Raw genomic sequence first — 72089 nt, forward strand, 5'->3', positions numbered from 1 at the left:
CTCTGGAAGGAAAAATTAATGCCCTTATCCTACTGCAAAAAATTGTTTAGAAACATGCGAAGGTGCTCGAAAAAATCTTTTTTCTTCCATTCTAACTAATACTACAGTCAAGGAGGCTGTCCGAAATTAACAACGTCAATGAAAGTTTAAAAAACGAAATCTTTTTGAAAAACAAAAAAAAAAAATTAAAAATAAATAACTAAGGAAACTGAGAAAAAAATTCAAAATTTCCAAAGTTTCCATCGCTAACTTTTGATAACGAGGTAAACATCGCTAACTTTTGATAACGAAGTAAACATCGCTAATTTTTGATAACGAGGTAAACATCGCTAACTTTTGATAACGAGGTTAACACTTGAGATATCAATGTCAAAAGAAGTAATAATGGTGTTGAAGATTGTTTAAATATTTGTTGAGAAATTAAATCAAGTAATAACTTGTGTATGCAATATGTGGACATCAAGCTGTGGTACCGCTACAGTGGGCCAGCTGGTCACATACACAAGCTTACGTAAGCATACACAAGTATAGGTAACGCAAACCAATATGTTTGTTATTATTGTAATTTCTCCATAATCTCCAACTCCATGACTTTCGCCTAAAGTTGCGATAATTATTTTAACAGTAAGAAAAATCTACATAGTCTTAATATACTGCTTTCTTGTATTTAAGCTCCAACTTTTTATCAATTACATAAAAAAAAATTTACTGCTGGTTGATTCAGAACAAGGTCAGTCCATTTAGTACAACCAACTGTACTGAATAAACCGGTAAATAATTTGGTACGGGTCTTATCTATCCAATTTTTTTAACGTTGTTTTTGCTCAATTTTTAATAGCTTTCAACAATAGTTTCTTAAGATATTAATCTTGTCTTCTGAAATAGTATATCCACTATATTTAAGGTGGTAGGCCTATGAAAAAATTTTTTCAAGTATTAAAGATATATTTACAATAAAACTAATCAGTTGTTAACAATAATTATAATATTAAACATAAAATCAATAAAATATATAAAAAAGTGCCTCGCTTGCCTCGAAATTATATTAAAAAGTGTGAAAAAAACGAAAACTTCAAAACACAATTTCTCAAAAACGACAATAAATCAAAACTTCAAATTTGGTATGGTAGTTCTACATATGTATAAAATTCATTTGTCATAGGATTTTTAAATTTGCCTTCCTAGTTCAGATTATATTGACTTTTAAACTTGAATATACATTTTTATAAAAAAACTCTGGCAGATAAAACCACATTGTAGCGCCCCAAAAAAAGAAATTTTAAAAATCTTATGACAAATGAATTCTACATGTATGAAGAACATATCCTGAAAATTTCAGCTTAATTGCTTACTTTAAACTGGAGATATCATGTTTTAAAATTTAAAAAAAAACTAAAAATCTCAAAATGAGAAAAATCGAGTCAAAAATTTAAAATCAAAAAATTACGTCTAAAAACACTCCTTAAAAGCTACCAGTGCTATATGAATCAGTTTTTTCAGTATCTAAGTATCCTTTATGAAGAGATCTAAGTTTTTTTCTTTGCCTTTTGCATATTGAAGTTGATTTACGACGCTTGTTTACAATTCGCTTTTGGTCCTTTAAAATCAGTTTTGGAATAGTCAATGATCCTAACAATCCGAAGTGACTTAAAACAGATTTTACCCCATCTCCACCGTCATTATAATGAACTATTGCAGAGTTTATACAAAGTTCAAATGTTCTTCTACTTACAAAAATGTTTTTAGGACACCGAGTTGATTTAAATCAAGAGTTGAAAAATTCATAAATAATGATTTTATTCCACAACCAATATACAGTTCAATACGACAATTATTATAAAATGTGATTTTAAAGCATGACCAAAAACAGCGCAGATCTATATTAAATTGGAAAAAGAAGCTTCACAAGATTTGTCATTTTGACCATCAAATTTGGGTAAAATAAAGGTTTTAATCTTTCGTTGCTATGGCGTTGCTAAGGTAAATAAACAAACTAGCTGATAATATAAGTTATTTTAAACCCTTTTAGTTTGATCAAACCTAAACAAGTTATATATCAGAAGATAGAGGATAAATTTTTACATAAATACAATATATTACCTATTTTTTCAATTTTTGATCAAAAATCTCTATTTTTCATAGGCCTACCACCTTAATAATTATATATATATATATATATATACGTGGCCGCCGAGAGGGGGGGGGGGGAGGAGGACGGGGAAGTTTCCCGGGGGCATATTTTGAAACCCTATACAGGCTCAGCGATACCTTAGAATAGCGCAATCTGATTCGTTGGTTTTGAAAGAGAGGCTTACGCGCGTTTGATAAAAGTAAAATAAATTTCGTTAAACAAAACAATTATTTTGTTTTTTTTTAAATATATACGAATTTAGAATTAAATAAACATAAACAAGCTAATTAGCTAAGTAACTTTAATAAAAAAGAACTGCATCGTAGTTATAATGAAGTACATATAGATATATTATATATGGATGCATATATATATATATATATATTTTTTTTGATATAATAACTATTTTTATGTATTATCAAATTTAATGTTTGCTATATTATATAATATAGTTTATCAATATAATAATTATTATTACCTTGTCAATATAATATATGTAATAACAATTTTATTAATATATATATATATATATATATATATATATATATATATATATATATATATATATATATATATATATATATATATATATATATATATATATTATATATATATATATAAAGACCACACTAGAACGATCAGTCACACTTTTGCTGTTTTGAGAAAATCAATTATTAAGATTCAAAATATCATGTAGTTCAATTATGTTGTTTAAAAAACCATAACTCAATACTCCAATTGTTTTTCAATTAGTCACTTCAGGCAGACAAAGTATGAATAGAGGGCTACAGTAAAAGGGCAATAACTCAAAAAAATCAAATTTGTTACTCTGATCGTTCATCCAGTGTGGTCTTCATATATATATGTATATACATATGTGTGTGTGTGTGTGTGTGTGTGTGTGTGTGTGTGTGTGTGTGTGTGTGTGTGTGTGTGTGTGTGTGTGTGTGTCTGTGTGTGATCACTAACACAAATCACTAACACAAAAAATCTTTTGCAGTTTTATTTTTTAAAAAAGATATTTCCTATTGAATTCTACAAGGTTCAATTGTCTAAATAATATTTTTCAAACTTTTCACCAAAATAATGCCAGGATACCACCTTAACCAGGCCTGCACTTAGCATGTCGCCCATATTGTGCAATATTCAAAAAGCACTTCAATTTTTATTAAGTATGCCATCATACATATTGTATGATTAACACATGCAATATATGGAAACTGCAAAGGAACATGTAAAGTATTTTCACATTTGCAATGTGAAAATACTTTACATATTGATACCATTAAATTATTTTTACTGATGATATTAGCCAAAAAAGGAAAACACTGAAAAAAATATAACATTACTATAATACAAAATAATATAAAACTGAGTAAAAATTTCTAAATAATTTACAACTTTTTGTTTTTCAAAGTATTTAAAAAAATTTTTATTATACAATTATTTCATAAGATCTGAGTATGAGATAATAGCAAGGTTACTTAGTCGGTTCTGCAGCATGATTTTCACAAATTAGACTTTAATTTGAGTTTCGAAAGTGAGGATAAACCAGTGTTGCTATCTGATAACAAAAAACAAAATTCTGACATTAATGAATGTCAAATAGTAGTAATAATAGCCACCAAAAAATCAAATAAACAACTCATGAAGTTAACTGATAGATGTCACTGTTTTTGGTTGCAACCACATACAAGTAGCAAAGGATACAATTATAATTGATAATATATCATGATAAAAATAACAATCACAATTTCTATTTTTATTGAAATGTTATAACTGACAGTTGGCATCTGAAAACAAAAATTATACTTATATCATATTGTCAATAAAATATAATACCATATACTATATAAATTAAATATATTGTAAAACTTTTTATATTAAGGATATTTAAAAATAGTAAATACTACGCATGTAAATTAAACACATGAAAAACTCAAAAATAATAATGAAAGAGTGACAATAAAAGGAGTATTATAATAAGCCACTGCCAGCTTCAAGATTTAACAAGAATCACCCTGGAATTCGTTCTTATACTATAAATATATAGACTAAAAGGAAAATAAACTTGCAAAAGTTAATAATCTTTTAGGGATATCAATTTAAGTAAATTTGTAATCACATAACTTAGGGACGAGGGGCGTTATAATTTATAATATCGAAACTTAATAATTATAATAACAAAGTCATAGTTTGCAGTAACTTTTGTTTTAACTGGATTGCTGGTTTTTTATACTTTTTTGTTTAACATTAGAAATAATGTATTATGTGAACAAACTATTACTTAATATAAGTTATAACTATTACTAAATATACTTTTGTTTTAAGATTAATATTTGTTTATTAGGAACTAATTTTCTTACTATTGTGATAATCTTTAATTTATTATCATTATTATCTTTAATAATTGAGTTTTATTATTTGAAATAGAAGGCTACACTTTTTTTTGAGTTTAAAAATTAAAAGAATTGAGGAGATTTTAAAGGACTTTTCAGGAGATTTTACCAAAAAACTTGGAAAAATGAAAACAAAAAATTAGGATTATTTATGAGGATTTTAAAAGTTTTTTAACTGAACTTAAATATTATTCAACAATTTTAATTAAAAATTTGAAAGTTAAAGTTGAATGTTCGAAAGTAAACTTTAAGTTCAAAAAACAAGCTTAAATTAGTAGATTGTAGGAGTATTTTTGAAAATCAAGTATATTTCAGGAGAATTTAGATCTTTTATTAAGAGAAATGACCACCCTGAATTGAGATTGAAATTGTTAGTTATTATTAATAATAAAATTTATTGTTATACTATATAATTATACTTCTTCGTATTTATTAGTTGTTATCATTAAGAATAAAATAAACTATAATCATATTATCAAATACAATAATCATACCTGACAGATCAATCTGATTGATCAAAGCACTTAAGAAGTTATTTTAATGATTAGAATAACTTTTTAAGCAAATTCTTCTTAATAAGAATAAGTTAATTTCATTAAAAAGAATAATAAACTTTGAACATTTGTTTTTGTAGATTTCTTTTGATTAATTAATTTATCATTTGGATTTTTACAACAAAAAAAAACACTCGCCAAGATTTCACTAGACTTGCTGTCTTGAAAAACAATATAATACTTTACGCTTAAAAACTACTTGCCAAACAGTACTGCTTATTTCAAAAATTCTGAAGCATGGCATATGTTTTCTTTTTTTAAACAAACGCGCGTAAGCCTCTCTTTCAAAACCAACGAATCAGATTGCGCTATTCTAAGGTATCGCTGAGCCTGTATAGGGTTTCAAAATATGCTTCCCGGGGCCCCCTGTGTGTACAAATAATTTTTTAAAATAACATTTAAAAGATTTAATAGTTTTGACTTTTAAAAGATTTAATTGATTTTCATTTTTTATTTTCAATGACCCGAGCCTTCTAGTGGTCCTGGGTATATAGTCAATCATAATGAGGGCCCGTTAAGAAAACTTCCCCAGGGCCCGAAATTTCTCTCGGCGGCTATGTATATATATATATATATATATATATATATATATATATATATATATATATATATATATATATATATATATATATATATATATATATATATATATATATATATTGTTCGTGTTTATAAAAAGGTCTAATTTTGTGGTGCATTAAGTACAACTCTTCCCTACTTCAGGGCTGAGATTCCCTTTCATCATAAGATATAATGTAAGTATCAGAGGTGAAACAGACATTGTTTCTCAGATGTAAAAAATTGGCAGCATTGACATCAATCAACTGAGTGTCTCAAGAGCAAAATTTCAGAGTTATAGTTAAATGTAAATTAGAGCTTAGAATGACAGAAACAACAGAAACAACTTGCTATCAGTGCCATTACAAACAGCAGAATGGCTTGCTATCAGTGCCAAACAAAGTTTCTACTTGAACAAACTACTGGAAGTAATTGACATTCAAAAATCCTAAGGAAAGGACCAGGCAATAACAATCCAAAGTATACTGGAGTATTATGAACTTCTTCAACTGATAATTCGGGTGTGTTCTTGTCACTAATAATACGGAATCAGTTGATGCAAGGCGTGGGCAGTAAAAGTTCTTGCAGTTTTAAACGTTTATGCGTAGAATGCATTTGTAGATCATCTGTTAAAGGCGTATTCATCATGTCAAATCAGTTCTCCATACTAAAAATAGCTGGAATGAGTGATCAGAGAGAGCGTACTGCTAGTGTGGCACTTTACATGTTTTATTTACATGAAACCAACATTCAAAAAACTAACTCCATGAAGCAACGTAAAATACGAAGTAAAATATACTAAAGTTTTCTAATTTAATTTTTTGTTAGGAGATAATACACATGGGCTTTTTTTTAAAATTATTGTTTGCCATCTCTGCGACTCTCTTAACTAATTTTTCCTTAATTGGCGTTATTCCGCTTAACATATATTGGAAGAAAAATTAGATGTCCAAATTTTCTACTGATGCGCATAGACAACCATAAAGATGAACCTGGATTCATTTTGGGTAGAAGTTTTTAGTTTTAAAATTTTTCAAGTTACAAAATTTTGAAAAGTCGTTTTAAACAGATTCTTCATTGTTTGAAAATCGAATTTTTTTCATACGCCGAGAGGCTGTTAAGCTAGAAAAAATGAATTGCTGCACAAAGGTTTTGACATAAAAGGTGATAAACGTTTTCATGACTCCCAATTTTTCAGTTTTATTTTTTTTTTACTTCTAAGAAAAGACGTCAAACGAGAAAAAAAATCTTTTTTTACATCTTAATATTTTGCTCAATTACATTTATTTGTAGGAATTTTGAGGCATAAAATTAACGCGTCTTTAGATGAAATAAAAAGAGGGCTTCGTTTCTGTTTTTTCCTGCTCTGAGAAAATTTATTCAAAAGTATTCATTTTCTCAAAACCTCTCAGTAATTATTCACACAAACTCAAGTTTTATCTGTTTTATTAAAGAGGTTTATTATCCCTTGACTGTGTTTTAGCATTTTTACTTTTAGAGAAAAATGCTTTTTCATCTGTTATTTTTCTGTTGGAACGCTGAATGTTTTCGAAATTAAAACTTATTACATACTGATTTACCAAGTTGGTAGAAAAATTATATTTCTATGGGTACGAGTAAAATATATAAAACACAAAAATTTACTATGGCAATCATTTAAAAACATGATCGTCACAAATTTTCTCAAGAATTGTCCACATTTTGCAACCTCCCTTAGTTCGTCCTTTTTATTTCCAGATATATAAAGGAGATAATAATGTCGGGCATAAATATAAAGGAGGGTGCATCTGTGGTGCTTACAATCCAACGTATAAATTACGATTTATTTATTGACAATGATTCAATTTATCAAAAATAAAACTATGCGTCTCCCGCACCGCGCTGTTTAAAGCAGTTTTCCCTTGACTCAAAAAAAAAAAGAAAAAAAGATAAAGTTATTTCAAAAACAAGCGATTTGTAACAAGAAAAGACTTGTAACTAGAAAAGGGAGCTGCACTAACAGAGAGGGAGAGAGAACGATTACCAATCTTCAAAGCGGGATGCGTTTAGCAAAAATATATACACAGCATATGACCCTTCTTATATTACAAAGTAACGAGGCTGAGTCCGCGTCAACATATTTACAAAATAATTTTCAGATTAAAAAAAAAAAAAACTAGTGTCACATGCGCAAGGAAAAGTCAGACTAACAAGAAACGATTGGATTTCAAGAAAGCCTTAACCTCGTTATTCGAAAGAGAAAAAATAGACTTATATTACAGCAATGAACACACATTGTTTGCTGTCCATTGTTTCGCATAAAAAAAGCAACGCTTATTATTGCCAGAAAAGAAAATACCAAAATGATCACGTTACTGCCACATGATTCGGAAGTGTTGTGATTTGCCACATTTTCTTCAGGCTTTTAATGGCATCTTTTAATTTAGTGATTGGCCCTAGTTTGTTTTCCGTTAACGACTCAAGTTCATCAAATGATAACAGAAACAACGCCTTACCGTCGATTTCCTATTAAATTATTAGCAGTTTTTTAAAACAGTTAATAAGGTTCATTTCAATTATTTAACTCATATTTCACACACAAAAAAATATTACCTGCTTTTGAAAGGATGGTGCGTGAGCAGGACATCCTATTGCTGTCATAAAATCCATTACTTCTTGTACACTCCATTCACGTGGATCCTTGGAGCTCAGAAACTCTTGATCCAGTAAGTTTAAAGGATCAATGCCTCTATCAGCAGACGATGAAGAAGGGTTGCACGGAGAATCCAAAGATAGATGAGGTTGCGTTGTAGAGCTTGTAACAAAAGAATTTGAAGTGACCAATTTGTCAGATTGTGGGGAATATTCCTCTGTTTTAGCATCATCTTTGTCATCATAATCATCCATATTTTCGTCACCAATTATGGTGACATTATGTTGTGTCATTGTATCTATATGCAATATAGATGAGGAACCATCTCTATCTGTAAAAATAACAATAACATCTAATTAAATAAAAATCTTTCTTAAAACTTACTTCTTTACGAAATTGTTAAAAATGGACAAAAGACGTCTTGAGACAAACAATGATTGGTATATGCCAGAAAATTGTTAGCTAAGCTACATAGGACTTACATATACTGTGGCAACCAGTTAGACATTTGCCTGTAGGGAATCTTTCCTCTACAATCATATTTGGACAACATTGTAGCATTTCACAGATACGCCGCAAATACTTGGAAAGTATACTTGATCTACTAGGACCTCTAACACGCCGTAAAAAACGTTTTCCATTTTTGCCTGTTATTTCAAGACATATGGAGTTGTCTAACTTTAAGTCCTTGTGTCTTTTAGATTGATAAAACTCTCTGCTAAATAATTCTAAAAGCTGGTTGGGATCTACAGCAGCGTTAACAATTTCATGCAAGCTTTTCCGTATACAGTTTTGATGAGGAGGACCATTTAAATAACCACTTATTGAATCAGGCAGCTTTCTAATTTCATCTGGGTTTAAGAACGGACCACAAGCACAATACTGATTAAAAGCAAATTGTACTTCTCCTCCTTTCCTCATTTCTAAGCAAAATACACAAAGTTTTTAGAGCATAAACTTAAGAAACAAAATAAAAAGTTAAGAAAAAAAGCATCAAACAAAGAATCACCTCTCAAATTTCCAAACCTTTGTTTTTCAAATGAAATATTTGAACCAGAAGAACTTCGCTTCAATTTTCCTTGCTTAGCACCAGCTTTACCGCCTTTTGCTCCCTTACCAGAAGAATTTCTTCCAGTTGAACCTCTGGCAGTATGAGTTTTGTTTAAAGAGCCTGGAGGACGTCCTATGCGTCCTGGTGTAGTTGTTCTGCGCTGAGTAGATTTTTTCCCTCTGATTGTATCAAGAACTGGGTCTGGTGTCAGTGAACTATTTCAAAAAAAAAAAGGAAATGACAAAGATGGTTTTTTTAATTTAATTTTTGTAATATTTATGTTAAAAATCTTAAATCCAAAAAATTTTAAATCACAAGTAATCCTGGTAAAAACTTCAGAGCAATAAATAATCTGGACATAACTATCATTTCAGTAGATAAAAGTAAAATAAAAGAGGTTTTAAATTGATATAATTTTCATCATATTTTTTAATGTATGCTAAAACTAAATCCACACACAAAACATAGATCATTTTAATACTCACCCTGGTGGCTGCAAAGATTTCCCATTTTTCTCACACCAATTTACTGGAAATAAATCATAAGACTCGTGACTAACCCATTGATCAAAAGTTGAATCCCATCCATCAAAATGGACACGGAGTAAACTACCATGAGTTGCAACAATTGTAGCTGGACAAATAAAGGAAGGTTCGCGCAAATCTACTGCTTCAACTTTGGTTCCAATCTCAAATGGAAATATTCTTCGCTTCTAAAAATAAAATAACAATATAAAAAATGAATAGAAACTTGAGTTAAAAATAATCAAACATCAAAAAATGATTAGAATAATCATAATTGCCCAAAAAATAAAAATAGAATGAAGCTCACTAGATGTAAAAACAGATGAGAAGGAGCTGCAATTGATTCAGTTTTAAGTAGATATTTATCCCAATCAAATGGTTTTCCTATCATATCTAAGTTTAAGCAAAAATAAAAACAGACATTAAAAATTATGAATTTAGAATCAATTAAACAGATTATTAATGTATAGATATTTTTAAAATGCAAAAAATGTAAAAAAACCTTTTGGTGGAGTTAAGAAGACTTTGTGCTGTTTAGACCAGCCAACAGGAAATATGCTATTGCTACTTGAGTGACAAATAAAAAACACTTCTTGCCCATCAAGACCCACAACAAAATAATTAAAATGAAGTGTTTTAACAACACTGGCAACTGTGAGACTTAATGGATTAAATGGATCTAAAGCTTCTAGCTTCATACCAACTTCAAATGACCCTGTATTTGATGGAGGAGTACCCATAGATTCCTAAACAAAAGCAATCTTATTTGAAATATTACATGTAAAATTTTCAGTACAAAAATTAAATAGCTTTAAAATAAGAGTTATAAAAAAACTCTGTAATGAATACAAACTAAAAAACTTGTTTAAAACAGAAAAATTTTTTATACAGGAACAAAGCATTCTTGAGGTGCATCTTTTGAATCATGCAAGTCTTCAGCAAGAAACTCATTCCATTCTGTCAACGAGTGCTTCCAACCTAATAAACAATGCTTACACATCTAGCAATAATATTTTATTAAAGTTAATTATGTATCTTTTTAATGCAAAGAACCTTTGACTTTTAAGAATTTCAATTTCTTTAACTTCAATATTTATGAAAATAACTTTGTTTTTGAAAGAAAAAAAAGTTTAAATTTTTAAAAAACTACTTTTAAAAAAATTTAAATGTTTATAAATAAAAAAAATTTAGAAATATATCTACACAAGATGTACTAACCAGAGTGCTATTAACAACTATTTAATAATAAACTTAGAGCAATTACTGAAAACAAGATTGAAATCCTGCTTTCTGAAGAAAAAAAAAAGAGACTGCATTCTATTTTTTATTATTTTTACTTTTAGATTTAAACTTGATAAAAAAGCACTGAGCTCTAAGCAATTTCATAAAAAGAAATTTAGTTTAATAATCAATATCTAAAATATATAACCTGTTGGTGGAGATAATGTGTGTCCAACTAATTGAGACCAACCAACAGGATGAATATCACTCGATAAGAAATGTGCCCAAGAGTCACTAGGAAACTCATCGTCTAAACCATCGTAGCGTAAACGCAATCGATCACCAACAATATCAATAATTGTTGCTACACACATTGATAGCAAGTTCCGTTTATCACAAACTTCAACTTTACTACCTATCTCAAACTTATTGTAATGTCCTTTTTGCACTTGTTCCATAAACTCTACTGATAAAGTACGACAACCAGAGAGCTCTTGAAAAATATATTTTTGCCAATCTGATATTAAATCACGAATATCTAAAATAAAATTTAAAAAGTACTTTAACTCCTTTTAGGATAAAAATAAGACACGGTGTGTAAAAAATAGAATTAAGTTTTGCTACTTTTTGAAAAACATTTTATTTCAAACTCAATCTGTATAAATACCACACCTATTTGATTACTGTTTCTTACTAATAGAAAACCTGGCTAAAAAAATTATTCTGATTATTTTCATAAAGTTAACAATAATTTTAAGAAATCTGAACATGCAGGGAATTTAACTTTTCATGGTGTTTATTAAAGAATTGAGAAATTCACATAAACTAAAACGATTTAAACAAAGCAGAAAGAAGATTTCCTGACCTGCAGGTGGAACAAGACGGTATCGAGCTCTGTAACACCAGCCAACAGGATGTAAATGTTTTGAACGAACATCAAACCAAAAATCTGAACCATCATCAGGACAACCACAATATCGAAGCAACATCATGTTGCAATCAGTATTTATAACAGTAGCAACCCAAAAGCAAATGTCTGTTTCATTACTTTGGTCAGAATGATCATTTATTACTTCAACTTTCAAACCATGATGAACTTCTGAAAGCCTGGGAGCTTTTACCACCTAAAAATGAGCTAAATTTACTAGCTGCTAGCATCATTGTCATAAAAATAAAAAGTTCAATTGCAATTGGAAGATTTAAGGTATATACTTGAAAAATTAATGGATACCTATTAAATTTTATTTAAATTAAATGATATGAAAAACAATACCTTGATGGCAATTTAATACATAAAGATAGTCGGAAAAATAATAGAGAAGACCTACCAGTTTTACTTGATTTTACATAAAATTTACTTTTGAAAGCAAATACTCATCACGTAATAGAAAATATTAAATCTATGGTATGAAACTCAAAAAATCCTTTCAAAATAAAAAGAATTTTTGAGTTTTATACAATAATTACCATAGTAACCATAGTTAAATACCTAATTAATGCTTTTGAAAATTGTTGAATATGAAACCTTATTCTTACTTTTCACATCAAAAAACATTTTTCATAAACCATTTTCCACATTAAAAAAAGTTTTATTAAAAATGTTTATTAAAAAACATTTTTATAACTAAAACTATTAAACTATTTACTAAAAATTAAAACTACCACACCAGTAACTAAGAAATAAAATTTTAACAGAGATTCTTTTTACTTACATGCTTAAAAAGGCGTTCTGAAGCAGGTTTGTCACCAGTCTGATCTAAATAATCTTTCCAGTTGAACTCCTGGTCAATCCAATTTCCAGCATTCTCTTCATTAGCGTCTTCAATATTTCTTGTAGAAAAATCTAAATTTAAATTTACACTAAGATAAAAGGTGACATTTGAAGAATGACATGCATACAAGAAACAGAAAAGAAAAAAAATAAAAAAAATCTGAAATCTTTTTTGAAAAAAACCTTAATATCATTTATCACAGCAGTTTCTTTAACAAACTTTTTAAACAGTTTCTTTAACAAACTTTACAATTAAAAAAATCATTTTTAACATTTAATAACTGATCATTTTAAAGAGAAGGATTTTGGAAAAACAATCAGTATTTCTTTTAAAGTAGTAGCATGTTCTATAGTTTGTTTGTGATGTCCTTTGGCAAGATCATGATGTAAAAATCATTTTTGACACTTAACTTTATGATGAAATATTTCATTCATCCAAACCTTTGAAACAAATAATTTTATACATGTGCTTCTAAATAATACTAGCCATTACATCTACCAAAGTTGGAGCTTGAGTTGATCAAAATAGCTGTATTTATTCCATTCAATAATAATCATTACACCAAGATTAAATACTTAACTATCAAAAGAAACATTCTACTACATAAATGTGGCATAAAAAGATTGAATAGAACTTGACGAATGTAACCCTCTTCATCAAAAAGCTAATATGAAAAAAGCCAATTGATTAATTTGGCTTTTGATAATATTGTAAAATCATAGCAAAATTATCAAATGAAACAGACATACAGCTATTCTTTTTTTCTAATATCTCTATATGAGCTGTAATTTCACAATCCAAAAATAGTTAGGGCAATTTAATGTTACAATAGATGGGAGTTATGTAGATAAATAGTAGGTTCGTTATAAAAGCAGATCAATTAAGTGCTTAGCAAATCGATTTAAATAATTTATTCCCATTATTATAGAGCAGTAAAAAACCTGAAAAAGAAATCATAGCAACCTAAACAAATATTAAGGTATAAATAGAGGCTTCAATGGCTTACTAGCTGTTTGAGATTTGAACTCATTAATGGTAACTTGTTGCAAACTTGATTCTAATGTCGATAGGAGACCTGGATCAATTTTCTGCTCCAATTTAATCTAAACCATTTTTTAAAATAAAAAACTATGTGATGTTCAAATAAGTCATTTGTCTCAATTTTTAAATTTTAAATATAAATCACAAACTAATTAAATAGAAAATCAAACCTTTTTTAATTTTATTTGTGGCCTTTGAATTTTTCTTTTTTGTGGTTTGTTTGTTACAGGCATATTTAACTGTCTGGTTCCAGGGCCTTTTTTTTGAAATAATGCAGAATATTTTTTTGAGCATTCCATTTTGCAAAAGCGCTTACTCTTTGAATAAAATGTATCCTGAATTCCAATAGCACCACAGTATTCACACTTTGCTAATAAAATAAGTAATGTAGAAGAAATGTACAATTGTGAGAAAAAGGCTTTTAACATTTTTTTTAATGAAGAAAAGATATTTAGATTTAACAACAATACAAAAGGAGGATACATACCATTTCCATCAAGAGATTCAGGGGACATATCATTATTTTCTTCAAAAATAAGCTCATCCTAACAAATCAAAAACATAGTAAGGTGATGCTTGATAATAAATATGATAATTTTTACAATTAATAGCAATAATAATAATAATAATAATAATAATAATAATAATAATAATAATAATAATAATAATAATAATAATAATAATAATAATAATAATAATAATAGTAAAAACAAGAAGCATTTTCCATGCTATAAAAAAAACACTGAAAAGATGCAGATATGAGGAAAACATAAAATTAGTTAGTACATACAGTTTCAACGAAAGCATGATTATTATCTTCTGGCTCTAAACTTATATCATTAGTTTCACTGATCATAGATAACTCGCTTTCATTAGACACCATCTCATTATGATGTGACATGATTTCACTGTGATGCAGTGTGTTGCTATCAATATTGTATAAACCAAGCATATCATTATCAATGTCAGAGAGGGGAGCATGAAACTAAGAAAAAAAAAAAAAAAAAAAATCAAGGTTATAATTGTTTATAACAACTTTTTAATATCATGAGAATATTAAGAATAAAATGCTGAGAAATTTATATATATATATATATATATATATATATATATATATATATATATATATATATATATATATATATATATATATATATAAGCAAATAAGATAAAATGCCATCAGATAAGCAGCTGTAACTATGCTGTAATTACATCTATTACTATAATTAAATTGAAATAAAATTTAAAAAATCTATATTAACCATAACATTTGTATCTCTAATATCTTCATGGTTGCTCGAACTTAATCGTGTACTCCTCAAAACATCATCTAAATATAAGTAAATAAGACTAAACAAGTAATCCTTGAACAAATTATTGCAACTTTAAAAGAAGCATAGTAATAAAACATAAAGTAGCAACTGCACACAGCAAAATAAATATACAGATATACTAAAACTAATAAAACTAGACACCAAGCTTCCTCTTGATACACTTAGCAGAATTATCACTAGAAAACTTTCAATGATATTTAAATAGATGATCGAATTTAAATATTTGAACATTTGACTTAAAAATAGTGTTTAAACATGCACAAAAGAACATACCTAAATTGTTATTAGCATTGGTAGATTGTGGGTCAAGCTGAAACAAACTCAAACTTGTTAAAATAATAATATTATAATAAAAAAAATTATAGATATATATCACAGTGAAATTATAATACAGTACCCCATTGTTATTACTTAGTCACTTTAATTATTTTATACAAAATAACTTTAATGCCAAATACTAGAACTGAGTTATTTTCTTTGAAATTAATTTCTTATTTGTTATAAAATTTATATCATGGATCTAGTATATATATAGATATTTTTTTTGAAAAGAATTTAGAGAAGTAAGAGTTCATTTCAAAAGAGTGCAATTTAAACCTCTTGTAGTTGACTGCATATAACAGAAAAATATTTCTTTCAATCATTAAATAGATAAAGCGCTTTATTTACTTTAAAAATGATTTCTTTTCCTTTCAAAATATTTTTGATTTTTTACTATTTCCTTAAATTTTAAAAATATTTTCTTCAAAATATTAGCCTATATAGTTAATTAATAAACTAAAATTAAAAAAAACATATTTTAAAAAATATCAATTTATTAACTAGAAATACTAAAAATTTTGATTCATTCACAACCTTAAAAGTGAAACATTTTGCATTAGTTTTTTTTTTAAAAATTTTAAAATTTTATATCCATGTAAATACATAAATCTTTTAGCAATTCATTATAACAAAACATTACTAAAAAAAAATTTTTATTTAAATTTATTTAAAACATCATTTTTGTTTTGTTTTATTATTTTTGAAATAACAGCTATTACATAAATACTTATAGCAAACCCAAATATGAATTAAAGGAGACCCTTTTTAATAGACCAACATGATGCATTAGAAATTATTCAAAAGACACTTTAAATTTAAAATTTTCTGTTTATGCAGCTAATTGTAGTTGTATACTAATAGGAACACATGAATGAAATTACAAATCCATAGAGATAAGAGAAAGGTATAAAAATGAAGTCAACTCAGCCAACGCGACTGAACATTTGTCTTACCCCTAAAGCATCAGAAGCTCCTAATGGATCCATATAAAAAGAAGGGAATAATGTTATTCACCATCGCTTAAGGTTCATAAGCCGTAGCGAAGATTTCTCATCATCTCATGCAAGGTCGTCGTCTCAGTAGATTCCAAAACAGGTCAGAAGTTTTTAGCTACCATGTTTGCCTACCATACTAAAATGTGCAAAGTAAACAAAGCAAAAGCCTTAAAATTTACTCTTGTTTTAACTTTATGCATTTCATATAAAATGTAAACGTTTATTTACGCCATACTTCTTTAAAACATTATTAATATCACATCAGCCCAAATGTTCTTTTACATATTAAAGTATTTCATTCATAGGTTGAACTTCTGTGTGAAAGACCACCGATTACAGCGTGGAATTATCAGTAATCACGGTTTCCCTCAAGAGGTTATTAAACTATGCAGAATTTGCGGATTTGTTACTGATTTTATTTACTTAAGTAATTCAGGAAAAACTGTCATCACTCACTAAGAAGTTAATGACTTAAACCGTTATCTTACTAAAATTCTAAAATACATTTTTTGGGCATAATAAATTAAACTTTTGTCAAGTTTATTCTTACATTTACTAAACACAGTTGTAAGCATGCTGATTGTCTTTTTGTCAACTAACATGACTCATACGTAAGCATAATATTCTTAAGATATAAAAGAAAATGTCTTGTGAGACAAATGTTGATACTGGAATAGCAAACGATGATTCAGCTGATGAAGAAGATAGAGATGTAATGTATAATTACCAGTTGTGTTTTTGCTGCTATTGAAATTGTAATTTCTGTTGTATTTAGTAACTTGTCTAGCTTAATGGTGATCTTTATCTAATACTCATAAAAATTTAATTCTTAAAGAAAATTTTATTCAGGGAGGCCAAGAAATAGTTATATTAACATCTTTGTTAAAAGTAAGAAGTTAATCTAATAATCAGATATAAAAGATTGTTTAATAATTGTTGTAACAAAATAAAATAAAAGCTGGTGCAGCTCTAACGCTCTAACAGCTCTAACAGCTCTAGAGCCTTCTAGAACTAATATTCAAAAGTCTTCAAAATCTTTTGGGTGTCTAAAACATTCTATTTTTAGGTAAATATTAGGTAACCAAATATTTCATTTTCTCTTCTTGCAATCTGCTTTTGTAGCAATAGTTTGTTGCTCTGATAATCTGACAACTTTTTCAAAATTTATGCATTCAAAGTATTTACCTATTTGTTTACTGTTTTCTTGTTTGATGTTGTTTACAAAATTAAATTTTGTAAACAACATTTAACATTTTTGCTTTGTGTCTATAATATGCTTGAAGCAAATTATAGACTTTATTTTAAATATCAATATATATATATATATATATATATATATATATATATATATATATATATATATATATATATATATATATATATATATATATATATATTGATATTTAAAATAAAGGAAAATAAGATATTAAAGCTTAGAAATATTCAATTTAATTTCAAAAAGTTCCATTTTAGAGTTATGAAGAAAAACCAGGAAGTGCAGCAACTGGAGATTGCCCTTTATACAATGGTGAAAAAATTATTTGTACAGGTATATGTGCATTAAAGTGTAGCATATCATTCTAAATTTTGTTTGTTTAACTCTGCAAATACATTTATAAAGACAATTACAGACACAATTATAATATTTTGTTAGATTTTTCAGTTAAAAAATAATTTAAAGATATTTAATTATGAATAATTAACCATTTTTCAAAAAATTTTTTCATATTAATTCTTCTTTTAAAATATAATGTAAATAGCATACTGATGCCTTTTAATACAATTCAATATTAGTTGATATGGGTATAATTTTAACCCTATATAGTAATATTATCCCAATATTACTAATGCAGGGTTAATTTAGCATAATTCTATTTGATTAAAATAGATATGGTTCTGAGTATGATTTTTTTTTTATACAAAAAATTGAAAAAGAAGGACAGTTTTCTGAAATTTACATTTTTTTGGTTCATTTTTAGCTTCTGACATAACATACTTTTGTCCGTACTCTGGCAGGATCAAAGGAACCCTTTACATTACTAATTATAAGCTTTATTTTCAAGGAAATGAGGTTTGAAGTTTTATTACATAGTTCTAGTTTGTTTTTATAAATTATAATCTTAAATTAAAACTATTTATGTATATTTGCATTTAGGACAATGGGATGTTTAATGTTTATTCACCATTAGGGAATATTTCAAAACTAGAAAAAGTAGGTAGTTCTGCCAAGCAAAAGACTGATAGTGTATACGGGCTGGAGATGTTTTGTAAAGTAAGTTTTGTTGTAACTTTTCTCTTGAAGCTTCTTATCTAACTTAAAACTTTTTGTTAAACATTTTTGAGATCATTTCTTTTTCTAAAGATTGGTTATAAATATTGTTTAAAAAAAGAATCAAATTAATAAATTTTTTTCACAATTTCACTTATGGATCTGAGATATGCATTTACAGATTTAAAGTAAAAGTAATACCAATTGATACCATTTTAAAAAAAAAATTGACTTTTTATTAAGCTTTTTTAATTTTTTTTTCTGTTTTTTATTTATTATATAGGATATGAGAAATTTGAAATTTGCCCTTAAGTATGAGAATAACCCCAGAAGAAAGTTATTTGATGCTATACAGGTTAAAAGTTTATTTTTTATTACATTTATCACATAAACAGATAATATAGATTTTTTTAAATTCTGGGCTGCAAGTTTAGATTAATAGTGGTGAACATTTTCCACAATTCTTTTTAGAATAATGCTTTTCCAATATCAAATGGAAGGGTGAGTTTTTTTTTTTGCCAATAAAGTTTAAAAAACTTTCATTAACACTAAAGCCATTACTTCATTCTTAGTTAAGCATTTTCTTGTTTGCTTGATTGGTTTTGCTATTTTTTGTTTTATTGTTTGTTTTTTTTGTTTTATAGAAAAATAATAAAGTTATAATTTTTTTTTTTTTATGCTAGAGTTTTTTTGCATTTGAATATCAAGATGAGTTTCGAGTGAATGGGTGGGAAGTCTATGATGCTAATCGAGAGATGGCAAGATTGGTTAGCATTTAAGTTGACTCCAACCAATTAAAAGGTTGGACTATGCAAGTTTAACTGTGAATGCAAAAAATTGTTGATTATTTTTTTGTTTGTTTCATTTTAGGGTCTTCCAACAGATTGCTGGAGATTAACAGAATTGAATCGTGATTATCGATTATGTGATACTTATCCAGCTGTTGTAAGAAAATCTATTAAAAAAACTTATCTTTGCATGGTTGGAAATGTTAAACATTTGTTATATCAAATGTTAATTATGTCTGATTTTGTTAAAAACCAAAAAAAGTTTTCTACCAAACCTTTTGTTTTATAAACCAAATGTGTGTATATATATATAAATATATATCTATGCCAGCCTACAACTGGTTCTGCAAAATTTAGTGCAGTTTTGTTGATGGATGTTACTTATAAACAAGCTTTTCTTACACTATTGTTTTTGTGAGTGGCATTCAAATCAACTATAAAGTTTGTTGAAAAAGGATTTTCATTGTCAAAATCCAATTTAAATTTTTTATAGCATTGTTTAAACATGTCAACTTTTTTTTTTAAACACAAATACTTTACTGTTTGTAAAGTTGTATAATTCTCAGCTTTTGTTTAGTACCTAATTCTAAAATATGGTGTCTGTTATCTTTTCAAAATGGCCTCCAAAATAAAATTACAGAGCAAGTAATTTAAAAATAGACTAAATTAGATAAATTAAATATTAGGAGAAGTTGACAACCAAAACTGAATCAGCCTACTATTGGCAATGGCAAACTGGTGCTATTATTAGAAAAACGCTGAATCTTAAATGACCTTGAGTGAGCCCTAAATATGCTCAAATCTGAATAAGTTGAAAATTTAGCATTGACTCACAGACCTGTTCAAGTATACTTCATGAAAAATATCTTTAAGAACTGAGTTATGTTATAAAATAATTTTAACTATTAAAATCCTTGTTTTGAGAATATAAAAAGATGAGATATTTATAATATCTCATCTTTTTGTATTTTTTTTTATTAACATTTTTATTATTATTTGAATTTTTTTACTTTTTATATTATATATTTTATATCGAATAATTTCTAATACTTCTCATATCAAAGAATGTTGTTTTGAATATACTATTTAACCAATAAAATGTGCCTTGTGAAATGGTTGCCAATCAAATTTAGTGTATCTGGATGATTGTCAAAAAATACCTATTATCAGGTATAATGTAATGCTTGATAAAGTTTTTAATTTATTTTTAGGCAGAGTTATTTTAGTTAGCATGATTTAATAACTTAGTATTTATTATTTCAGTAAATAGTTTGATATGCTTACTTTATAGATAAGCCTACTAGTGTAAAAAATGGCAGATATTAAAGTTGCAACTATGGCTCAAACAGTGGCAACAAGTAATTTCAGATTTGATGAAGCAAACACCATGCAAAATCATGAGAAGAAATTAGGAATTCATCTGAAACTGAGGTAAATCTATTGTATTTTTAACAAAATATTTTAATTACACTTATATTGAAAACGTATTTTATGAATGCAAACTAATTAGCAGCAAGTGTGCTGCATTCTCTTTCAGGAAGAACTCAAATGACAATCAGTAAAGAAGCTTCCAGGAGAATACAACACAACCAAGCTTCTCAAGTTTAAACTTGTGGAAGAAAAGACAGTTCATCAAATCTGGTTGTAGCTCTTGTGAATGCTTTATTCCATGACATTAATTTCTTTTGAGAAACGATGCTGATATCAATCAGATTTTGATTGAAGTGCAACTTAGTGCCAATGCTCAAATAAATGTGTGAAGGTGTGAAATCATAAAAAATATGCCAGTCAGTTTACCTTGATGTGGATAAGAAGCTTAACCAAGCTACTTGATTATTCTAGCTTCCAGATTAACAGATTCACTAGAAGGAGAATTAATCAAAAAAAGTATTGACCATCACTTTACATATGAAGATGGAAAATCTACTTCATACGGCACTCTTACTTACCCATCCATAGTTTATATAATTCAGATTGATGATTGATTTTCTGTGGTTCCTATGGCCAACCTCTACAACATGTAAATATTTAATTAAAATTACTATTAAAAATGCTTCACTTGGGTATGACCTCTTGCAACATTGGGAAGACAATTAATTCAGAAAGATGGTCTATAATATCAAAAATAAAGGACTTTCTGGTCTTATTTAAGGCTGACATCAAGAGGAATCTTTCAAGACATGAGTATCAGCCAGAGACAGGTACTGTTGACCAGGTTTACAAAAGTAGAATAAATAGGTACATTTTTACCTTGAGGGTTAAGGATATCCCTAATTACATTAAGACAATCAGTCAGATAACTTTCTAGCCATATTATGGTCTAATGCTTAGCTGCTTTGAACACTCTGAAAATGCTTCCTGTGTTTTTATTATCAGGCATCAAGATAGTACTGAAGAGTAGCTGGAGTCTATAATTGAGGCTCACTGAAGAACAGTTTTTAAATCTTGAACAGTATACCTGGTACTATAATTGTTAATTAAATAAATTTGTGTCCATACTCAATTGCATTCTTTAATTTCATTTAAATTTTGTTAGTTTATCAATGGGTAAATTAATGTGTGGTATTGGGACCTAATTGACCCTTAAGACAGTTCCTATTATTTCTGCAATTTGTATTTACTAAAGCCAATCAGTGTTCTTCAAAAATAAAGTAGTGTTGAAAGTACATGGGCTAGTCTTCTTAATGATATTGCTACCACTACTGGTCCAATTAGTGGTTTAGTGGTAAAAGTTCACAATTTTTAAAAAGAAAACTGCATTGCATTTAAATGAAAGTTCATTTTCTTTTTAGACATCTCATACCATCTTATGTCTAAATTACATTCTCATTTCTATAATGATGTTTTTTAGACATCTCATACATTTATGTCTAAATTACATTCTCATTTCTATAATGATGTTTTTAAGTATCTTAAAAATTAAATCCACAAAATCTCCGGCAACTGAAACGCTTCACACTCAGCATCTGTAAGTTAAAGCAAGTAAATATTGCCACAGTTCTTATGCTTGAAGGTGGGTTGGAACAAAATATACCTTTTTGCAATTTTCACAGATGGTTACAAAATCAGCATTAAATTCATATCACCCAATTAATATTAAGTTCATACCATTAGGATTTAGCAGTTAAATATATTCTACAATTATTTAAAATTGTAGCTGTAATTTTCAGCCAACATGAAGCAACTTTACAGTGGTCCTTAGCATCAAAAAGGATTGAGAAAAATGGCTAAGCAAAGATTATTTAAATCTTTAACAAACTTAATACATGAATGTAAGTGTTAACCATTCACAATAAAATCATAGCTGTTCCCATTCAATGTGTGATTTTATATTTGTAATGCTTTTAATAACGTTTCTATATACATATATATGTATTCATACTAACTAACAAGCCTGTATGCACCAAAATGTTGAAAATGTTTTAAAGACTGTTAAGATAAAGCAATAAATATTCCATAAAATCTAACCAACAAGTTAAGTATGGGTACAATATAAAAATAGGAATAGAACTAAGCAAAATAAATAAGAATAGGACTAAAGTATGTGTTGCATGCAGAAGAAAAATTAGAGGTCATGCCAAGATCATATATAGTTACAGGTAAGCCATATAAAAGGTAGATTTAAATTTTAATTTCTTTATCTGATATGTAACTGTGTAAACTTTCTAAATTTATTTTTAGACAATATTGAATCCCAAATCAGATGTACTATTTGAATACAGCTCAATGAATAAAATATACCCTCTAGTTACATGTGGAATGTGTAAAAAACTTACTGATCGTGAGAAAGCTGTAGATCAATGAAAGTATCAGTTATGCCTAACTATGCTGACTTTATTATGTCAATTTTTAACAGAAGTAGTATCTAGTGCAACTGTGACATTTCAAATCACTCATGCCAAGAAATTGTCAAATTTAAACTAGGAAGAAGCAAAATAAATCCTCCATCTAATAAAATAACAAAGAAAACTAAACTTATTGGTTCATTAAAAACACTCAATAAAGGAGATATACAATTACTCTAGAATGTTTGTGAAGAGAAAGGTTGTTGATAGTGTTAAATTGAAATCTTTGTCAGATGGAAGACAAGCTTTTCTCATAGTCTATCATGAGCCATTACCAGAAAATTGTAACCCAACTTTTGATAGGGTTTTAACTAAGGAAGAGATGGTAAAAGTGTTATGGGTTAAACATTCCTCAAGAGAACAGCAGATTTTCTTATGCTGAAGGAGGTTCTTTAGGAAAGAATGAAAAACCTAAGGAAGTAAGATGTCTGTAATGGTGCATTATATACTAGAAATAAGAGAAGTTCATCAAAATATAAAATTTCACTTTAGGGTTAAATTAAAGGGTACACTGTTGTATAAAAAGCTAACAGCAGTATACTATTTAAACAGACTTAAAGTTTTTTTTTTTTTTTAATTAGTTACAGACAACTGTATTCACCATGCCAATTCTTACTGTACAGGGTGACCACAAAGTATCCGCACAGATAAAGAGCTTAATAAAAAGCATGTAGAAAGTATTTGGAACACAAATTTTATTTTAAAACATTTATTGAACTATAACAATTATGATTCAAAGATTGAATTCGAATTTTCCTCCATCAGCAAAATAACAGGCCTGTAGGCGTCTCGGGAATGCTTCGACGGTGGCGAGCAAGTAGGCAGGGTCCAGAGAATCCCAAGCTTTCAGTAGTGATTTTTTTAAACTTTCAATATTTTTATGCGGCTTTTGGCATGCCTTTCCTTCTAGGACGCTCCAGACTGAGAAATCCATCGGGTTAAGATCGGGGCTCGATGGTGGCCATTGAGAAAAGTTGATAAAATCAGGAAAAGTTGCCGCACAAAAATCCTGAACTGTCTTCTTTTTATGGGCTGGAGCTCCATCTTGCATGAACGTCCAAATACGATTTCCAAGTTCTTTTTGAGCCCAAGGAACAATTTCTTTCTTGAGCATATCCAAATAATTGTCACCGTTGACCTTTATACCTTGTGGAACAAATATGAGCGGTGTCTTAACATGAGCCGTTATCCCGGCGAATACCATAACTGAAGCAGGATGAGAACTGCGTGAAACCGAGACATTTGGTTGAGATTTTGCCCAAACTCGATCGTTCTGCTTATTAAGAATGCTTTCCACTGTAAAAATCTTTTCGTCAGTGAACAAGATGTTGCGATAATCAATTCCGTTGAAACGGTGCAGAAGTCCAAGAGAACGGTCTTTACGTTTGACTTTAGCTGCTTGAGAAAGAAGTTGCGACTTGTTCTTCTTGTATGGTTTGAGCTTAAGCTTCTTTTTGATTATCTTTGCCATTGAAGTTCGTTTTATCCCCATTTTCTTTGCGAGACCTCGAGCAGATTGATTGGGGTTCAAACGCAGGCGATCGCGTACCTTTTTCACATTGCTCGCAGTGATCACTGTTCGAGGTCTTCCGGATTTTGGATGATTAGAACTTGTTCCCAACTCGTCAAAGCGTTTAATTGTGTCGTAAATTGTCCGTCTTGGCGCATGTAAACGGTTCTGAATGTAGCTCGCTGAGTAGCCTTTTTTGTGAAACTCGATGATAGATTGACGATAAGGAGAAACGCGCACCATTCTAAAAAAACCAATTGAACATAGTTTACAAAGTATATAAAGTAAAGTAAATAAAGTTTATGACATAATATTAACCAAAAACAACAAATAAATAAGAAAATACATAAGTGCTTTTATGCTTATATTTTCACAAGATGAAACCGTCTCGTGTGCGGATACTTTGTGGTCACCCTGTAAGAATCATCATAATTGAAAAGTTTCCTCTTCTTGAACTGCATCTCTTGTGTGCATCATCTTTCTTTAATGGTTTTGTATCTCTTGTTAGAAGAGAAAAGGCCTTAGAATGGTGTTTACAGCTTAATCTTAAAGAAGACAGGAGCTCTAAAGATCATCTAGAGGTCAAGTAAAGATCATCTGGAGGACTGCCTCCAAGTGAATTAGGATTTTTGAAGCAAGAATAAAATTTCCCTCTTTTTTGACATTTATAAACATTAATTGGGATTTACATTAGAGCAATCAGTGTGTGAACAAGATTCTTTTCTTGCTTTTAAATGAGCCAAACCTTAGTAGAAACTTTAAAGACTAAAAGTGAGAGTTATGTTTTTTTTTAGTGCTTGCTATTTACTCAGAAAACAGCGAGAAATTATCTGGTAGTTGATAACTTTGTACATTAGCTAATATTTTTTGCTTCGAAAAATCTAAGATCTTAAATTGCAATACTCTTGACTAACTTTTGGCATAATATTTACATTTTTTTTGGTCTTATGAGGTCTTGACAGTTTGGTATGAAACCAATAAGTAACTTATTGTGATGATGGTTTGTTATCACCGCTGCCTTATTACAAGTGTTTTTTAACAACAATGAGCATGCATACGTTTGCTTAGTACTGTAATCTTGTGTTATTAAATTTTTAAAAAAAACATTTCAAAGCAATAATATGATTATTTTTTTTGTTATTATTTTGCAAGTTCTTATCTGTTTTTTTTTTATATTTTTTTCTTGAATGCCAGTAATTTTCATGCTGCTTCACGATTGCTGAACCATTTCAGCAGAGCTTTTACTAAATGTTGAGATTTGTAAAATGTTGAGCATTTACATGATATTTTTTAGTTAAGAATCCTAATGTTAACTTTTTAATTAAGTTTAATCAAAAACTGCAAGTTTTAATTAACATTCTTTTATTTCAAACATTTTTCAAAAAATTTTTCTGATTACAAATACTGAAATTTACTCATGATAATTAAAACTTTCAGATCAAAAAAAAGTTTTTTAAAACAATTTTAATGTTGTTTTTTTTTTCCAATTCAAAGTTTTTGTGCTTAAAAATTTGTAGAAGTCACAACAAATGTTAACAAATAGTTTGCTTCTTGCTGAAATTAAACTTTAGCAACAGATTTTGCATTTTAAAAATTAATTTATGCTTTAGCTTGCCGTCCCAGCCACAATAGGAGATGATGAGGTTCAAAACTGTGCTACGTTTAGAAGCAAATCAAGATTCCCTGTATGTTGATGTTCATTGCTATTATGCTTTTTTTTTGTATTTTTTGAAGCTACTTCAGAAACAGTAGAAACAAAACAAAAAATTGATTAAGATAGATAAAATGTCTAAACCATTTGATTTTTGGTTTTTAAATTGTGTACATATAGAAATAGTTTTTTCTAAGTTTGTTATCAAGTTATTTGTAAATGGTGATAAGATAATAAGAAGGTTAGGATATCCTTGTGACAAAGCACCACATAAAAAATAACTCGTGATAAAAGTTTTCAAAAGAGTTTTACTAGGTCTAAAAAAAGTTGTTTACAATGCTTAAATCTGGTAAAAAAAAAAGAATTTAATACTCAGCAGCAGGATGTCTGTATTTCTCTTATGCTAATAACTTTTTTAGTTTAAAAAAGGAACTGCCCTATAGTTTTTTTTTTCAAATAATCTTTATACTAACCAGCAGGATATCTACTATTCAATTCAATTGAGTATCCTTCTTTTAGAGTTACTATTTAAGAAAGTTAAAAAAACAAAGTTTATATTTTATTTAATTTGTTAGACCCATAGCAATATAAGTTTTACTTTGCTGTGTTTTATTTTCCTGTGTTTTTTTTTGCTGTTTTATTTTCCTGTGTATGCAAATGAGGTTTAATCTATTTTTACACATAATAGAAGTTTTAATGTTAAACAGGTTTTCAAAGGTCAGCAAAGGCATAACTTTGATTTGAAGCATTCTTTTCATGAGATATTTATGTTAAAGTATTTTAACTCTATTTAAAAAAAAAAACAAAAAAAAACAAACAGTTTTTTTAAACTTTGAAATAGTTTTTAACAATTCAAAATTTATAGAATAATCTAAGCAAAGAATCTGAGCCATATGAGTTCATTTTTCTTCAACTTTGAGAAAAAAGCTTCATTTAAAAAAAAATTTAAAGAAAAAACTGATTCGATCACCGTGATCACAATGATCATTTGATCAAACTTTCAAGAGAAACCTCAAACATTCAAACTTGCATATTAGTTTGTTTCTGAAATATAAATTATATATATTTATATGTAAATATTTTAATATACAGATTTTTTTTTATCTATTTTTAATGTATCTGGAATGTTTTTTTAGTTGCAAGTAAAAAACCATTTAACAAAGAATACAAAATTGCTTTTTGTTATTAAGTTTATTTTGAAAAATAGGTTCTCTCTTGGCTGCATCCCTCAAATAATGCTTCTATAACAAGATGCAGTCAACCAAATGTTGGAGTTGGTGTTGGTGGTGGAGGAAGAAGAAATAAAGATGATGAAAAATATATTCAAGTATTTTTAAATTTTTTTTTGTTTTTATATTCGCTGCTTACTCTGTTATTGTTTTTTGTTATAATTCTGTTTAGTAATTACAAATTTTTGAACTGCAAAAATTTGTAATTACTAAACGGAATTTGAATGTCTTAAAATAATTTTTGTAAAATTTATAGAAATTTTTCCCTCATAAAAAAGTTTTCAAAATTCGAAATAGAATTTTTTTACTTTGTGAAAGAATTACAGTCTGTAATTCTTTCACAAAGTTTTCAAATTTCTATTTCGAATTTTGAAAACTTTTTTATGAGGGAAAAATTTCTATAAATTTTACAAAAATTATTTTATGAGGGAAAAATTTCTATAATTTTACAAAAAATCCAAAAAAGTTGTTGTAAGTATTTTATGCATAAAAATATCTTCACATCATGCAAAGGCTTTTTTTTTTTTTGTACCATAAAAGCATGGCCTTCTATAATAACAGGCCTTGACATCACGCAAAAAAGTTGTTTGACTGAAGGCCGATTTATAATACTCCTTTTACATTTTGATTTTTTACTTTAAGCGAAGTCTGCATTGCGCCTTTTTTTTGTAATTTATGAAATTCTATTGGTTAATAAGTTATATAAAGCAACTTTAGGACGTAACAGCTAACTGTAAACTGTAATAACAAACAGTTTATAAGGTTGTATTAATATTGTCGAATTAATAAGTTATTTTACCAGTTTAAAAAATGCCTTTAAAATGTTGTGTACCGCTCTGCAAGTCGAACTATCACTCAACTGAAACGAAAATCTCGATTTATAAGTTTCCAAAGGATCCAGAGGAAAGGAAAAGATGGAGTGATGCAATCCCAAGAGCAAATTTTATTGTCACTGACTACACAGCAGTATGTCGACTGCATTGGCCAGATGATGCACCTTTTGTAACTAAATATGGAAAACAACGACCGTTAAACTCACCATCTATCTTTAAAAAAATACCATCAAGTTGTTTACCAACACCACCAAACAAAGCACGAAAAACCATGGCAGCAAGCGGATTTCGAAATGTTTTACCAGATGAGTTAAATGTCTTTCTAAAAGATGATACACTTGTATTTGATGATATTCAATCTATGTTCATTAATAGCAATGATTGTATTGTTTTTCAGCTCAATGAAAAAAGTTTACACATACAGTCAAAAATTTTCAAACTTGGTGTTCCTTTATTTCTTATGGAAATTTTTGATGATTTTTCGTTTGTTGCTTATCACAATGGCACCACTTGTAATATTTCATCTTTAACTACAAACAGGTTAACATTAATAAAAACAAAATCTGCTTTATTTGAAGCAATTAGATTTTTAAAGTCTAAAGAAAGTTCTCACCAGTCTAATGTTCTATTTGAGCACCTTAGTGCCATGAGAAAGGTTAATGTAGGTGAAATTTTATATACCCCAGATATTATATGTAGGGCATATGAATATTTTGCAATGCGACGAAGTTTGTATGACCGTTTGTGCATTGACTACAAGTTGCCAAGTATTCGAACTCTAACACGGCTGACCTCAAAAATTAGCTCAATGGATGACTTAAACTTCATAAACAGTATTCTTATGAATACAGATCCAATGAAAAGAACTTGTATTCTTTTAATTGATGAAGTATATGTTAAAGCTTCACTTCTTTATCAAAGAGGTACTTTGTTTGGTCATGCAGTAAATCACCCTGAAAAGTTGGCTACAACAATTTTATCATTTATGATAAAATGTCTTTTTGGAGGTCCAGAATTTATATGTAGAGCTCAACCTGTTGCAACTCTTTCAGCTGAATTTCAATTTGCACAATGTCAACCAATTGTTGATACAATAAATAATATTGATAATGGTAGGGCATTAGCAATAATAACTGATGGTAACCGAATAAATCAGCGATTTTTTAAAACATTTAAAACAGTTGAAAGTAAAACATGGTTATCAACATCAGGTACATTTTTATTATATGATTATGTGCATCTTTTAAAATCTATACGAAACAATTGGTTAACAGAAAAGACTGGTCAGCTTCAATTTTTGCATAATGGAGCACTTTTCTTGGCTAAGTGGAGTGATTTAGAAATGTTATATAAAGCTGAGTGCAATAGTCTTTTTAAACTTTCTAGACTTACAGCTAAATCAGTTTATCCAAAACCAATAGAGAGACAGTCTGTAAAGTTGTGTTTGTGTGTTTTTTGTGAAGAAACAGTTGCTGCTTTTAGAACACACCCAGACATTGAAAATAAAGCTTTTGAAAGTACTGCCATATTTATAGAAAAAGTTATTTCTTTTTGGAGTGTTGTCAATGTCAAAGTACCTGGTGCTAGCATTCGCTTTAGAAATGAATTGTGTGGTGAAATCCACTCAGTTGATGATCCACAGTTACAAATACTACATGAAACTGCTGAACTGTCAAATTTTATGAAGCCTTCTGGTAAACGAGTCAAACAGCTTTCACAAGATACCAGTATAGCAATTGCACATACATGCTATGGCTTAATTGATTTAGTGAAAACGTTGTTAAGTAATGGAGCCAAATATGTTTTGTTAGGTTGGTTTTCAACAGATCCAATTGAAAAAGCTTTTTCTAAGCTTCGACAGGGATCAGGAGGGACCTATTTTGTAAATGCTAAATCTGTAATTGAAAAAATACATATTCAACATACCAAATTGTCTTTAAAACTAGATATTGTTGTAGATGGCATTGATGGTCATACTTGTGACATATGTTGCAGAGATACTTCTACTGATGAAAAAGAATTGCTGGATAATTTGCATAATCTTGAAAGCTCAGTTAATCAGTCAACATTAATAGCTATAGTTTACATGGCTGGCTATGTGCAAAAAAGTGAAATAAAAATTTATGATGATACAACAAATTATTATTACAAATATGGAAATTATCTGAATAGTCTAAACAGGGGTGGACTTCAAATCCCTACTGATACTCTTGTCCAATGGTCATTATTTTGCTTTCTATTTTTTCAAGGTGCCACTGGGCCTTTTTGCAGGACTTTTTGTATTACTCAGTTTCAGTTTATAGCAGCTAAGTATGGACTTAAAATAACAAAAAAGCAATGCAGAGTATATTCCAATATTTTGCTAAAGAATCATGCACTTATCACCACTCCTAGTAGTAACAGAGAGTCAAGGATGAAAATACTGAAGTTATCGTAATTTTTGTGAATTTTTAGTTTTAAATTTTTAAAATTTTTTTGTTACACTTTTTATCTTCTTTTTTTTTAAAGCTTATATATGTATATACACACACACACACACACACACACACACACACACACACACACACACACACACACACACACACACACACACACACACACACACACACACACAACACACATAAAAAGATTGTTTTTGTTGGATGGATTTTTTGTTGATCATTTTCATCGTTATATTTAAGTTTTTAGTTATCCATACTTTTTGTTAATTACAGAATTGTATTTAAAGAAAATAATTACCAACGGGTTTTATTTTTGTTTATGTTTTTAGTCTTCAAATCGTGTTAATTATAACATTGTTATTATTCTGGCAACGCGAAATACCGTAAAATATATCGATTTTTGAACTGCTGTTATTTTTTCTCTAATAATTTTATTTTTGTTAGAAATTTATATGAGAAAACAACCACTCTAACATTAATTTGCCTTTATAAAACGTGTATCGATTTAAGTAACAAAATTTTTAATCGGCCTTCAGTTTTTGCGGCCTCTTGCGCGATGTCAAGGCCTGTTATTATAGATGGCCATGCATAAAAGCTAATTTTTTAACCAATAAAATAAAAATGGTTTGAATTAAAATCAACTTATATACTTGTATGCACATGGTAGGATTTTAACAATTATTTTCTTGAAAGAAGAATACTGGAAATGACCAATAACTTTTTATTAAAAAATTCCTTTTGCTTTTAGGCTATTTTAGAAGCAAATTTACAATGTCATAAACTCTTTATAATGGATGCAAGACCAAAAATCAATGCCGTAGCAAATAAGGTATTTGACTTAAAATAATTTGTTGTTTGTGTACTTATTCTATCAATAGCAGGCTTCATTATTTGAAAATCGTGACTGGTATTTTTAATTATTTTTTTGGTGTTGTTTTGAGTAACCCAGGGTAGGTATTAAATTAAAATATTAAACAAAGTGTGTTTTACTGTAAGATTTCTTTTTAAATGGGTTATAATTTTTTACTGATTATACCATGTTTATTTAAAGATAAAACACTTTGTAAAAAAAGTTTTTTTATTTGATCAAATTCATATTTATAATACTCTATATTGGAAAAATATGGTGCAGATGAAAGTTTATAGATTTCCATTGTTACCTCAAAAAGATCCTTTGTAATAGAATGATAAGAAGCTTCATTTTTGAATGCAGATGATCTATGAGTTCATAGTCCACAATGAGTCGAAGACATCATTTATTGTCTTAAAGCAGCTTATGTATTGCCTGCAGGTGTTTTGTTCCATTAGCCAACCACTCAGCATAATGCTTAAGTACTTAACTTTAGCCTTGGAGTGTACCATAATTAAGTCTCAAGACTGAATGTAATATTAATACATCTTCATATAACAACAGATTCAATGATTGCTTTGGTTTTTTTCAGCATTACCCATAAATGAACCTCAAAAGAGTTTTGTGCAAGCAAATTCAGAATAAAAATGTGGTAAGATCTTTTATCACACCATCATAATGTAATTCTTCATTTATCCAGCCTTTTGTTACTTGTAGTTGGTCATTTGTTTTTCAGTTCATCGTGAATTACAATTTACAAAGAAAGAGTTACTAAAATTTGTGTTTGGTGCCATCAGTACAAACTTTAAGCAGATAGAAAACCATAGATCTGTTTGAAATCATATCACTATAAAAAGATGATCATAAGAAGTATCCTCTTCATTTACACAGCTATTCGCAACTTTAAACAAATGCATCATTCAAAACAGTATCACTGCTCTTTTAATGATAGTACTTTTTAGCCCTCAACATTTTTTAGTTGTGTACCTTTCAGTATGTAACCAATACTCTTCAGTTCATTTTTGACCTGCTCTGTTTTTTTTTTTTTTTTATATTCTAGCCAATTACTTTTTGGTAGCAAAGTTCCGTATTGGAATGTATTTATTATTCCGTAAACAAACAGCTTCTTTACAGCAAACAACCTCTTTACAGCAAACAACTTCTTTACAACAAATAGCTTCTTTACAAAAAAAACCAGCTTCTTTAAAGGTGCTAAAAAAGGAGGGAACATTCTAAAGAAGTTTTTTTTTGTTTTAAAAGTTATTAAAATTGTTTTAAAAGTTTTCAAAATACAGAACAACCTTAAATTCTTTTAAAAGATTCAACAAGTTTTAACTCTTCTTTAAAATTTTATTGCTATCATTTACAGTAATCTTTTCAAAGTGTTACAACTGATGTTGATGTTTTAAAAAACTAAAAGTTATAGAATTAAACCAAATTGCACATAGAATTTAATCAAGTTGTACATAGCATTAAAAATCATATAAAGTTTTAATTATACTGGTATAAGCCATAAAAGCTTGAAAAGATTAATTCTTATGAGCTAATAAAGATATGATAAGAAATCTGTTAATAAAGGTTTGGTCCTAAATAGAAGCTCTGGGCCAACTTGGTTATTTGAAATGCTTTATTTTAATAGGCCAAAGGAGGAGGTTACGAAGACAATAATGATTATCCAAACACTGAGTTGGTGTTTCTTGACATTGCAAATATTCATGTTATGAGAGACAGGTGATTATGCTTCTATTCACATTATGATATGTGGTAATATAGGATCTCTTTAGTTGTAACTTTTTTTTTTGTTATAGTTTACGAAAGCTCAAAGATATGGTTTATCCAGAAGTTGACGATGCTCATTATTTGTCAAACTTGGAAGCTACAAGATGGTTAGAACATTTGAAGGTAGTTTAACCTGCTGATTTGAAATAAAAATAATAGAGCATTGTTGTAAAGATAATCAAATAGAATTTTACACAATTAATAAAACAAATTTACATCATTATATAACTGCTAAGAATTAAGTTATTAGATATATAACTAGACATATGTCCCACATTTCACAGTATAAGTGGGGTCAATAAAATATATTTTATTGACTTGTAGACATGCAGCAGGTGGTAGCTGCTCTTGTATTTTTAATTTTGAATTTTTTTTTCCTACATAAAGGCTGTTATAGCTGGAGCAGTACGAATTGCAGATACAGTTGATAGATGTCGAACATCTTGCATTGTACATTGCAGTGATGGTTGGGATAGAACACCACAAGTAATTTTTTTTTCCCTCTCTTTTTTTTCCAATTTTTAATGTCCTACTGTTGAGTTCATAATTAATGCCTTAAAGTTATAAAATATATTTGGAAGTTATAAAATTTATCTGGAAGTTAGAAAATACATCTGAAAGCTATGATTAATATCTTAAAGTTTTAGTTTTATATGTTTAAGATTATTTTTTAGGATTTTAGGATTTTTAAGATTATTTTTTAAGAGATTATTTTTTAAGAGATTATTTTTTAAGAGATTATTTTTATATATTTACTTTTGTATTTAAAAGCAGTTTTTTTGCTATTTTTAACTTATACATTAGTTAACATCACTGGCTATGTTACTACTGGATCCTTACTATAGAACTGTTCAAGGATTTGAGGTAAGAATGTTTAATGTATTCTGTTATCCTTTTTTGTGGTTTTTTGCATTGAGTAATGTATTTTTAAAAAAACAATGATGAAAAGTCTTTATAAAAGCTTCTTTTTTCTCTTGTTAATTATAGGTCTTGATTGAAAAGGAATGGTGTAGTTTTGGTCACAAGTTTTCGCAGGTATTTTTTGATTTTTCTTAAATTATTTTAAGTTCAGTGTCCTAGTCTATTTTTGTTATGATTTTATGAGTTTATATTTTTCATATTCGTTAGACAAAATTTTATGTCAAATTTTGGTCATTATTTTTTCAGCGGTGTGGTTTAGGTGACAAAAATCACTCAGATGACCAGCGATCACCAATATTTGTGCAGTTCATAGATGCTGTGTGGCAAATTACAAAACAAGTAATATAAAAATTGAAGTTTTAACAATTTCCCTTTTTTTGTGTGTGAGTAGATGTAGGTGTACTAAGTTGTTTTTTTTTTTTACCTCTGTTTAGTTTCCATGTGCATTTGAATTTAATGAGCATTTTCTAATCAGCATTTTAACACATTTGAACAGCTGTTTATTTGGAACTTTCTTATACAATTCAGAAACAGATCGAGTAAAAGAGGTTTTCAATTTTGTAATTTCTCGTTTTTACATCAATGTACGCTTATTTCTTAAGTTATTGTAAAATAATTTAACAGAATCAATTTTTTTTAGGGCAAAAGTTTTTTTTTTTTAGGATATAAGCAACAAAACCCATTCACTCTGGTCATATTTCAACAGCCAAGTATATTATTTTTAATGAATTTTTTAAAGTTTTATCCTGAACAGTACCAAAATACTATTAGCAATAATATTTTTGTTTATAATAGTTTTGTTAAAAAATTTTCATTACTTAGATAGAAGAGTATCAGAACCCATTATATGCAAAACTTCTGCATCAACATGTGAGTTTCTACAAGACATTTGCAAGTTTTTAGTTTTTTCTCTCGTCTGCCGTAAAAAAAAAAAATTTTTTTAAAATACTTTAGTTTATTTATCTTTTGTTATTTTTTAGTAAGCGCGAAAAAAATGAATGAGGAAATATTTTAAATATTCTCTTAATATTATAAGTAACCTGAAAACAGCACATTTCAAATCAAAGTATCAAGTCTGAGTTATACTTTTACAATAAGCAAAAAAAAAAAATATTGCAGTGCAGGGGTTTTTTAGGATTTTCTTAACCTGAGAACCATAACATCTTAAACACCATTTTGGACTAAAATGAGTTAGTTTTGTTTATCGTCTTCACGTCATCTTTGATGCTGCAAAATCTCATTTATTACGGTTACAGAAATTAACGATAATTTCTTAAATGCAGACACTATTACGAACTAATATATCTTAAATTAGCACTATTGTAAAATTGGTAATTCGGAGAGGTCATGGCTCTCAGGGCTATATAATTTGCTTCTATTTTTTTAAACACGATTGCAAAACAAGTAACAAATCGGAGATAAAGAATGGTTCGATCAGTGAAAGTTTAAATCTGTCTGTTTACTAAGTTATTTTTTGATATTATAGTTACTAATGCTAACATAATAACGAGGATATATATATATTTTTTAAATCTACCTCGATTTCCAGGTACTACTTCCAGTTGCTAGCGTACGTCACTTAAGACTTTGGAAAGCCTATTATATGAGATGGAACCCAAGAATGCAACCCCAAGTACCTTTTTCTTACCTTGTCATTTTGACATCATAGCGATGATGATAGTGACAATAATGTCGATAATTATTAACTTTTTTTATTTTCAAATAGGAATCTATGGAACATATTAACAAACTTTTGTTTGCTCGTGTTAAGCAAGTGAGCGATTTATTTATAAATGTATTATTAAGGTGAATTATTTAGGAAGGGCTCGACACTTATTATTTTCATTCGTATTTCAGCTACGAACCATGTGCGAAAATCTACAAAGCGAACTAGATGCTCGTGCAACCGTTCAAGTATCCCCTGCAAACGAAACTCGCAACTCTGAAACATGGTCTGGCACGGTTTCTGTGACATCTTCCTAGTTAAAAAGCATCACTCTAGTGATTGTAATTATTTAATGTAATATAAAGAGTTACAGATTTTCTTTTAGGTTTTGTAGCAAGTATATTTAAAAGCATTTTTTTAAATAATCAGTTTAGTAATTCATTAACCTAAAATAGGTTTATCGACAAATTCTATGAAGCACTCCCATATCTTTGTAAGTAAGCAAGGTGGGTCATCGAGTTCCAAAATAACAACAGAATTCTCCTTTTCGTTAAGAAAACTTTTCGGTACATAGAGTGTCTGCTGAGGACCTGCCGCCGACCAGTATCGGCCTACGTTATATCTGTTTATATAAATTTGCCCTTTTTTCCAACCTTGTGTTTTGATATAAGTATCGTGTATATTTTCTGTAATGAACGATGAAAAAAAAAACAATCCTGCTGATGTTTTTTCTTGTTTGGTTTTTGAATGATTTATTTTTTGAAGGTGATTTACAACAGAATCGTTTATACGAAACATAAGCCAATCATAAATAATCTTGCGATTGACTCTAACTTCGCTAAGTATTCCTTTTGCATCAGGAAGATATTTCACTCCTTTAGGTGCGTAAGCTAATCTTCCTTGATTTTCCACTATAATTTCCATGGTTTGTCCCTGTGTAATATTCAATTTAACTCGACCTCGATTTGCCGAACCTTGCTTAACTCCATCTACATAGATAGTTGAGCGGTCGTGTACCTGATCAATCTCTAAAAGATTGTTTTTTTTACTAAGCAGGGGTAGTTTAGCTTGGTACAACATGAATCCGTAGGCCAGATTAACTTCTTCAAAGCTAAGAGGATTTTTAGATTGTATTGGCTGACTGTATTCGTAAATGAAACTTAAAGCTTGGTTTAATTCTATAACTTTTTTCATAGACACTTTTCCATACGCGACTTTCTTGGATGATTCGGGTATTGGCGGTAATGGAAAATCCGTGTAATTCTGAATAACGCTTCTGAGTGCAAAAAACTTATCTTGGGGATCTCCAGATTCAGAGATAGGGGCGTCGTAATCATAGCTTGTGGGCGAAATCATAAATTGGCTATCGTCCAAATCAGCACCATTCATGAAACGGAAGTTAGAACCCCCTTGGAACATGTACAAGTTAACTGAAGCGTTTAATCTTAAGATTTCATCGAGATAGACAGCAACTTCTTTCGCATTTCTCGTTTGATGAGGCTTACCCCAATAGTCAAGCCACCCTGTGTAATACTCAGAATTCACGAGCGGCCCTTTTTTCTGATACTTTCTTAACATCGTAAAAGCATTTTTTGCAGAGATTTCAGTCCCAAAGTCAATTGTTGCAAGAAGTGAAGGTACTGTTCCACATTTCAAATAATCATCAGTGTACCCATCAGTTGTGAAAAGAACTACATCGTCTTCGAGATGAAGTTGAAATATATTCTTTAGCTCATTCATATATTTTCGATCACAAGCATAATAATTACCGTATTCGTTTTCAACTTGCAATGCAATTATTGGCCCACCATTTTTATATAGATAAGGTTTTAACATTGGAAGTAGAGTCTTGAACCAGTTTAAAACGTATTTTGTAAACTTTTGGTCTGTCGAGGTCCTCATAACCAGTTTACTTTTTGCCATCCACCAAGGAAAACCTCCGAACTCCCATTCGGCATCAATATACGGACCAGGTCGCAATATTACCAAAAGATCATTTTGCTGCGCAAGATTTATGAAGTGAAGAATATCACTCCCCTCCGTAAAATCGTAATGCCCTTCATTTACCTCATGAACATTCCACGCAATGTATGATTGTATTGTGTTTAAGCCCATTGCTTTTGCTTTTTTCATGCTATCACTCCAGTATATATTTGGTATTCGAAAGTAATGGACGCTTCCGGATATGTATCGAAAAGGACGACCGTCTTTTAAAAAACAATTATTCTCATAATCTATTAAAAACGATCGCTCAACTCTCATGTGATCTGCATTGATGTCGCTGAAAAACAGGAGAATAAAGTAAGATGCCAAAGTCTTCATTTTATTATCTTGCAGTTTGTAGTTGAAAGGTTGAGTAACTTCATAGAAACCTTCGCGTGTTGATCATTTGTCAATATGTTGACTTTTCATCATTTTATCAACCAAAACGAACATCCAACCAAAATCAAGATAATAGAAAATAACTTATGTAAATATAGCATCGATTTGTTGACTTGCTGAGACGAACAATAACAATGCTTGTTTATCCGAGTAATTATCAAGTTTGCACACTCCGTCGAGACATTGATTTTTTAAAATCTTTGTTTTTGCTGTTTAGTCATAACGTTGATAGTATTGGCAGCTTTATTTGATTTCAGACGGCTGATTTTAACCTTGAGGATTAGTTCAGCTGTCATAGCGAATGGTCTGCTTTCAATGCTAGCGTAGTTTCAATAAATTTATAAGAAAAAAACATACATTTTATAAAATTGCATTTTGATAATTTAACGCTAACCTCTTACTTTCCTAATTTTTAAAGCTATTTTGGGAATAGGTTTTTAACAAATTACATGTAAACTAATAAAACGTTTTTATCTAATATTTTGGGCAAAATCTTGAACAATGGCTTTTGTTTTAAGACAAGAAATCTAATCCAATTAACTTTGGGCACAATCGATACGTAATCTAGCTTTTTTAAAGTATTGTAATACGTGAGCGGTTTTTTTTTTTTTTTTAAAAAAAAACAACCAACTCCTAAGAATATAAACGCTCTCATAGTAAAAATCTGTGGTAAGAAAAGAAATTCTCTTTTGAATTGTTAGAAAAAAACAAAAGTTATTCTGACGTTACAATATTGCGGTCCGCAGATGTTTGTTGAACTCATTAAATATGTATGCCTGGAGAACTTAAATCAGCAATTAAGTATATCATTTTTACGAATACTTTTATATTTTCCATTCAATAACGCGTGTTTTTAAGGCAATATTGAGAAATAAAATTTTCTTATTCCTTTTAAGGTGTCTTATTCTATTTCAGATTCTTCACCAAACTCCTTTTAAGTTAAGATCAAAGAGACTATAATATGATATATCTCTAAGTGCATATGCGCTTGAGACAAAAATATAGCTAATCATTAACTATACACTGCTGGAAAACAATTGGAGCATATCTTTAACATTGTGCAATTGTTAATAAAAGTATCAGTAAAAATCGGTAAATAGCTCTTTCAAAGAGTCTTAACATTACAGAAACAAAAATTATTGCGTAGTGTAAAATAAGCTTTATCTTTTGTATAGTTCACAATAGTTGGATCATTCATAATCGGGAAGCTGTTTCGCACCGCTATGAAAGTTGAACTGCGGTTATGATCTGTATTTTCTTATTTTTGCACATTGTTTACGATCGTTTGCTTTTTTTTCCTTGATTGCAGAACAAGGTACTTTTTTTTATCTAATAATGGAAACATATGATGATAACGATAGTAATAATCAAAATGGAAGTGAAGAAGGTTTGGAAAAATTCGGGCTAAGTTTTAATGAAGATGATGACGATGAGGATGAGGATGATGATGATAATGATAATGATGATGATGAACTTTCAGAAGAGAGAGTAGAAGCATGGCTTGATCGTAATGAAGATTTTGTTACATCCTATTTCTCTCGAAAAGCTCACAAGTTAATGCTTGATAAATTTATCATGCCAAAAAGCAGTAGGCAACCAACTCAAAGTAGAACTTCATCACCTCTTCCAACTTCATTTATGATGCAAAGTGCCTCCTCATCAACTAATATTGCCTCAGGAAACTGCACTCCAGCTCGAAAAATTTCGTCTGTAGATTTTGAAAAAGGTTTTCTAAAGCCTATACTTAACCATGTTGATGGAGTTCCTAGTTTTTTAAGATTTGAAAGGTCTATATCTCGGCCATCACGTCAAAGGAAATCTAAAGAAGAACTTAGAGAGTTAAGAATTTTAGATGAACAAGCATTATTAATGGAGCTTGTAAAAGATATTGCAAATGATTTAGAAATTAATAGCTTATGTCATAAAATTTTACAAAATGTTAGCATCCTTACTGATGGAGATAGATGTTCACTTTTTCTTGTTCAAGATTATGGCCATGGCCCAAAGCTATTAGTCTCGCAGGTTTATGATGTAAATGCAGATTCTTGTGTTGAGGATATGAAAGCAAAGCAAGAAATTGTAGTTCCATGGGGTACCGGAATTATTGGTTATGTTGCAAAACATGGGGAAACACTTAACATTCCTGATGCATATGCTGTAAGTATCTTTGTGTGTTTTCTTTTTAAATCCAATAAAGAAATATTTTATATTTTTCTTTTGAATAGTTTTTGAAATATTTTTTTTATTGGAGTTTGCCTTTTATCATATTTACATTCTAATATATTAAACAATTCATGCAGATCACCTTCCTAATTTTTTACTTAATTATGATAAAAATAAATTATTGTCCTAAGTTGTGGCCTCTAGTTTTTTAAGTTTAGTCAAAGCAAACATAAAACAAACACCAGGAAAAGATGATTGAAATCAACATTCAGTTGTTAGTTTAGAAGCAATAAATTTGCAAAAGTGATAAAACTATTTCAGATACTACTTTCTTTACCAGTTTCCAAGTAAGATGCTTGAAAACTGGTAAAGAAAATTACTTTCACAGCCAAGGTAACTTGATAAAAGCTCTAGGAAGTGACTGCAGAGGTGGATTTGTTTAAAAGCTTATTCAGTGCTTAATAACCTTTTAAATCAATTGTTTAATGCAAGAGCTGCATTGAACTAACTTATGTTTGTTAGTAAAAAAGAACCAAAGCTGCTAACTTTAGGAATATTTTTTTATATATGTTTTTAGCTAGATACCCCACTCTTTTTTATTCATCATTGGATGAAGTGGAATGTTGTCCTTGATTAGGATATCAACAAAAAATAAACCAAAAACAAGAAGTCTTTGGCAAACATTCTGATTTTAATGATATGGCAACATTTAGCAATTTATTCTAATTTTAGAATAATTGAAAAATTCTCTTTAATGAATAATTTATAAATATTGTATCAACATTGAATATTGGTTGTAAAAGTCTTTAGATATTGAGTTTTGAAAAATTTTTCTAGCATAGTATTATTGCATATTATCCATGGGAAATAATTATTTATTAAAAGTTCAAATGTACTATGTATTAAGTTTCAATACCCATGCCAGTACTTTTAAGAGCTAGGAAATATTTTATCCCTTCCGCAGGCTTTTTTTTTTTGTTTTTCCCAACTTTATTTTTGCAGAATGACACAAAAATTGTTTTAAAGAAATTTCAACTTGACCTCAAAGTTTGTTTTTTAAAGTAAGTAGGAATTTATTAAGAAGATGGCAGGTGATAAATTCCTACATTTTCACACTTGTTATAAGGCCTATTCTAATGGGCTATCCATATATAAACTTAAAATTTGTTTTCTCCCATTTGAGTCTTACTACCATTGTGTGTTTTGTTTTGATATCAATTGTTTAGAATTGATAAAATAAATAATAGCTATTATATATTTTTTATTAAGATTAGTTTCAATTTCAAATACACTTTTGTTTAAACTTATTAGTTTTAAGATAGAGTAAGAATAGTTTATTTGATTGCAGAATTCTGACTCACGCGATAAATGACACTAAAAATTCTAATTAAAAAGATTGCATGATCCAAGGCATGATTTCAAATTTCAATTGTACTTAGTTGTTGCTCATTGTGTTAAATAGGTGAAAAGAAATCAAAAAAATTAGATAGTGCTATTTTTATAATTATATAAACTGAGAATTTTCATTCTGAATTGTTGAATAAATACATAAATTGAAAAAATCAAACTAAGATAAAAGAATAAAAATAAAAATAAAAACTTAGTAATGAATAAATAATATTAGTTTTCCCCCTCTTCTGCAACAAAAAGATATTTTTAGAAAGGGCTGAACAGTGTGTATTTGTAAATACTATTTACCATATACTATGCTAAACTAATAATACTGATGAAAAAAGTAAACATTTATTTTAAAATATAAACTAATAATTAAGTTTAAAATTTTTTTTCATAAACATTTAACACCTCTTTGTTTTTTCCAGGATCCACGATTCAATCAAGAAATAGATAAGAAAACAGGCTATCATACTCGAAGTATTCTTTGCATGCCTATCATTACTACAGTTGATGTATAGCAAATTCTTATTATTTTTTTAAATTTATTATTTACCTTTATCAGTTTACTTTTTGCTATTGTATTTGTATATAAAATTGTTTGATTTTTTTTTGTAGGACAACGAAAAGGTATTTTGCAGTATACTGTATGTAGTTAATTTAATAATGCTCAGAGTGTAATAAAAGCAAGGTTATCCTCATTATCTTAAGTGAACACCATGGTGATGATGATGATGATGATGATGATGATGATGATGATGATGATGATGATGATGATGATGATGATGATGATGATGATGATGATGATGATGATGATGATGATGATGATGATGATGATGATGATGATGATGATGATGATGATGATGATGATGATGATGATGATGATGATGATGATGATGATGATGATGATGATGATGATGATGATGATGATGATGATGATGATGATGATGATGATGATGATGATGATGATGATGATGATGATGATGATGATGATGATGATGATGATGATTTTATCTGTTTTTTTTGTTTGCAAAGTTATGAGTTTTGCAAACTTTTGTAGATTATTGCAGTTGCTCAAGTTATTAACAAAAGTGGTGTTCGCAGCAGTCATGCATTTACTGAAGAAGATGAAAAGGTCTTTAAAAAATATAAAGTTATTTTCATTTTTCTGTTGCTTTTTTGTTTGTTTTTTTTCTTCCCTTTTTACTTTTATTATTGTTTTTTCTTTTTTTTTTTCTTTAGATTTTTCAAAAGTACTTGGTGTTTTGTGGACTGGGTATCTCTAATGCTCAATTATTTGAGCAGTTCCAGATTGAAATGAAAAGAAACTTAGTAAGCTAAGTATTAAGGGTATTATGTTTTACCATTTTAAAATTTTGACAATGAGTTCAGTGCCGATGTTGATCTAATACTGTTTGCCACTTTAAGCTAATTTTTTTAATGTTCTCAGGTACTTCTTGATCTTGCAAGAGTTATATTTGAAGAACAGAGTACACTTCATGATGTTGTGCATAAGATCATGTTGAACACTCAATCTTTGCTACAATGTGAGCGTTGCTCAGTTCTCTTGGTTGATCCTTCCTCAAAGGTTAAAAAAAAATAAAAAATCTTAAATAAATTTAAAAAGTATTAACAGAAAAAAAATTTGTTAAAAAATAAATCCATTTAAATTTTAAATCAGGCATTATTTTCACAAGCATTTGATTTGGAAGCTAAAGATTATATTGATGAAGATGGAGAACTTAGAAGAAAACAGTCATGGTATATATACATTTTTCTCAAGACTTTTTTTTAAACATGTATGTATGTATGTATGTATGTATGTATGTATGTATGTATGTATGTATGTATGTATGTATGTATGTATGTATGTATGTATGTATGTATGTAATGTAATGTAATGTATGTATGTATGCATACATGCATTAATGCTTGTATGCATAAATCATTCTACTTTTTCTTCTTATTTTATTCTTCTTCTTCTTCTTCTTATTCTTATTATTCTTATTCTTATTATTCTTATTCTTATTATTCTTATTCTTATTATTCTTATTCTTATTATTATTATTATTATTATTATTATTATTATTATTATTATTATTATTATTATTATTTTTGTTATTATTATTATTACTATTACTATTATTATTGTTATTGTTATTATTATTACTATTATTGTTATTGTTATTATTATTATTTTGTTATTATTGTTTCTTTTATTGCTATTATTATTATTATTTTTATTATTATTATTATTGTTATTATTATTATTATTATTATTATTATTATTATTATTATTATTATTATTATTATTGTTGTTATTATTATTATTATTATTATTATTATTATTATTATTATTATTATTATTATTATTATTATTATTATTATTATTATTATTATTATTGTTATTAATATTATTCTTATTATTATTATTATTGTTATTATTATTATTATTATTATTATTATTATTATTATTATTATTATTATTATTATTATTATTATTAATATAATTATATTGTTATTATTATTACTTTTATTTCTATTATTATCATTATTATTATTGTTATTATTATTATTATTATTATTATTATTATTATTATTATTATTATTATTGTTATTATTATTATTATTATTATTGTTATTATTATTATTATTATTACTATTATTATTATTATTATTGTTATTATTATTATTATTATTATTATTATTATTATTATTATTATTATTATTATTATTATTATTATTATTATTATTATTATTATTATTATTATTATTGTTATTATTATTATTATTATTATTATTATTATTATTATTATTATTATTATTATTATTATTATTATTATTATCATTATTATTATTATTATTATTGTTATTATTATTATTATTGTTTTTATTATTATTATTGTTTATAGTGGTTTGTCAGAAGTTCGTTTTCCTATTAACATTGGTATTACTGGATATGTTGCTACAACGGGGGAGGTACATTTTTGTTGTGACTTTATTTATTGCTTTATTAGGAAAGAATGATCTAAAAACTGTTCTTTACAATTTAGACCTTAAATATACCAGATGCATATGCTGATCCTAGATTTGATCCTTCAGTAAGTTGATATATGACAATCAATCTTTTACCTACTTAAGAAATAATTTAAAATGAAAATTGCTCAAAAAAACTTTGGAATTTTTTTAGGTTGATGGTGGATCTGGTTTTAAAACTAAAACTATACTTTGCATGTCTATAAAAAATAGCAAAGGCGACATTATAGGTTGGACATTAATAAAAAAAAATTAATCAAAATATTTTCTTATTTTTTTCCCCTTGTTTCTTTTTGTTCATTTATATGGTTGTAACTTAGGAGTTGTCCAGCTGCTCAACAAAATGGATGGGAAACCATTTAACCAGAATGATGAAAATCTATTTGAGGTAGTAATATTTTCAATGATTTGCAGCATATTACTTTGTCTTTAATTTTTAGCAAAATTGATGAAAATAATGAGCATCACAATAAATCTGATAATGGTCATGCTTATAGACTTGAAAAATAGAACATATTTACCATTTTGGATATTTTATAGGAAATTAGAGCAATAGACACTTTCTTTTTAGATTTTTTTTTTTTTAATTGGATGCTTGAGTTAAAATAGTAATGGCTGGCATTTTTAAGCCAGGCTCCAAGGGAAAATTTTTTATGATTATTATATGGAGAACATTTAAAATAAAGTAAAAAAGGTCTTGTAATTTACCTATAAATTACTTCTCACACAAAAGATCTTGCTAGTTTAGGGTAAATATGTTAATTATGTAAGTTAAATTACCTTAAGTGACTAATTATAATTTTAGGCTTTTGCAATTTTTTGTGGCATGGCAATCCATAATACATCAATATATGAAGAATGCTTACGAGCCATGGCGAGACAAAAAATTGCTTTAGATGTACGGAAGATTTTCTAACAGTTTTTTATTTCATTTTGTTTCAATTTTTTTCTTTTTTTTTTCTTTAAAAAAAAAAAAAACAACTCATTTTACATTGTAGTCATACATTTTTAAAACAGATTTTATCATATCATGCCACTGCTACAGATGTTGAAGGAACAAGCCTCATGGTAAAATTTTGAATAATTTAAGTATCCTTTGTAAATCAAGTTGTAATGTATTTTTTAACTGTATCATAAAACATTTCTTAGAAACCCCCCTTTATTAAGTGTTTTGATGGATTGAAAAGTTTTGTTCTTTTAACAATTTTTCAACTGAACTTTTAGAAAGAGATTGTACCTTCATCGAAAACATTTCGCCTGCGTGAGCTAACATTTGATGATGCAGCATTGTCTGATCGTGAAACTTGTTTAGCTGTACTTCGTATGTTTCAAGATTTAAGGCTGATATCTCGATTTAAAATAGATTATCAGGTGCTCCTTTCATTTTTATTTAAATGTAACCTCCTATAATATTTAAAAAGTCTTTCTTTAAGAATGGTAATTATCATTTTAATTACTGTTTTTTTTTGTAGGTTTTGTGCAACTGGATTTTGTCTGTTAAAAAAAATTATAGAAAAGTGATTTACCATAATTGGCGGCATGCATTTAATGTAACACAAACAATGTTTCTGATGCTGAAGGTTCATTTTTATGATGCTTCTTTTAACAACATTTAGCTTTTTTTTTTAACTGCATTATATAATTTTGAAACTACTTTTAGGAAAACTCTGATTTCAAGTATAATTTTACTGATGAAGAAAAGTTAGCTTTGCTAGTAGGATGTCTATGTCATGATTTGGATCATCGAGGCACCAACAACAACTTCCAAGTTAAGTGAGTGAGAATTAGTTGTGATGCATATGAGTTCAGTTTGAATCAATATGCATTTTTTTTTTTTTTTTGGTTTGTTGAATTTTAGGAGTGCATCGCCATTATCTCAACTTTATGGAACTTCAGTGATGGAGCATCATCACTTTGATCACTGCATCATGATCTTACATAGTTCAGTAGGTTTTTTTACAATTCTATACTTATAGCTGCTCAATAAACAAATCTTGTCAATGAGCATTTTTTCAGGGAAATGAAATCTTCAACAAACTTCTCCCAGATGAATATAATGTTGTTATCAATTATTTGGAACATGCTATTTTATCAACAGACCTTGCACTTTATTTTAGGTATTTTTAAAATTGATGGATAAAATTATTTTATTTAAATCATTTTTAAACGAATTAATAAAAAGGGCTTTAACAATATAGTGCATAAAGATTACATACAGTTTATTTTGTATTTTTAAAATGATCTTATAAAGTTTTCTGAAAACTTCTTGATTACTATTCTTAATTCAATTGTTAAATATGAAGTTTTAATATTTAGCAAACGTCAAGAATATTTTGAAATTGTGAAAAATTCTACCTATGATTGGAATAATGACAATAATCGATCACTAATGAGGTTTGTCTTTCACCTTAAGATGTTAAAAAATTATGGTTTAAGAAAATATTGATAAAAACTTGGCTTTTTAGATCAATGATTATGACAGCATGTGATGTTTCTGCAATATGCAAGCCGTGGCCTATACAACAACGGGTATTTATTTTACTCCTAAATTTTAATGTTAATATGAAGATGGTTTGTAAAAAACATGTCTTCTTTAATACAATGTGAAGTGTTTTTTAAAATAAAACTTTTTGCCACAAGAAATCTACAAAAGGTATTTAGCACTTTACATACTAGACTTGTTTTTTTTCTAAGTCTTTTACAATTAAAATGTAATATTTACATGTTTCATCATTTAAATATATTTTTTTAATATAAGACTTAAATCAGATATTGATGACATTTTTAAATAATTATTTAGATAATTCTGTCCTTTTGTTTTCCAAAAAAGTAGGCAGGTCAGAATATTCTAAAATTGTGAAAACAATCTATTACCATTAACTATGCCTTAAAGGTTATGCTGCAACACACCTGCTCACAGCTTATATTGAGTCAGCCTGAGTACAAACCTTATTCAGAATGAATTAAACAGGTCATAGTTGGGCTGCCTGTGTGCTATGGTGTATCATGCTAAATGACTTTTTAAAATATTTAAAAAAACCCTTGATAAATATAAAACATGTGAACATATATTTCTAACTTAAATTGAACAAATGAAATGAATGTTACTTAATAACCACGCATATTATATTGCTATTACTGTTTAACTGTTTTATTTCGTAAATGCAACTATACATAATAAATAAAATAATCATTTGACTTTTACTATGTCTAGTTGTGAAAAAATATTTCTTTGATAAAACAACATTAACACTTAAGTTTTGCAAATCATCAAGTTCAGTATTTAATTATGGCACAGTCAGTATCATCAAGAACCAGAAAGAAAAGTGGATCAAAGGTTTCTGGTTTTATAGGTCCTTGAAAAAATCTTTTGTCATAGAGTCACCTATGCTATGAGATCTCAGATACAGTCTGATTTTACAAGAAACAAAAACTGGAAATCAAACACTGAAAACAAAAGAAACCATCCAATCAAATACTTAATGAACAAATGTGCTCAAAATTGATTAATAAGTGGAGTAACACCCATCCTTTGTTTGTGTATCCTGTAACATATAGAGCATTATATTACTGAAATATTAGTGGATGAATGGAGTGTAGCCACTGGTTTCCAGGGGAAGAGCAAGCTTCAAAGATAAAAATAGATTTGTAGCTAAACTTGACAAAATTTTTTAATATCTTGAATTATAATTGCCAAATTATTACTTGTTAAGAGAAAAATTGTTTGTCAGAATGTAATAATGATGCATATATTGACCACTTTCGGGGAAAAAAAACAAAAAAAAAAAAAAAAAGAAAAAGTTCTGTTTTATACTTGGACAAAGAGCTAAAATAAAGGAATTACAGGTCCGTATCAAATTGGATTAACTGATCTAAAGGAACACAGAAAACTGATTAAAACTAAAGAAAGAAGGTTCAAAGCAGAAGTTAGATTGGACTATTTCCCACAACTGAAGATGTAAAACAGAATACATTTGATTATATAAGTGTTTTAAATTGGCCTTCTCATGGTTAGTCTATTGAACGAGTTAAACAGTTTACAGAAGCAGCAAGCAAAGTTTGATACCACACAAAAAAAAGTTTTTAAGAGGGTAACACAGATAAAATCTCCACATATTGGTTAAAACATTTTTTTATTTCGAGTCACATGACAAAAATTAAAGAAAAGTAAACTTGTTGTTTTGGTTTAAATTAAAAAAAAAAAAACAACAAAAAGAAAAAACAACAAAAGGAAAGCTTTTTTTTTTAATATTGTGAGATCTAAGATCCTAAACCTTCCATATGTAATAGTAATTAAATGTTTAATAATAAATAGTAAGTTATTAGAGTATATATATATGTAATAAACATATATATAAATAATATCCATATACATAAATAAATATATAAACAAATAAAAATAAATATATTTATATATAAATGAATATATATGTAAATGAATATATATATATACACACACACACACTGATATATATATATATATATATATATATATATATATATATATATATATATATATATATATATATATATATATATATATATATATATATATATATATATATATATATATGTAAAAGTATATCTATATACAAGATAAAGTGATAAATCAATTGTAGACCAAAGCTTTTAGTAAATTAATGTATATTTGCAAGTTTTTAGAATAGAGGGTTTTTATCTTTTAATCTGGAAGAACAAAAAAGTATGACAAACTCTACTATGTATCTTGCCTAGAACAATTTGTATAATCAATTCAGTATAAGAGCCAATGTAATCTGAGGTGCTACTTATTTTGCTGCAAATTGTATTTAATGTCTTTTACTAGGTTGCACACTTGGTTGCAGAGGAGTTTTTTCAACAAGGAGATCTTGAGCAGAAAGAGTTGAAGCAAACTCCTATTGTATGTTGATCTTTTATGATTTTGTGATCTTGTACAAATATATAAAGTAACATTTTCCTGTGGAAAATTCATATTTTCTTGATTAAGAAAAGTAAATATTTTCAAAATATTTTGAGAAATCATTTAATCACCATTTCTTAAGTTGTTTCAAAAAACAGCTTTAAGTTGCTAAAAATTATTCATTGATGGGTTTAATTACTGACCCACCAGGGTGAACAATTATGGTAACTTATGAGTACTGGGGAAATCATTAATAGAAATTTATTTCAGGTTAATGTTTTAAATTGCATAACCATGATTATTATTATTTATTTTTTTTACCCTCATGGTTTGTATTTGTTATTTTATCAGTTTAAGATGGAATATATTTGTTGCTGAATTTTGAATTTAGGAAATGATGGATCGTGCTAAAAAAGACAAACTACCCAAAATGCAAGTTGGTTTTGTTGACGGTATTTGCTTACCAATTTATAGCGTATGTTATTTTTTTTTAGTTTTTTTTTTTTGTTTTGCTTTGTTTTCTGTTTTTAAATGTTTATAAGTTTATAGGCGTTGGCGAAAGAAATTTTCGTTTATTTTTTTGTGTGAATCACAGTCTGTAGATGACAAGCAAGAAATCTCTCAATTTATCTCCGTTATTTTCGTTTATTTTTTTCGTTTATCTCCAATTACATGCAAAATATACATTTCAACTACTGATGAAATATGCAAAGCATTCAAAGTTATGAGAAATTCAAGTTTTTTAGCGTTTCGAATGAAGCTCTTAAAGCTTAGGAATGAGGCGTGATCATTTCTGAGCGATAAAGTTGATTATTTCTAAATTTTTTTTTATCGCTCACGTTTAATTTTTTTTTTCGCCTCACATCATATCTGATACTTTTGACCATCACTCAACTCTCTAACCGGATTCTAAATTTTTAAGGTTTCTTAATGCGTTTTTCTTACGTTTCACTCAAACCTTAAAAAATTTTATCGCGTTGTTTTCTTTTTTAGCACCTGGCTATGCAATACTCAAAATTCAAATCGTTTTTAGTTGCTTGTTTAAATAACAAGAAGCATTGGATGCAGTTAGACGCAGAGTACGAGGCAAGATGTGCCGCGCAAGCTAAAGAGTTGGCTGAAGTCGAAGAGAGTAAAAGTTAGTTTAGTTTGAGAGGTACACACTAACCCTACACTAATCCTGAGCAAATTTGTAATCTCGCTCTAATTGTTCGAAAATTCTGCGAGAACTTAATGACTAACTCTCTAATAATCTTGTTTGACAACAACAACAGCCAGATTAACATGTTTTTTAAGAGCTAATTTAACGATTGTTTTTCAGTCATTTATACGCTTTTCATACAAATTCTTCGCATTATCAAAAATCATGTTTATGAAATTGTTCTCTTAGAGCACCCGTTCAACATAAAACTTCGGAAAACGAGATGATTTATTTAATCAAAATTACTATTTATGCGAAGAAGCCGATCACAGAAGATGCAGCCATCTCCGTGGTTTTTCTTTGTTTTTACAAAACACTGTAGATAGCAGATGTGCCGAACTAAAACCTGATCAATTTAGATTGTTAAAGAAATTAAAGTTTGGAATTAAACGTTTAGAAAAGCACTTCATGTTGATGTGAATTTTTTTAAAACCTATTTTTAGCTTTATTGTAATTGTAAATAACTTATGTATATATATCATTTTTAGTGTACAAACTGTTATTCTTTTTCTCTCTTTTAACAACTGGAACAAGAGTCGTTGAAGAAGCAGAATCTTGAATGAAAAACTTTTTGTTAATTCATCGTTTTTGTTAAGGTTGAGGTTTTTTAGATCACAACCAATTCATTTGAATAATCGAGAAATATTTCAAGTTTACACGACAGTATTTGTCTCTATAAATGGTGGTTAGTGATGAACAGGAACCGGATTGCAGAGAATTTTCTGCTCTAAAGAAGTAAAAATTATTTCTAGAAATCTATTTGTAATTTAACAAACTTCAAAATTCTCAACCTAAATAAAAGGTTTCTCTCTTAAAAAAAAAAAAACAAATTCAAAAAATCGAAACTAAAATTAAGTTTTCACTTAGAAAAGGTATCTCTGAAGAAAGTCTAATGACGATAAAGATTCTTTAAAATTGAGTTTGATCCCGAAAGAAAGTTATGAGCGCAAAACAACAAGAAAAAATTGTGAAAGTGCTGATTGCTCACATGTGTTCATTAAGAGAGCGCGGCTAAGTTAACTTAAAATGGACAAATTAAAACGCAAATAAAAATGTCTTTTCTAACTAAAAAAACTGAACAAACAAACATTTTTCTAACTAAAAAAAAAACCAACGAAAAACTGAACAAATTCACTTTCCCCCCAATTATCAGGCGAAAAATAAAAGAGTTATTTTTTGGGAAAAGTATATTTTAAAAATTTTCAAAGAGATTTTCTCAGTTTTTGTATATTAATGCAGTGTACTAAACTCTCTATAAATTAAAATTTTAAAAAAAGGTAATTTAGATTTTTCTTTAAAAGTCTAATTACATTTGAAAGTAAACCTTTTATTCTTACCTTAGTTTACTCTGCCAATTGTAATTAAAAGTAACACGTGTTTAAAAATTACTTACCCAATTTAACTTCGCTTGTTTACAAAACGAGGATAGTGTTGTTAAATATACTACTAATAATGATTAACGTTTAATGCAGTTTACATTATACCATAGCAGGGGCGTGCAGAGCGTGAGTCACCCGAGCAAATTGCTCGGGGCCCCGGACCCTATAGGGGCCCCCAACAGCGGCAATAACATTCCGGGTTTTTTTTTCCTTCTCTTTTTCCCCATCAAGAGCTTTAACTTACATAAAAAATAAAAATAGCTCATTAAGTTTAATGAAAATTGCCTCAAAAATGAGCTTGAGATCTAATAATTTTTTTAAAAATAAATTTAGCGTTGCGTAATTCATAGAAGATCCCTGCGGAAGAGCTTTTGTTTAAATCTTATCTACTTGCTTATCTTGAATTTAGCGGGAAAAGTTATCATGTGTTCAAATCTTATTTTAAAAATGGCGTATTTGGATTAATTTTTTTACAGGCGATTTGCTTGATTGTACAATTTAATTTATAGTATAATAAAAATAAATTTAATTTTTTTATTTTATATTACCTAACTATTATATTATATTTAACTTAACTAATATAAATTTAATTAGTTTTTGTGATTAATTATATATATAAATTTTGTATTAATTATTTAATCGTGTGTGTGTGTGTGTGTATATATATATATATATATATATATATATATATATATATATATATATATATATATATATATATATATATGTATATATATATATATATATGTATATATATATATATATATATATATATGTATAAATATATCTATTAGACGAAAGTATTTAAAAAAATAAAAATGAAACGCACGTTTCCATCTGGTGCATCAAAGTTAAAAATCAGTAAAGTAAAAAAAGCGGCTCTACAAAAAGGAACGCAAACATTATTTGATGTTGGAATTACAACTACTTCTAAAACATCAGATGCCCTTTCCACTAGCTCAACGAAGCAAAAATATGACGGTAGTATCCAATCTTCTGTTTCTGGTAATAGTGCTGGCAGTATAGAGAAATTAGCCACTTTTGAAGACTGTCAAATTAGTGGTAGTGATAATACTTCTACAAGGACCACTTGCAGTGGTCCTTGTAGAAGTATTATCACTACCACAGCCACAGCCATTTGACATTGGTGAATTTGAAACAGAAAATTTCTCCCCTTCTCAGCTGGAAAAGTTTGTCATGACTGGTCACATTCCTTTCCCACTGGATATGCCAAAAGATAATGGAAATCACATATTTCCAATGTCAGTTTTGAAAAGCAGAATGCCGAATGGGGGAATCCTTCTCGCGGGATCGGCTTGTATTTAGCCCAGCAAAGACAGCATTGTTTTGTTTTCCATGCCGATTATTTTTACCTAGAAATCAACTTCCACACATGACTTCATCCCTTGCAATGATTGGAGGATGGGGATATGAAAAGAAGTGGAAGAATCTCATCAGTCGAATTCCTGAACATGAGCATTTGAAAACCCATAAACAATGCTACATTCAGTGGCGTGAATTGGAAGCTCGAATGAAAACTGATCAGTCAATTGAACATTTGATGAATCGCCAAATTCTCAATGAAGCTGACACCTGGAGAAAAATCTTGGAACGAATCTTGGATGTGATTCTGTTTCTTGGTGAATTGGTTATTCGTGGAAAATTTGACCTAATTGGAGATTCTCATAATGGAAATTTCTTAGGATTGCTGGAACTGATTTCGCATTATGACCCAATTCTTAAGGAACATAAGATAAAAGTTAAACAATTGAGCTAACGGGTAAAGTCTATGTGGTTATCAACCTTTTGCCGCGGATGGCGTGCCGCGTCAGCACGTCCCTCGTGGGGTCCAGCTGTGTGCCATGCATGCTTGATAGAATTTAAAAGTTATCTGGTCCATACAAGTGTCAGGCATCATTTTCCACCATGTCGGTGTACCATTGGAATCCCATGGCACGAATGGGGATGAGTTATCGAGAACTGCATTTTCGAGAAATATGCTACCCTTAGCCTTGAAAGTTGAACCGCTCGAATCAACAGCTTCACATGAGATAAGAAACATCATAGTCCCTGCAGGTGTTGATAAAATTCTAGATAGTCGTATCTTTTAGCATTACAAAATAATTATTGGTGAGGCTACCGTGCTAGTGGCACAAGTTGAAAAGCCGTTAGGAACATAAACGGCGTTTACTTGATGGTTTCTCATGATCGCTTGTGAACTTGGATGATATAATCTCACACAACACTGATCTAATGGGAGAAGAATAAGATCGATTACATATAATTAACACAATGTCCGGAGAGAGGCTATACCCAATGTTGTCCAACCTCATGAGCATACCATCCATAACATCGTACGCACCATCCGTGATCTCAGAGAATACACTGATGACATTACCAGCTACAGATATGCCTACCCTGAGATTCCAGATGGTCGTCCAGTGGTTATATAAAATAGAGAAGCTCGCTGAAGATTACCGATTACTATCGAAAAAGAGAAAAAACACCGTCAAAAGGCTGACCATATGGGTTGTTATCTCTGATAAGACTGGTGTACTGAGCAGTCGCTGCTAGTCTCACAGCATCTTGATTCGGCTCAATCCCTGGGATTGCGCTTACGTGTATTGATGAAACATGCAACTTCCTTTCGAGTCTGCTCAGCATCATCAAAAAGCGGTACATACCCTTTCGAAGAGATATCACACTCCTTATACGCGATCTTGTGTGGCAGTGGCTTCCCTCCAGGAAGTTATAAGTGCCGTCATCAATGATGGAGAATTTACTGTCGAAGAGTTTGTGGCTCTTGAAAAAAAATATCGAGCCTATCACTACACTGTTGATACGGACGTGCAAAAAAAGTGGAAAACCAGCAGCGAAAAAAATGGAAAACCAGAAACTCTTGAAGACATCAAGCAATACCTCGAAATGAGGAACCCTTAGTTGAACTCAAAGAGATCACCGTAGAGTTATCGTGCACATCGGTTGCTAGCACGAGGCGCTTGCTCAATCATAAAAGTCTCTGGTTCTTGTTGTTGGGCTGATACTTCATTGCAAGGGCGGTTATTTCTTTTCTGACTATTTCACGTCTGCACGATTAAGAAGATTAGAGCTGCGGCTCCGATAGCGAGCACGATATAACCTGGGTCCGCGGTAAAGAGGGTGTTGAAAACCTTCTTCATCACCTCTTTCTCAACTCTCTCCATTTTTTCACTTGCTTCGCCACCAGTATCCTGTTTCTTTTCTGCTTCGGCTAGCTCTTGTCCCACTTCAACTCCGTCCGCCTTTATTACGGCAGAGGCAATAATCTCCAGTTTCTATTTTTCCAAAGTCTCGAGAAGCATACGCTGCTTTTATTTTTGAGCAGTCGCTGATGCTTTTCCACCCTTAAGCAGCTCACTCCTCCCTCTATAATGCGCTGCCTATCGGTTGCTTCATTATATTTTATCGAATCTACAGCTTCAATAGACAAATCAGGTTCATCTGAGATCATTTTTTCAACAAACTACTAATCACGTTGAACAGATCGAGCTGGACGAGTTTAATCAACATGCTGAAAGGTGTTAAACATCAAAGTCAACGGAGCTATACCTAAATCAAAACGGTAGTATGCTTTTCCTAAAAGAACACACAGAGCGTGCTGCAGTACATAGTTATTATAGAAACCATTTTTCAGTGCAGCATGATCACCCACGGGAAAGAATCTCTTGACAAGACCTGTGTATGCTGACGTTGCCATTTGACTGAGCCCGGGACCCATGTTCCTAAATTACTGTGTGGTGTGCGTTTTGCGCTAAAAAAACGATTGGATCATTTTTCATTGAAAATAATGCTTGAATTTTATTCACAGTGAATGGCGAGAGTTGCCGTGAAATGTTAAACAAATTTATAAGGCCAATATTGAATAAAAATGACACTGATGTTGTTTTCCCAAGATGATCCAACATCTAATATAGCGCACGCTTTAATTTCCCGAAATAGCGAAGTCAGTTAGCCACCGAGTTCTTGTGAATTGATACCGTAAGACTTTTTTTTTGGGGGGTCATTTAAAGAGTAAGATCTATGGTAACAAACCAACCACTATATTGAGACTCAAAAACGAGGTTTCACAGCAGATTGATGAGATTGAGGAACAATTATGCTGAGATGTTTGTCTTAACTGTCGTTTTTCTTCTTGGTCTTTTGAGATGCCTAGGGCCTCAGGTGTTTCATGCACTTTCAATCGTATATCTTATATTTTTATTATTTACTTCTCAAATGATTTTTGGTATAATGACAGATTTCGGACGATCAGGGTGCGGTTCATCCTTAAGGTTAAAACAAACCCCTTTAAATTCAGCAACTCAGTTGTATTCTTTTGCTATTGAAGATGATACACTTTTAAGAATCATGGATGAAGCTGTTTTTTAGTTACCCTTCCGAATAAAAAAAAGTTCAATCGTTTCAATTATTTGATTTTTTCTATAGTAAAAAAAGTAAAACTGACACATCGACATTTTCATCTTGATGTGTCAACTCACTCTCACTGGACATAGTGAACTGACACATCAACAAAGTTCACATGTGCTTATATGAAAGTTTTACCAGCTTAAATAAATAACGGACTTACAACGCCGTTTGTGAGTCATTTTAGAATTATCAGACGGTCTGCCTAAAATCTAAGAAATGGTACATTACGTGCCCGTTAGACATATTTAGTAACGCAACATTAGTAGATCAAGTAATGCTCGAGGGCCAAACGTTAACAACCTCATTCAAGCTTAATGACTTCTCTTTTATTAACTACTTCCTTAACATTAACACGATGGTTTTAACCTTTAACTTAAATATTAGAATTAACAAAAGGGTAACAAAACCAACTTAGGGATAAAATATACTTAAATAAAAAAATATATTTAAATAAAAAAATATATATACATAAATAAAAAAAAAAAAAAAAAAAAAAAAGGTTCATACTTATTTAGGAAATTAATTTTTGATATTAGAAAATCGAAAAAGAATCTCCCAAAAAAGCAAAGAATATTTCAACCTCCTGACCTAAGCTTGATAAGAAACCAAAATAAGCTCCCACTCCCGACTTCTTCCCTTATTTAAAAGAATTAAAACAACTATCCATCTGTAAGTTTAATAGTACATACTAACATTAAGCTGATAAAGTTTCAATTAAAAATTTTTCAAATCACAAAAAACTCAAAGCTGCTACAAGCAATACAATGCCCCCTTCTTTCCGGGGCACAACATCGCACAACTAAGACAAAAAAAAAAAGAAACAGCTTTCTAAAACTGAAAGAAACGTAATTATTTTAGCAAATAATCATTGTAATAAAAACAACAATAACAACAGCAACTAAAACAGTAATAACAATATTGATAGATATAAAATTTGTACAAACACAAACTTGTGCAAATATGTATAAAATTTATGCACGGGCTTCAAAAATGATTTAAAGCCGTAATAAGAAATAAACTAAATTTTATCCCGACTCTAGTGAAGGACTATTTTTTTAAAAACAGTGACAACACATTAGGGCCATAAACGGAATTTGATTGACTCTTACTTTGTTTTTTCAGTTATTTTAAAAGTTCTCACGCGGAGATTGCTTCATTTGAAGATAAAGAAAAATAAAATTGGCGAAGTTTTATGTTAGGAGTATATTAAATAAAACTTGAATAAGAATTTCTCAGTTTATAAAGCGGTGTTGGTTGGTTAGATATTTTTTATAAAGCGGCATTGATTGGTTGGATATTTTAAATAAATGATTTGGGTTGAATTCAAACTGAGCGAATTCATTTTAAAAGTTTTCACTATTTTACCATGGAATTAAAATTTATTAAATTTGGCATCTGGTGAGCTCCGCAACACCAAGCTGAATTAAATGTTTCTATTTTAGCCGCTAAATTACGAACGGTTTGCGGAATTTTGGCCTAGTCATGGATAAATATTACGCATTTTTTCAAGATTTTCATCGGATAAAAAGGATTTCTAGTAAGCCTACTGGCGAATTTCTTTTTCAAAACCAAGGGACCATTTTATAAAAAAATTAAGAGCGAACAGTCCGAGGATTTTAACTGCAGCGGAAAAATGTACTACGGTCGCAAAGACACTTGGGGTTTTATAAACATTTTTTTCCGACTGTAAAGTTGAAATTTCCTTCGAGATCTTTGGCGAAACTTAAACAAATTCTCTCAAATTATAAAAAGTAGGGAGCGACAATGTATCGTTTAACGATGAGTCAATCAATTGTGTTCGATGCATTAAACAACTCATTGTATTCGATGCATCGAACACGATGAGTTTGTTCGATGCATCGAACACGGTTAATCAAACAAAAACGTACCTGAACGAATTACGATGTTATACAAAAAATATTATATAAAATGGTATAAAATTACTTACATAAGTTGTTTTTTCAATTTCCAATTACGTTCCTTCAATTAAATAGATCGTTTAATATATTGTCAATCGTAAACAGTTAAAATTAAATAACTTATTAATAAGACATCAAAGTTATTATATCATTTAAGTTTTGAACATATATCCAGTGAACATTTTTCACAACAATCTTCTACTTTCAATCTACAATCAACAAGGTTGGCTTTTTTATTTAAAATTTTTCTTTTCGATGTACGATGTATGATGTAAGGTTAGATGCCGATGGGAACAGGCCGATGCCGATCCATCGGCCGATGCATCGGCATCGGCCCTGAAATCAAATAACTAGTATATATTGGATATAGGAATTATATACTGGAATGGAAATGCTAGATTCCATTTCAGTGACAATGAAAACAACATTTTTTAAGTTTTATTGTTGATTTTTATTATCCACCTTTTCTCTTATTAATTAGAGCTAATGCTTTTAATGAAAAGCTTGTTTTCTAAATGTCATTCTGTTTGAATTAAAACGATTTTGTCTTTTTATTTATTAAGAAAGTTTTTATATAATCATTGCTTCTTATAATTAGCAAATTTTAAGCAAATGTTTGTTCGAAATTAAGTTATATAACATCTCTTATATTGAAAGTTTATTTATTAAACGCTTTTAATTTAATAATAAACTTGTTTTTAATTTAACGTTAATGTAAATGTAATGAAACATTTGAATAACTGCAAGAGTTTCGAATCAATCAGTTTTCTCTTTCAATTCTCATTCATTCAAAGTTTATACAAACTTTTATTTTCTAAAAAAAGAGTGAAAAAGCAAAAAAATTACGAAAAAGTTTAAAATGCTACTTTATCATTCATTTAAAGTAAAATTACACAAAAAAAATTTCTTTCTCTTTTTATTCTGCGCTTCTGGCGCGTAATGGAATAAGACTTTTCATTTTTAACATAGAATTTTCATTTTTAGCTTAGATATAATAATAAATTAAAAACAAATCAATAATGAGCAAAGCAACTAAAAGTCTAATCTGGGACTATTCTGATATTGATGAAAAAAATCGTTCAAAGGCAATTTGTAAATTTTGCAAAATGAAAATATCAAGAGGAGGCTCATCTGGCAAAAAAATGACAACATCCAATTTAAGAGGACATATCAAAGTAAAACATGTAAAAGTTTTTCAGAAAATAGAAGATCTAAATGCTTTCAAAAAAATTAACACAGAAAAAAATAGCTATGTCATTGGATCTGCTTCAACCAGTAAAGAGAATGATAACAGCAAAGATTCCTTTAGCAATAGTGTTACAGTTACTCTAGACCAAAAATATCAACCTAAGCTTGAAGATATTATTAATAAGCATAAGAAATGGACATCAAGTGATCAAAGAGCTCAAAAAATAACTCTGCTTATCGGAGAAATGATATGCGTAGACATTCAGCCATATTCTTTAGTTACAGATCAAGGATTTAGCAAACTAATTATGCATCTTGAACCTAGGTATACCATGCCCTCTAGAAAACATATGGTCGAAACAGTTGTTCCTCTAATTTATGAAAAAATGAAAATGCAAATTATGAATGGTTTAGCAAAAGCAGATTTTTTGAGTTTCACCACTGACGGATGGACTACACATCACAATATTCTATGCAATGCCTCTAATCTTACAGAAGACCAATGGTTATTAGCTGAGACACTTATCTTAGTTTTAAAGCATTTTGAGGCGGCTACACTAGAGATGAGTGAAAACAGGGCATCAGTGTCTCAAATTGTTCCATTTATAGTTTCAATGGAAGCGTACCTAGTCCATGCTTCAGAAAATGCAGGTGAAATAAAAACTATAATAGAAGAGTTAAAAAAAGATTTTATTTCAAGGTTATCCAGCTATAAATTTAATAAAAGCCTGAACATTTCTACAGTTTTAGATCCAAGATTCAAACTGAGTTATGTCATATCAGATGAGGAGAAAGAGGTTATAAAATCAAATATTCTAGAACAATACATGAAGCTAAATAAAACGGATATTACAGAGAGCCTTATAACTACCGACAACCTAACTATATCAGATGATGAAACAAACGCTTCATCTGAATCAACCCAAGTATCTAACTCTCCACTCAAAAAATTAAAAATGGCAGAAAGCATATACAATTTTTATCAAGTTTCAAAAACACCACCTGAATTAAAAAAATCAACGAAAGCGAAGAACTGTAAAAAACAGAGACACAAATTTATTTTGAGAAAAAGGAAAAAAATGTATGTTGTAATAACTTTAAAATAAAAACTTTGCTAACAATTTGTTCTTGTCTAATTTAATTTAAATTATTAAAAAAAAAAACGTTATTCCAAATTATTATGAATTATTATATAAATAATAGTTATGAAAATAAAATAATATTGATAATATTCATTAATGGTCAGTATTTTGAACAATAAAAATTAGGATTTTTTATTATAGTTTGATTTTTTTTATTTACTTAAATTTCTTATAGAGTTGATGAAATAAACTTTTACTTATCACTGCCTAATCTGCATCAAAAAGAATATCCTTATAAATGGTGGGGAAATTACAAAGAAACATGTATAAAGAAACACTCTAGCAGCAATAGTATTTTAGACCTCTCATACCTAGCAAAAAAATATTTAGGAGCTCCGCCTTCTTCTGTGTTCAGCGAAAGATTGTTTAGTACTGGGGGAAATATTTATGAATCGACACGGTCCCGGCTAACTGCAGAAAACGGAGAAAATCTAGCTTATGTGCATGCGAATTGGAATTTTTTTGGAGAAATGGAAACAAAAAAATAGATTCACAGCTTTATATAACATATTTTATTACTTTTCATAACATTATAAAAGTTTTTATTTCTTTCTAGCAAAACACAAATTGTTCGATTATGCTTAAAATATGTTATACTTTATGTTTATATTTTTTAAATTTGCATTTCTTGTTTTTGAACTTCTCTCTTTGTATAGTTTGGATCTTAAAGTTATATAGTTAAATAAAATTTAAAAAATTTCAAAACGATCGGCATCGGCCGATGGTTATCACGGCCGATGCCGATGCCGATGCCGATGCATCGGTGCACCCCTAATATATATATATATATATATATATATATATATATATATATATATATATATATATATATATATATATATATATATATATATATATATATATATATATATATATACACTCCCGTCCATAAGTTTGGACGCACCTATTGCAACTATAGATTTTAAGAAAAAAATGTGTCCGAATAATTTTGATTTGTGACTTTAATAAAACAAATCGGTAATTTTATGTTCTTTTATAAGTTTTAATAAAAAAAAAGTAGCATCAAAAATTATTACTGAAATAAAATGTTTTTATTAAAATCATCTTTTCGTCAAAATGGCCACCTATCGCTTGGCAGATACGTGGCATGCGATCAATCAATTTTTTAAAATATTCCTCATTAGTATTTTTCCATATGTTTTGGATTGCCTCCCAAAGATCATTTTTACCCCTTGGTGGTCCCACAATAACTCAATTGGATTACAATCAGGACTCTGCGGTAGCCAAGTCATGACCTTCAACAATCCTTCCTCTTGTTTTTCATTTAAATATTGCTTAACAACTTTAGCATTGTGTTAAGGATCGTTATCTTGTTGGAACATGAATCGTTCGCCAATTAATTCGGTTTTACAGACTAAAACATGTTCTTTCAAAATCTTTAAACAGACTTCTTCTGTCATTTTCCCATCAATTCTGGCAATTGATCCCACTTGGCCATCACCAAAACAACCCCAAACCTACTTTAAACAACCTAAACAATATTTCCACCTCCATGCTTAATTGTTTGCATAGTAAATTGCTCCAGCATTCTTTCTCCTACCCGACGACGAGCAAATGACCGGTGTTTATTCCCAAAAATCTCAAACTTTGATTCGTCTGACCAAAGTACTCGATTCCACTCTTCTACCGTCCAATTCTTGTGTTCTTTGATCCAGACTAATCTTTTTTGTTTGTGGACGGTTGTAAGACGTGATTTTTTAATAGCCACACGACCTCTAACCCCTACTTTAAGAAGTCGCCTTTTTACCGTCGTTGTACTTTTTTTTGTGGTATGATGTTCATTAAAATCAGCTGCTAAATCTGGCGCTGTGCGTCTACGATTTCGTAAAGAATTAATTACTATGTACTTATCCTCTTTTTCGTAGTAGAACGAGGTCTCCCTATTCTTTTACGATCTCAGAAAGACCCCCGTTTCTACTTTTCTTTTAATCGTTTTACGGACACAACTCTCTGAAATGATGAGGCGTTAATCAATTTCTAGATTAGAAAAGCCTAAATTATGAAGGGTCCAAATTTCTATACGTTTTTCTAAATTTATCCGCCCTCTTTTTGCCATTTTAAATAACGAATCTTATAAGAATACTAAAATGAAATAATTAATTTGAAAAAATGAGAAATAAAGTTAAAAACATTTTCTTACCAAAAGTTAATTTCTTTTAAAAAGTTTCTCTCTTAACAATGTTCTCGCAGTACTTTATGATGAGACCAATGTAGACACTCTTAATTTTATTTATGAGTTAAAACGCGTTTTGTTTATTTTTGTAAGGTGCGTCCAAACTAACGGACGGTAGTGTATACATATATACATATATATATATATATATATATATATATATATATATATATATATATATATATATATATATATATATATATATATATATATATATATATATATATATATATATATATATATATATATATATATATATATATATATATTAAGGTGGGTCGAAATGTAAAAAATATTAAGTTGGAGATCCTGTACATGTCTAAAAAGTTGCTTTTTGATGTACTCATTTGAAAAAACCTCACTTTTTATTTTATGGACAGTGTCTACAGGTCCCAACTCTGACTAGAAAGACTACATAAATACCCAATGTTAGTGTAATGTATTGCAATGTATTACAAATTAAAAATAATGTAAACTGTAACGAATCAATGTTAAACAGCAACAATACAAAGTTGTTTAACCTAACTGTTAATAAAATCTTTCTTGCTGTCTATTTTTGGTATCTCTAATCTGGATTTCTTACTCTGTAACACCATGCCATGACGGGACTTTCTCCCATAAACTTTACAGCTCGCAGCGCTAACGTCTTTAATTGTTCTCTCTACTGCCTGTGAATGACATGGAACATCGGGCAGTAGTATTGGATGTGTGTAAGTAAGTTGATCATTTGAAAGGTGTGATAGCATCGGAGGAGATGTAACATTACTCTGGTCCCAGTCAATCATGTTAATGAACGATGTCGCAGCCAAATTTAATGTTATATCCTTCTTATCAAAGACGCGAACCGGTATGTTACTATTAGTCTGCTTCTCTCTTGCTCTTATTATTTGTTCTACTGAAAAACGACGGACTTCCATATCACTATCACTAACTGCAGCTAACAGAATGTTTTCAGCATGTGCAAAGTAGCAGTTATTTTCGAGAACAGGACGAACCACAGCCTGATCTAATGCATCAAGTTCCTGAAACAACTGAACTAAGTAAAAGAAGTTGTTAGCACCATTTTGGCAAGAAGAATTTGATTTGATTTTGAACCAAGAGGGTCCGTAAAAGTTCAAAATGAAATGCGTTACTCTTCTGAGAGGTTGAGATGCCACCTCTCTAGACATGTAGAGACGCAAAATCCTGTTGGCTTTCGTCAACCACCGAGCATGACTTATATTTCCAGGTAAACTCTTCTCGAGGAAATCAATGTCTGTAGAAGCCTGACGTCCACGCTGTACTGCTAGACATGCTTTTAAAAAGTACAGTTGGTCTGTGCTAAGATCCTTCTTGACAGCTTCATCACAATCAGTCACCTTACCAGTAATGGGCAAATAATTAACGACAGGCAATTCATTCGGATCATATTCTAGAGCTGAGCTAATTGTACCTGTCGATGTGGAAGGTCCTGTAGTTCGAGCAAAATCCACGCCTGCCAAAAACCTTCTAAATGGCAGCTCGTTACAGTGTAGAAGGCATACCAACCACTGTAATGGTCTACCTAAGTTCTCCTCCAATTTTCTTATGATTCCGTTGCTTTTACCTGTATTATTATTTGTGCCATCACACACAACACCTTGAATGCTTTCTACGGAGTTTGTCTCTATAATAACTGACATTAACTCCTTTGTTATATCAGCAGCTTTACTACTTTCAGGAACTACATGATCGATGTATATGTTTCCTGGATACGAGACAATACTATAGTGTTCTTCTTTTTTACTTCTTCTACAACCAAAACTCTCAACTAATGTAACGTCTTGTTTTCCATCAAAGCCTATACAGCACAATTCCTTATTGCTCTGCATATGTTCTTCAACCAGAGTATCTCTCCAGAAATTCCTTTGTCGACGTAGCTTTGAAGGATCAAGAATTGTTGCTGAAGACAACATACTGAGGTCTTTTAAAACAGCATTAACAATAAGACATGTATCTCTGTTGCTAATTTTGCATCGATCAACTGCTTTACATAATTCCTTGTACTTGTTTCTGTTCTGCACTGATACTGTCTCTTCCTCTGATGTATAATTACTTTCAGATGTGTTACGCTCATCCTCATCAATATCTTCCTCAGTTTCATATTCAACCTCTTTTGACTGTGCTTCATCACACACTAATTTCATAAACTTGCGTTTTTGTCTCTTTTCCAGTGTTGCTGTCGTTTCTTTGTCTACTCCACCAATTATCATATTTCTAACAGTTTTCTGGTCAACCCAGAAATCCCACTCTATCAATGGAATTTTATTTGGCAGTGGGCACGTGCATAAGTTCCTATCTCTAATGCCCGAATCAAAGCATTTGCAGGTACAAATGTCAAATAACTGCTGAAAAGAATTCAACTTTTCAGTGAACATGTCTGATGTTCTTTTTGCATCTGAATATTTTTCAAGTGTATGTACTTTATCCATAAGTCTTCTAACCCTAATGATTGTGCTATTCACTTCTATTGTGGGAATACTTGCTTTTGAATAAATACATTTCACTCTGTCTGCTAAAATTGAATATCTTTCTTGCAAGCTAATTTCTAATACTGTTTTCTGATTATAATAGAACGCCTTAATAACGTCTTCATATGATGGGATTTGATTTTCAGGAAGATCAACTAACTGTCCAAACAATGGATGTTTAGTTGCACTTCGTGTACACATAAATATGGATATTTAATATATTTGTCTAAAATAATAAAAAAAACTACAACAAGTTATGGTTACAATAAATAAAAGCTGTTAAAACAATTTTTCATAAGAATTAAATCAATAAATATTCCAATATTTATACAGACTATAATATGTTTAGCCCTCTCATAAATAGGCCTACATGTTAAACGAAGTGATCTTTCTACAGTCTAAACTATAGCCTACTGTAGTATACATCTATATTAGCCTACTTGAATTTTACTATAGATCTATTATTGCAAAGAAGAAAATAAAATTACAAAATAATATATTAGATATTTTGCTTGTTTCTAAAAAATCCAGCACATGGTTTGTTGCTAATGTTGGTGACGTCACATGTAAATAACGTTATAAAATTTATTCCATTTCTTTTTTAGCACTTGTAGTTAGGTGCTAAACCATTTGCCAACGCATTTTAGTCCATGATTTATAGTTGGTACGTATTTAGACTGTACAAAGGAAATGGTTAAAATACATCAAATAAGGTAAGGCTTTAATCAAAAGTTGGGACCCCTAAACGTTTCATAAAAAATCTTTAAATATTATTTTCATACTGTATTGATGCCAAGACAACTTTTTATTCATGTACAGGAAAAATAAAAAAATTCGACCCACCTTAATATATATATATATTAGATGCAATAATATAAATATTGGATGCAATCAAAAACACGAAGCTTGTTTTCAGTTTTTGAGTCTCTTCATTTAAAGAATCAGTAAAACTATGACAGTTCGGAGATTTTTGATGAAGCTTTTTCCAGTTTTTCCAGTTTTACGTAGTGAACTAGAGATTTGGCAACTCCACAGTGGTGGAATCTCTTTTAGAGCCGGTAGTAGGTATGGAAAGAATCTATCTGTGAAGCAGGCCCTTTATGAGAGCCAGAAAAGGTTTTGTGAATGGGCATTTTCGAAGATTTTTTAATTTTAACTTTAATTAAGTTAGAAGATAAGTGACAACTGTTTAAATAATAAAGTTGTCCAAGATCTCTTTTTTTTCAAAGCGAGCTTTCTTTTTTAGAGCCTCTAGCTCAACCCACAATTGAAGATCAACCAGTTGATAACCTTTGAAAATTATCTCTAAATCACTGACTTAATGATATTCTTGGTTTATGCATCCAATCCAAAAATATTCTTTTAATTGGTAATGATGAGAGATGTCCTTTATCGAAATGAGATTTCATTAGTCATCCATATATGGATGACTGATGAAATCTCAGTTTACATATATGAATATTTGTAAGAGTTGAGGTATATGGAAGAGAATGAACTCATCAATTCTTGAAAAAGGAAAAAGCTGAATTTGTGCCATGGAAATTTAACAATTGATTTGATGATAAAGATGACCGTAAAGCATTTTATTAACTGGAACCCCAGTCTATGCAGATTTTACGGTATCAAAAGTTTGAGCACAGTAGAATCATGTTAACCCATGCCGCTCGGCGCTTAAAGTTACAATAAAAGGCCCAAAAAATGTTGCTACTCGACTCAAAGTTTTTTGGGTTGAGTAGCAACGTTTCGGGGTCTATCTCCTTATGATATATGCCTCAAACGAAAGGTAATATCATTATAACTAATTTATAATCTAAAATGTTAATTGATGTTTCTAGTTGAACCGAGCTATAACAGGCTCATCATCATTACATCATAGTTTTCATGAAAATTTAGATTTAAGGAGACCTTTATTTTATTTCTTTTCCTTTGTTATTTTTATATTTAATTTCCGAAACAAATAAAATGTTGCAACGTGTAATTTAATTGTTTTTTCAGATTAGAGTAAAGTAGTAAAATAATAGCTTCCACCTCCTTTATAAGAAGCAGAACCAAAGATAAAATTTAGGCTATCCGGCTTACCAGATAACCGGTTGTATATTGCCCTCTAATTGTCAGGTTTGGGCGTTTTGTCCTAAAAAAATAAAGTACTGTGAAGTTAATTCTGCTTAATTGTAAAGTTAGTCTCGTTTTTGTCGATAGACTGCGCCAAATGCAAATATCATTGGAAACAGGGATCGCAGCGATACCACTGAGAGATCGTAGAAGAAGATGACAGTTTAAGTGTTACTTTAATTGTCAAAATGTCAAAACTTGTGCAGCGGAGAAAAACTTTTTATCAAATTTGTTGCACTTGGTCAACAGTTTTAGAAGACTTTGTAACCTGCAATGTTTTTATTCACAGAGATCAAGGATTTTTAGTCAAAACAGTTGTTTATTTTCAGTTTGAAAAATTTTTTTCAAAAAGTCACTCAACTCAGTGGTACAAGCAAAGACTACAAAGCTTGGTATTGATAGTGAATGTGGCTTTTTGAAAGTCTGTCTTGGCGTTATTGATCTTCAATCAACAGAGTATGTAAAATCTCTACCATCAAAACGGCTGTTGACCCTCAAAACATCTAAGACTACTGGAGTCAAAAAGCAACTCCTTATTGCAGTTTGTGAAGATCTTCCTGGAAACAAAAAGATTTTTGACATAATTCAGGCAAAGGAAATTCAATGCACTCTTTGTTGTGATTTAAAACTTACCAACATTATCTGTAGGCTGCAATCACATGCCAGTTACCATCCTTACACTTGGTGCAATGTTGATGCAAAACAACTTTATTTTTGTGGCTTATCAAGGACATTTGGCTTTGCAAAACAAAATCATTAGCCATTTGTTTATGGTGGTGGGGATTTCAAAGGGCAAAAGAATTTCAAAATGTTGTTCACTAGCCACTTCTCACTCTTTTAGATCAATCTTTTCTTTTAGATTTGATTTCATTAATGGAACTTCACCTTCTTCTTGGAGTTGTGAATCATGTTTACAACATGAGTTTAACTCTATTAAAGATTTCTTAAGCTCAGGGCAGCAGATGTGGAGATGCAAAATCTGCTGCCATGAGCTTAAGAAATCTCTAATAGACTTAAACTTTTACATGCAGCCATACCATGGTTGTCACTGATCACTGATTGACTTGTTATGGAAATTCAACTTCGTTGATAAATCCTGCTTTGGCAACACTCATGATAACCAGTTTGCATCACATATTCAAATCTTTAAAAAGTGCTTTCTTGGGCTGGATGACCCAATGACACCAAAAGCCCATGACATTATTTTCATGTTTGTTACTTTGTAGAACGCAAAAAGCAATCATTGGGGCAATACAGTGAGCAAGGAACTGAAGCCATTCACCATTCCTTCACTCAGAAACGGAAAAGATACAAACATGCGCCAAATCATTCTTAGTAATGGGACCAATCTTAAAAATTGTTTTGTCAATTTCAATAACAAGCATACTTAAAGATTGCCCTTAAAAGAATTTTTTCTAAATTTCATTGCAAATTTTATATTTTTTTGTAGGTACCTCATTCTACATTTCTTTAACTGTTGTAGTTATGATGTTTTTAACAATTTTAAAATTAATTGAAGAAAATAATCATATTAAGACCAAATTTGAGCTATTACATTTTTGAAATCCTGGAGGACAGTTATCATACCCTAAATGGCTTTTTCAGGTTTTGACTTCATCCGAAGCACCAGTTTCTGACACAAGTGTTCAGATAATTTCTTTTAATCTTATGTTGTTATTAATGACGTCACCTTAATAGTTGAGATTTATGTTCAAGAGCAATTTACATAAAAAATGAAATAAATTATAAACATAAATTAAATTGTTATAATTGTTATAATTGGGTAAATTGTTTGGGAAGAATGCTTTATAACAAGTTAGTTATAAAGGTTTTGCAGTAATACTAGTTAAAAATGCAGTAAGTGTAATACTTAACTACTAAGCTAAAAAGATGTGAAAAGATATTTACTCTCTGAGTAAACCACATTCCAGAATGACTTCTATCATACAGTAATCATGATGATATAGATCAAAATGTTTTAATAATTTCATAAATTACATAAAAAATAGAAAAAGAATGAAATTGTAGAACCAGAAAGATTTATAAAGAAAAAGAAGTTTGTTGTTAAACCATATAAAAGCGTTTCTGTAGATGGATTTTGATCTAGGAAAACTATTTTTCTAGATCAACATCTGAGAAAGAAAATCGGATCAATTTTTATCATTTTGCAGATCAATTAAATTTTAACCAGGAAGATCAAACTAATAGACATACCTCAGACACAAAATATTCCTTCATGAAATTTAGTGAGAAATCTTTTGAAGTTATATCAAAAAATGAGATCTAGAATAACTGTTATCTTCCAGCTAAAGATGAATTTAAACTGAGGCTGGAAGGAGTATGTTGGGTTTTTTTAGTTGTGGAGTTTAATGAAACTTTTATAAAATCTGCCAACATGTGGAAGTTGCCAGATAAAGATTTCCTTTTTTTTTTTATCATAATGTTAACATTTCAGTATGCAAAACAAAATGGATAAACACAAAAAGATTTTAAACTTTTAAATTTTTAAACTTTCTTTAAAGCGTATAGCATTAAAATTAAGCTTTCTATGTTCTTCAGCTTGAAAATATTCGGGATACTCAACGCAAACAAATGATTTATTAATTTTGTGAATTCTTGTTAAAAGAGAAATTTCGTTTTACTTTTTTTTTTTTTTGTTTTTAGCGTTTTAACTTTAATTAGAAATAATTTGTTTTTGCTTCTTTAAATCAAAGTTTTTCTTTTTAATATTTTTACAAAGATTTCTCTGACATAGCTTTTTATTGATTTATTTAAATAAATATTTAATGGATCATAGTTATGTACTTTATAAACAATTATGGTCAAAAAGTTGTCAATACATTTAAATATGCAAACATATTTAAATGTTTAAATATGCAAACATGTTTAAATATGCAAGCATTTTTAAATGTTAATGGGGCTAATGATTATTAAAACGTGAGTTCTGAGCTTCGCTATTTTTGTTTTATGATTTTTTATTCATTTTTTATATTTTCTGTAATTTATTATTCACTTGGTATTTATTATAACTTTGACTTTAAAAGTGTACCTTTAAAGGTTGTTGCATTGTTGTTAGTTATTAATAGTATGTTTTTGACTACTATAGGGTAAGGTTGCCGATATTGTACCCCCTAAGACCAAATTAAAAAATGTAGGCAATCTACTGAGTGGATTTTCATTTGTATTTCATAATTTAGGGATTGCTTGTTGTAAAGATGTTAAAAAAACTCAAAATTTAAAAAGCGTTAAGTCTTGAAGAATCAAATTTAAAAAAATTGAGCTAAGAGTACAATTAAGGAAACTAGATCCTTAATTGTATCATTGTGATCCAATATTGTACCACTTTCTTGATTTCAAATACTTTACAACTTCGCCAATATTTTATGATTTTAAATTTAAGGGATTAAAAGAACTGATTAAAGCGAATGGTTTTTATAAAATCAGCAATCGGAAATATTCTGATATAACATAACATAACACCCAACAGCCCATAATATAATGAAACGAAGTTTTTTATTTAATAAACTCTATGCAAATTGAATTTTTTTTTCTTCTGAAAAATGCCAAAAACGGGCATTACCACATATGGTACAATTTTTATTTAAATTGTATATTTACCAATGGGTTAGCTAGGATTAGAATAGAGGAGGAAGGCACATATTAAAAAGATAGTTATACTAAAAATGCAAAACAATATATACTATATCTGTTTTAAAAACAATTATATTAAATATTGTAAAATAGAATACATAAAAACTTTATTTTGGCAAAAGTTGCAGTTATATTGTTTCTGTTTTTGATTAACACCTGTACAGTCAACATGACACCAGC

At 29.2% G+C, this 72089-nt stretch overlaps 6 protein-coding genes across 8 annotated transcripts; 4 read left to right on the forward strand and 2 right to left on the reverse strand.

The window, feature by feature from the left end:
* Positions 1-7281: 7281 nt before the first annotated feature.
* LOC145189169 (scm-like with four MBT domains protein 1) lies at positions 7282-16894 on the reverse strand. The gene is made up of 19 exons (XM_080065744.2): positions 16769-16894; positions 16492-16669; positions 15491-15527; positions 15146-15213; positions 14674-14868; positions 14371-14428; positions 14054-14253; positions 13849-13945; positions 12783-12913; positions 11936-12194; positions 11279-11608; positions 10739-10827; positions 10352-10595; positions 10157-10242; positions 9811-10037; positions 9284-9540; positions 8757-9197; positions 8235-8605; positions 7282-8147 (listed from the first exon to the last, which is right to left on the reverse strand). Exons 2-19 carry the CDS (start codon positions 16522-16524, stop codon positions 7989-7991), a joined length of 3282 nt encoding a protein of 1093 aa, XP_079921870.2. The 5' UTR covers positions 16525-16669; positions 16769-16894; the 3' UTR covers positions 7282-7988.
* A 41-nt stretch (positions 16895-16935) lies between these two features.
* Positions 16936-37029, forward strand: LOC145189220 (phosphatidylinositol-3,5-bisphosphate 3-phosphatase MTMR2-like). Of its 2 annotated transcripts, XM_090077834.1 has the most exons (23): positions 16936-17245; positions 18007-18082; positions 18513-18604; positions 18689-18805; positions 19086-19157; positions 19274-19303; positions 19486-19569; positions 19673-19747; positions 26556-26630; positions 27804-27923; positions 31848-31928; positions 33589-33680; positions 33758-33851; positions 34116-34214; positions 34533-34592; positions 34716-34763; positions 34896-34988; positions 35084-35197; positions 35312-35359; positions 35472-35519; positions 36199-36282; positions 36376-36423; positions 36507-37029. In XM_090077834.1, exons 1-23 carry the CDS (start codon positions 17177-17179, stop codon positions 36630-36632), a joined length of 1845 nt encoding a protein of 614 aa, XP_089933960.1. In that variant the 5' UTR covers positions 16936-17176; the 3' UTR covers positions 36633-37029. The 2 variants fall into 2 exon arrangements, with proteins under 2 accessions (XP_089933960.1, XP_089933961.1); XM_090077835.1 differs by lacking the exons at positions 16936-17245; positions 18007-18082; positions 18513-18604; ... (3 more) ...; positions 19486-19569; positions 19673-19747 and adding an exon at positions 20966-21021.
* Positions 28373-31504, forward strand: LOC149891459 (uncharacterized). Its single transcript, XM_090079527.1, has one exon. It carries the CDS (start codon positions 28636-28638, stop codon positions 31093-31095), a length of 2460 nt encoding a protein of 819 aa, XP_089935653.1. The 5' UTR covers positions 28373-28635; the 3' UTR covers positions 31096-31504.
* On the reverse strand, positions 36649-39349 carry LOC145189210 (beta-galactosidase-like). The gene has a single exon (XM_080065799.2). It carries the CDS (start codon positions 38635-38637, stop codon positions 36757-36759), a length of 1881 nt encoding a protein of 626 aa, XP_079921925.2. The 5' UTR covers positions 38638-39349; the 3' UTR covers positions 36649-36756.
* A 314-nt stretch (positions 39350-39663) lies between these two features.
* Positions 39664-51885, forward strand: LOC145189177 (dual 3',5'-cyclic-AMP and -GMP phosphodiesterase 11-like). Of its 2 annotated transcripts, XM_090077829.1 has the most exons (24): positions 39669-39789; positions 39873-40854; positions 42681-42767; positions 43313-43387; positions 43495-43584; positions 43703-43840; positions 43934-44013; positions 45165-45231; positions 45306-45353; positions 45443-45518; positions 45609-45676; positions 46094-46186; positions 46306-46356; positions 46513-46659; positions 46761-46868; positions 46949-47061; positions 47147-47234; positions 47305-47405; positions 47605-47682; positions 47754-47817; positions 50114-50188; positions 50580-50663; positions 51182-51344; positions 51579-51885. In XM_090077829.1, exons 2-23 carry the CDS (start codon positions 40033-40035, stop codon positions 51329-51331), a joined length of 2703 nt encoding a protein of 900 aa, XP_089933955.1. In that variant the 5' UTR covers positions 39669-39789; positions 39873-40032; the 3' UTR covers positions 51332-51344; positions 51579-51885. The 2 variants fall into 2 exon arrangements, with proteins under 2 accessions (XP_089933954.1, XP_089933955.1); XM_090077828.1 differs by having other exon boundaries at positions 39664-40854; positions 51182-51326.
* An 8187-nt stretch (positions 51886-60072) lies between these two features.
* LOC149891460 (zinc finger BED domain-containing protein 4-like) lies at positions 60073-62030 on the forward strand. Its single transcript, XM_090079466.1, has 2 exons — positions 60073-61402; positions 61639-62030. Exons 1-2 carry the CDS (start codon positions 60153-60155, stop codon positions 61949-61951), a joined length of 1563 nt encoding a protein of 520 aa, XP_089935592.1. The 5' UTR covers positions 60073-60152; the 3' UTR covers positions 61952-62030.
* The last annotated feature ends 10059 nt before the right edge of the window (positions 62031-72089 follow it).

Source organism: Hydra viridissima, unplaced genomic scaffold (genome assembly GCF_058129835.1).
Source record: "Hydra viridissima isolate aposymbiotic clone 2 unplaced genomic scaffold, HvirCarnegie_v1 scaffold_2, whole genome shotgun sequence".
NCBI classification, from domain to species: domain Eukaryota; kingdom Metazoa; phylum Cnidaria; class Hydrozoa; order Anthoathecata; family Hydridae; genus Hydra; species Hydra viridissima.

What these genes read in the sequence shown, in the direction of transcription:
- LOC145189169 (XM_080065744.2), bottom strand. Translation starts at nt 16,524, where the DNA reads ATGGATCCATTAGGAGCTTCTGATGCTTTAGGG. An exon ending in AAGGTTTGGAAATTTGAGAG is followed by an intron (nt 9,198 to 9,283) that starts GTGATTCTTTGT and finishes TATTTTGCTTAG; the next exon opens with AAATGAGGAAAGGAGGAGAA. An exon ending in AACTGGTTGCCACAGTATAT is followed by an intron (nt 8,606 to 8,756) that starts GTAAGTCCTATG and finishes TTATTTTTACAG; the next exon opens with ATAGAGATGGTTCCTCATCT.
- LOC145189220 (XM_090077834.1), top strand. Translation starts at nt 17,177, where the DNA reads ATGTCTTGTGAGACAAATGTTGATACTGGAATAGCAAACGATGATTCA. An exon ending in TTCCAATATCAAATGGAAGG is followed by an intron (nt 19,304 to 19,485) that starts GTGAGTTTTTTT and finishes TTTTTATGCTAG; the next exon opens with AGTTTTTTTGCATTTGAATA. An exon ending in GATGGTTAGAACATTTGAAG is followed by an intron (nt 33,852 to 34,115) that starts GTAGTTTAACCT and finishes TCCTACATAAAG; the next exon opens with GCTGTTATAGCTGGAGCAGT.
- LOC149891459 (XM_090079527.1), top strand. Translation starts at nt 28,636, where the DNA reads ATGCCTTTAAAATGTTGTGTACCGCTCTGCAAGTCGAACTATCACTCA.
- LOC145189210 (XM_080065799.2), bottom strand. Translation starts at nt 38,637, where the DNA reads ATGAAGACTTTGGCATCTTACTTTATTCTCCTGTTTTTCAGCGACATC.
- LOC145189177 (XM_090077828.1), top strand. Translation starts at nt 40,033, where the DNA reads ATGGAAACATATGATGATAACGATAGTAATAATCAAAATGGAAGTGAA. An exon ending in ATGTTGCTACAACGGGGGAG is followed by an intron (nt 45,232 to 45,305) that starts GTACATTTTTGT and finishes TTTACAATTTAG; the next exon opens with ACCTTAAATATACCAGATGC. An exon ending in CGTGGCCTATACAACAACGG is followed by an intron (nt 47,818 to 50,113) that starts GTATTTATTTTA and finishes GTCTTTTACTAG; the next exon opens with GTTGCACACTTGGTTGCAGA.
- LOC149891460 (XM_090079466.1), top strand. Translation starts at nt 60,153, where the DNA reads ATGAGCAAAGCAACTAAAAGTCTAATCTGGGACTATTCTGATATTGAT. An exon ending in TTGAGAAAAAGGAAAAAAAT is followed by an intron (nt 61,403 to 61,638) that starts GTATGTTGTAAT and finishes AATTTCTTATAG; the next exon opens with AGTTGATGAAATAAACTTTT.